General features: G+C 37.0%; 1 long non-coding RNA gene across 1 annotated transcript; it reads left to right on the top strand.

Moving 5' to 3' along the window:
• The first annotated feature begins 7,044 nt into the window (after nucleotides 1-7,044).
• Nucleotides 7,045-56,975, top strand: LOC149144562 (uncharacterized). The gene is made up of 4 exons (XR_016264679.1): nucleotides 7,045-7,388; nucleotides 7,789-7,849; nucleotides 8,169-8,253; nucleotides 56,697-56,975. It is a non-coding gene; the product is annotated as an uncharacterized LOC149144562 (long non-coding RNA).
• The last annotated feature ends 15,114 nt before the right edge of the window (nucleotides 56,976-72,089 follow it).

The following is a 72,089-nucleotide window of genomic DNA, read 5'->3' on the forward strand; positions in this document are numbered from 1 at the left end:
TGTCACTGAGCGGAATCTTTGGAATACTAAAATCTCATCTTTGAGTCCTGGACGCAGGGAGGAGAAGATGTGTGAGCGTCTATAGCAGTACTAGACGCTCTCTGCAGAACTGGAAGATTGCATCTAGAACGGATCTGGACGCTCCCAGGTGAACTGGATGAGGGTGTTTGAGGGTCAAACATACCCAAATCTGCCTCAAACTCTGGACGCTCTCATAAGGTTTATGTGCGAGCATCTATGGCATCCCAGATGCTCTCATGACCATAAAGTGTGTGGGCGTCTGAGGATCAAGACAACCCAAATTGTCTTTGAAACCCTAGACGCTCCCATAGGCTTTTGTGCCAGTGCTTAGGGCTTTCTAGACACTGTCTTGACCACTATGAGCCAGAGTCCAGGGAATAAAATGCCCAGTTTTGTGCTAGCGTCTAATAATAAGAAAAACCCTAGATCAATGCGAGCTTCACCCCTAGGCCCTTGCGCACACTTTCTTCTGATAGACTTGTGCGAACCAAGACAATAAAAGAAGAGAAGATGGCTTGACCAATGTGTCCAAATGAGCTTGAAGTCTCTTTTATTTAGAGCCTTTCATGAGGGTCCACTTGGGGTTGAGGCCAACCTATCCAATTTAACATGTGCTTAGGGCTGACCTAACCCAATACACATGAGTGAATAAATAAATTCAAAAATCAACTCTCGCTTGTCCAAATATGGTGATCTTTAGGTCGATTTTGGTCCTCTCGAAAAGAGGAATCTATTGAAATCATTATCTTCATCATATGAGCTGTCCAAAGTGGAATTTGATCGCAGTTGAAAAAATTAACATGATTAAGTTAATAAAACATCCATTGAAGTTGCACTTATAGGATTTCAAACAATGAACCAAGGGGAAGGAATGGTAGCAATAGTCCATATTTCATATTATTGTTGGTTAAGGACCTACTTATGCAAAATTGTATGCTAACTTATTGAAAGTAATGAAGAAAACGAGCCTTACAATGACTAGACCATATAACAACACGTGTCGCGGATTCTAGAGAGATTAAAGTAGTTGGTCTTGTTGAGAAATTGGGTGGCTTGCAAATTCGATTAGATTCATGTGTCTTTAATAATTGATTGTGAAATTTGTTGGATTATTATTTATTTAATTATGTTCTTCTTCATCAAACAATTATCAAATGTACAAAGCATGAAGATCACAAAAATATAAAGAACACAAGATATAGGCTCCAAGCCAAGGAAAAACCCCTCCAAGGGTAAAACCCAAAAAAATCACTTCTTAATCAAATCAAAGTGAGATATCCAAGACCCATGACCATAGAAAGACTTCAACCCTCTAGATTCCACGTCAAACTCTCCTTTTGCACAACAAATCCATCGGCAAGAGACCAACAAAAAATATTCAACAGGATGTGTGATAAGGCAAAACTTCCACAAATTGGACTTCAAGAGAAAACCCTTCTTCAATTTCAGATTTCGCCCCTCCTCTTCTTTGGTATTCCTCTCTGTGATATTTCAGATCAACTCATGTGAAATTGTGTGTCCAAATGAGCTCCAACTTCCCTCTATTTATACTGTCTAGAGGGGTTCGAATAAACATGTCTTCTCAAGCAGGGTTGACTTAATAGGCATGGATGACTTGAATTCTAGAGGAAATATTAACCTAAATTTCATATTTTAAAATTCTTTTTCTAGGCTATAAATAAGCCTTTGACTTTGACCAATACAAATAATAATGAGCATGAAGAACATACTTTAATAAAATAATATTTTTGATTTGAGCATGAAACCCATGCTTGAAAAATACATTTATTTTTCTTCTTTTTGCTTTTTACATAATATACATAATCACATAAGTACAAAGATCATTATGTAGACTGAAACTAGTTACATTTTCCAACAGGTCTCAATAAATATTTGCATATTAATTTACATATATATCCCAATGTTTTTGTTTTGATGGTTGTGGTCATCATCGATGCTCTAGATTCCAAGGGAACCTTGTTGTCTAGGAAGTGGTATTCTGGTTTGAGTGGTAATTTGCGAATGGATTTATATTATGCAACCATCTTAACTTGTGAAGGTACTTTTATGGAGGGCCCACATGAGATAATGAATAAATTCATCTATATAGTGGAAGATGATATGGGGAGTTATGATGTCATCTCACATTCATTTTCTCTAGAAATCAAGGAGGAGGAAGTAAGGGAGACAAATAATTAAAACTGGAAGGTGAACTTTGATGGATCATAGTCCTCAGTAGGTTCAAACATTGGTTTTGTTTTAGCTTTCCAATAAGGTAACATAATGCATTTTTCTTATAGATTGGAGTTTGAGAACATAAGCAATGTTTTGGAATATGAAGCTTTAATTATCAAAATTGATGTAGCCATAAATATGCTAATAAAGGTGCTACAAGTTGTTAGAGATTCTAATCTTGCAATATTACAAGTGAAGAATGAGTATGTAGCAAAGAATGACCAACTATGGAGATATAAACATGTAGTATGTAAGATCATGGAGTTGTTTGATGTTTTTTATTCAAGGGTGTTTGAAGGGATCATAATGATAGGATTGATGCTTTGGCATTTATCCAACCTTTGGCCATGTGAGAGCCTCACTTTAAGGGAATCTAAGATGGAGATAATAGTTTGACATTTCAACCAGGATAATTTTGAGTACTATAAAGTGTTTCTAGATGACTTTCAAGTAATAACATTCATGAAAAACTTGTAGGATATTACCGAATGTAAGTAGGATATGCATTTAACATGCTACCCCTTAGAAGAGGGATGTGAAATAATTTAGGAACAAGTTGATAAGAATCAATCCAAAATCACTTCCTTTATTAAAAAGAAGCAAGAGAAGATGCTAGCTACAAAGATCATTGCTCCTACCTAGCATTTATCCTAGGTTGCTAACCTGGTAGGGGTAAGGAAGAATATTGTTGAGATCAAATTGTGTGTTTCTTGAAATCTCAACCAATTGTCCCTTGAATACAATTACCCTTTTCCAAACTTGAGAATATATTGCAGATGATTACAAAATCAAGCATGATATCCATTCTTGATGGGTTGTTGGGATATGATCAAGTGTTGATGAAGGAATAGGACCAACATAAGAATACCTTTACAAACCCATGGGGAACTTAGGAATATATTAGGAGGTCATTCACGATGATGAATGCATGATAAAATTTCAAAGGGCTATGGATTTCATGTTTAGGGACCAATTAGAAGGATCTAAGAAATATACCAAGATGACATGATTGTGATTTCCAATGAAGAAAGGGATCACATATGACATTTAAAGCAATTATTCAAGAGGTGTATGAAGTATGGTATATACTTGAATCTAAAGAAGTTATTTTTCAAAATAGATGGATACAAGCTTTTGGGGCGCATTATTTCTAAAGAAAAGGTCAACATAGATTTTTCAAGGATAAGAGTGATTCAACAAGTTCCTTTACATGTAAGTAAGAACACAATGCAATATTTCTATGGAAAAATACGTTTTATACAAAAGTTCACCTGCAAACTTTGCAAAAATTACCAATCCCATCTCTAATCTATTGAAGACGAATTAATATTTTAAATGGAATGATGTGTGGATGTGAGCATTTGAGATGATTAAGAACACTATAGCTTCGACAATGGTCTCGGTAAATCCATATCATTCAAGAAAATTAAATGTGTTTCCATTCACTTTTATAGATACAATGGCTAGTGTTTTGTTGCAAAAGAATGAACAAAATATGGAATAGCCTATAACATTCATGAGCAAGGTCCTCAAGGATTCATAGTTGAGGTGCACTATAATGGAGAAGCAAGATTATGCCCCTGTGCAATCCCTAAATTACTTCCATCCTTATTTTGGACATTCAAGGATTTTTGTATGTTACTCATACCATAGTGAAGGATATATTGAATCAACAAATATTTTTTAAGCATCCATGGGAAATGGGTGTCCAAAATTTAGGAGTACAACATGGAAATCAAACCAACAAAGTTAGTGAAGAAACAAGGATTAAGTGAGATGCTCATTAAGGGAAATGAGAGACCATTGGATATGAATAAAGAAGAAACCCCTGAAATGTTATTTACAATTTTGGATGAATTAGAATAACATGAATGATATGAAAATATCATTTATTTCTTGAAGAATTTGACATGTTGAGATCACCTTATTGATTATAAAAGAAGGGCCATGAGACGAAAAGCATCAAAATACATTGTATGGTTCAAGGAGGCATTGACTAGAAAACCAAATTGTTTGATTCTAATATGTGTTGATGGCATGGAAGCTCAAACGTTGATGGAAGAATCACATACAATTTTTTGTGGTAGACCTCATACAACTTGAACCACAATACACAAAATTCTAAGAGTAGGATATGATTGTCCAACCATATTTGAAGATGTTCATAGATTCGTACAATGTCAATTATTTATAGGGAAAACAACACCTAGCAACTTTAAAAATTAACTTTAAAATTGGTAGTAGTAGAGGCATCCTTATAGTAATGGGGCTTCGATTTTCTTCGGTAATTCAAAGAAGATGATGTGGCAGTGGATTCAAATGGATCCTCATTTCCATTGATTACTTCATCGGGTGGGCTGGGTATATATGTACAAAGAGGGTAATGGATAGCATAGCTGAGGAGTTCATGAAAGAAAGGATTATAACAATGTTTGGCATCTTAGCTAAGATTCCAATCAAATATTGGCATTATTGGTTGTATGGATTATTGGCATGGGGCCATTGGAGTTATTAGGGTCATTAGCACAGATCATAGGAAATTTATTAACATGGAGGTCGTAAGGTTTGTAAGAGTTTAATAGCATAAGGACCATTAATACATAGACCATAAGAGTGGTCACAATGATAGGGGTTATTAATATAAGGATTATACAGTTTCTTCATGTAGTAACACATGTGAGTTCTAGGGTTATGAGTGTGAAGATTGTGTGTGATGAGAGTTATCCTAGTTAAATTGTGTTAATTTGTACAATATTAGTTTCTTTCTATTTTCATACACTTTGTACTTTACCATTATCTCTTTCAGGGGACTTTGTTTATATTGATCACTCACCCACTTTAATATATATATATATATGTGTGTGTGTGTGTGTATGTGTGTGTCCTCATGATGAACTACATTGGTTGGTTCGAAACATCACCCAGAAATTTCTCATTGTGATTAATCTAGAAAAATTCCATCAAAAGTTAATTGTTGTTGGAAGCAATATTGAGACATCCATATAAACACGGATACCAACATAGGCCATGTATTTGTCTTGTTTTGTGGCCTCTGCTACTTTAACAAAGAAGCCCAACTTGTTGTCAACGCCTTCAAAAATTTCAAGGTCCTAGTACTCCTATGGTATAGTGTAAAGTCTAATACATACAAGGGTATGAGTAAAATTTTCCTTACTTGGATTGAATTTTTCAATTTAGCATCTTAGGTGTAGCCCCGTGAAATGGAAGAAATATGGGCCATTGTCAAAGATTGAATCTCTATTAGCTTGGCTATGGGATGTGGCGGTGAAGAAGATTTTGGAACCTAGATTAAGGTCAACGTGCCCTTTGGGTGTCCACTGGGTGTTGATCGAAGCCACCAAATCTTTTGCTGTAAGCCAAAGACCCAAGGAACAACATGCGATGACATGATCTTTCATGAATTGAACATAGTTGCTTATCGCTCTGTTTTGATTTCATATGTCAGGATATTGTCAATTTTAGGGATGCATTGTCGTTGTTTCCAAGCATTTGCATTTGTTTGGGATTACAATTGATTATACACGAATGGTTTTGCTTCCTTTCCCTCTGGATTAATTGGTTTAGAATCATTTTACAATAAGTAGAGTTTGAGACTCCATTTTAATTGGAATGTTGGCCATAGTCACATGAAGCACAATTTACCAATAATTTTTTTATAAGAGGGGGGGTTAACCCTTGTGGATCTATCATGGTGATGAACAAAAACAGACACTTGAAAACACTAATTCCTTTCACTTAACAAAATCAAATTACTTAACTTACACAATACCCCAATAATGATCTAATCCTGATGTATACAATGATTGAGTCTTTTAAGGCATATTGCATTTTCCAATTATCCCTCTACCACTTTGGCATTCTTCCTCATCATCTTATTGCACTCATCAATCAAAATATTCAAGAAAAGTTTTATGGTTGAGACAATCTTGAGTCTAGTTAGTGATTGAGTCTGATTTTAGTTAAACTATAATGTACTTAGTTTCCTATAGAAGTAAGTCACACTCATCAATTAAAATATTAAAAAAAAGTTCCACTGTATCATGTACCTTTATGTGAGTGTAGGTTTATAACACATCACATTAAAGAAAAGATAACCTCTTATAAAAGCAAATCAAATAGATCATAACAATGTTCCATTTTTGGTCGATTATTCCAATGATTAACAAATTCACTATGATTAAAAAAAAATCCATGTGTAAGACGGTAGCAAACCCTTAATTTGGTAATTGTATGCATGGATTTAAACTTTATAATAGAAATAATTTCATTTTTCCAACATCACCCAAGTAAAGGGTGGGGCACAGTGCAACTAGGTGTGGAGATGGAGATGATGAAATAAATAACACTAACTGGTGAAATGACATTGACTTTAACATTACAGTAAAAATTGGCTTTGTCATTTGCTAGGTGTAGAGATGGAGATGATAAAATAATGACACTAACTGGTGAAATGGCACTTATCACTGAGTTCAACATTAGTAAAAACTAGCTTTGTCATTTGTTGTTGTTGTTTTTTTTTTTTTAAGTAGTGTTTGAATCAATTTTTTTTATGATGGAAATGGATTCAGCGCCATCCAAAACCACTCCTAAAATCCAGAAACTTGACAATTATATCATCCAAAATCCAATTTTCAAATAATTCAGCTAAATTGTATGAAAAGAACTCCATTATTTTCCAAACAAACTATGCGGTAAAAAAAGGGGTCTAGCGTGAAGCAGTGTACATGAAATGATAAAAACTGAAAACGCAAAAAGGTATTTGCGGAGTGGGTGTAAAAAGAAAAAAAGCGAAAAACGCAAAAAAGGTTGTTGGAGGTGCGAGAGATACAAAGTGCAGCGAATTGGGGTTTTCTCACTGTTTTAAGAATTGGGGTTTTTTTAATTCAATATTAGGGATGTGATGGTGAGCGAGTAGCAGAGAGTAGAGGCGGTGTAGTTGGTGCAGAGTCCTGTCGAAGTTGAGACCATGTTGCGTCTTCTTGAAATTCAGAATTTGCTCAGTTCTTACCGGAGAGGGTGATCGAGGTTGAAAAGTGGATGTTGGGGAAAATGAAATGCTTTTCCTAAATGGGTATTTCTGCAAATGCCCTCTCCTCCCGCGCATTGAATAGGTAATTTTCTGTAACGCTTTAATTCATAAAAGTATTTTTGTGCTGTTCTTCTTTTACTTTGTATTCCGGTAATTCTTTTGACACTCAAACTGAGCAGAGAAGATAATTTATGCAGAGCATAGCACAGAGGATAATGGGTTGTTTCTTCAGTGTTTTTGGTTTTTCATCTCTTAATTTAGTTTTTGTTGCTTCTACTTATTTTGCTTTTCAATATTTTAATAGTTTTTACCCATATGAGTTGAGAGTCATGGCATGACTATCCTATTTTTCTTCTATGCTTATACTGTATTTTTTCGTTTTTGGGTTTTCCGTTTGGTGACCTCGTTGAAACCCTATGCATATACTGTATTTTTTCGTTTTTGGGTTTTCCGTTTGGTGACCTCGTTGAAACCCTATGCAGAGTCTGCCATCGGTGGAAATCAAGGGTGATGGAAGAGGTGTGCAAGGTTTTTTTCGCTGAGGTATTTTTTGTTTGTTTGTTGTTAATTTAGGATAATCTGTAACTAGTGAAGGTTATCCTGAACAGACTTAGGATCAAATTTAACTGGCTGCCACTATAAACCTAGGCTATCTGCAACCGCCTGTAAGCCACACAATAGCAGGAAACTTATGTCTCAACAAGAGCCGAGATGTTCGTTATGAGGTCGCCTACTCTTCTAGCCAAAACACAACAGGTCATATATATATATATATACTTAATGAGGTATTTTTAATCTCTGATGTTGTGTTGCTATTACGTGCTTTATGTTTTTCAATAGTTTTAATATTATCTATGTGCAGGGTTAGGAATATTTTGGAGGAGTGCTGGTGAAGACGTGGGGCTTTGCACAGACAAAGGACCAGACATTCAAAATTCTCATTAGTGGTATTTATTATTTCCTTCCTGTTATGTACTGTCAAAATACTTATATCCTATTCTTTGTGCTGGAAACGTAAAACATCTTTGTTGTTTTTTAAACGTAAAACATCTTTGTTGTTTTTTAAACGTAAAACATCTTTGTTGTTTTTTAAAGTAGAATTTGTTATAGAAAGGTAAAATAAGAAGATAGGTCGTTTTTATTTCATTAATGGCTTTTCTAATCCATCACTCTCATTAGTGTTTGGTTTTGTGAAATTGTAATTAATCCCATGCTCACCATTATTCTAACAACATTCCATCATTATTTTGTAACAAAGATATGATGTCAATTTCCTCTCAAACAAAGAATCATTATTCACTAACAAAGATATGATGTCAATTTCCTCTCAAACAAAGAATCATAATTCACAGAGTATAAATTTATAGTATTAGCTTTTAAGAGGAAGGAAGCGACTAAAGATCAAGGGTGAGCTTTTAGATACCTCTACAATATTTATAAATCAATTGTGTAATTCATCCTCTTAAAAATCATGCTTTATTTGCTCTACTTATAAATTAATTGTATAATTCATCCTCTCTTTAAAATTATGATTTATTTGCTCTTAAGTTGATGTAGTTTAACTTTTCCCATCAATTATTGATATTACAGGGTAAATATTCATTTCAAGTGAATATCACTTGTTCTCGATGTCCTCATCACTTAATGGATAGTAAATAGCAAATGAGTAGCTCAACTCTTCCGATAAATTATTGATATTACATAATAGATATTCATTGATTCCAGATGTCCTCATTAGGGTAGTCGAGATATTGAATAAAAAACCATGCTCTTAGTAAGAAAAAAAACTTAGCCTTGTATCTTTGTTCATTTTACTCCTAATACTATTGGCTCTAGGTCCTTGCTCACCTTACTCCTAGTAACGTGGATTTGTTGTAAGGTGCATTTTATATATATTTATATAGTTTTATTATATGTTATTAGTTTAATATAATAATAATAATAATCTAAATTTAAGGTTGTGGTATGATATTTTTTTGTCTGCGGAACAAGTTTCTTGTTTATGGGATAAGGGATCCTCCTTCATGTAGAAGTTTATGTAGGTGTGCATATTCCACCCCCTCTAGATTTGAATCTATGACCTCTTACATAGAAACACATCTTCTTAAACTTCAAGCTTGCCCAAGTCCTACTCTAGACATAAACTTTAATCATTTTTCCCTCATTTAGTATGTTGGTTTTGTAGTTTTTTCATCTACAAATTGTTGATTTTTCTAGTGCAGTTAGGGTTAGCACAATATTTATGAAATTCTGATAATTACTTTTGATGTAGATTTTCTTTTTACTTTTTTCAATACATCATTCAATAATTATACTTTAGAAATTCAACAATGAAGAACAATAAAACATTAGAGATCACAATGCACAAAAGCGAGACAAGATTTACCTTGGGAAAACCCACTACAGGGAAAATCCCAACAACTTTTCAATAGAGATATTTCTCTTATTAAATAAGATACACACCTAAACTTATGGTCAAATCTGGTTTTCTCCTCCAAGTCAAGTCACTCAAACTTCGTTCTGCTTGTCTGATCTAGAAATTTTAGCCTCCTAACAACTATCTAGTAGCCCAGAATTTCCCCCCCCAATAATTGCCCAATGACCCATAAAATTCCGACACTCCAACAACAATTGCCCCAGAAAGATGTCAATCACAGAGAAAGAGACTAGACCACACATGCAAGATGCTAGCTAGAGAGAGAGAGAGAGAGAAGATTTTGTCCTCCTTTTTTTCGTCCGTCACTGCCTTTGCCTAGAAACTGTCTTGAGTGAGAGATGCGAATTGGCCAAATGAGGAGCTTGAGCTACCTTTATATAGTAGTCTGTTTACGATAAAAGGACGTGTCTCTTGGCCAGGGATGAATTGACTTGGAGGGAAGCCGACCTGTCACTTTTGGAGCCAAAAATTTCATTTTAAAAATTCGAATTTACATCTCTTAAAAGTCACAATGGGACTTTGACTCAAGCATTTATAAATATGCTTTACAATGATAAATATAATTTCATAAGTGATCACAAGTACATGATGAAGATCGACCATAGTTACAAATTCAACACTCCCTCTTAACTAGGGAGGTATTCAATAAGCATTGTCATAGATGTTCTCATATCGTCATCTATCATCAACATTCGCTAGTGGCCATATTCGGGGCAGTACCAAACCCATGGTAATGTCATCAACATATCAGGGCACACTCCTCCAGAGTGACTGGTCCTTGAATTCCATGGCCACCGCCTAGGCCAAAATACTGAGACCCTCAACTAGCAAGCACCCACTCGCCCTTCCTTGTGAGCACTCTGGGCCAAGATCTCACTCAACCCCTACCAAGTTGGTGATCAGGTCTAGATGTTGAACAAGACCTCACTCCACCCTATCTGGTGTGTGATCACAGTCTCGGACCTCACTCCACCCTTCCAGTGTGTGATCAGGGTCTAGATGCTGAAGGACCTTACTTCACCATGCCTAGTGTGTGTTCAGGGTCGAGGACCTCACTCCATCCTTTCGGTGTGTGAGTAGGGTCCAGATGCTGAAGGACCTCACTCCACCATGCCTGGTGTGTGATCAGGGTCTAGGACCTCACTCCACAGTTTCTAGTGTGTGATCAGGGTCCTCTAAGAGACACTCACTCAACACTACCTATTGAGCCCTCTAAGTCTCTTGGACCCATTCTCCCTTTCAGGAGAAAGTCCATTCGTGCTGTAATCAAATCAACACTCCTTATCAACGAGAGGGGTGATTTCCATAAGTCCCAACTTGTCTCTGAAGTACATGAACTTGTCCCTTACTAATGACTTCGTCAAAACATCAGTTGTCTACTCATCGGTGGAGATGTACTCTAGCCTTATTGCTCTCCTTTGCACCATGTTGCGGATGTAGTAATACTTAATCTCAATATGCTTCGACCTGCCATGGAACACGAGATTCTCTAAAAGTTTCACACAACTCTGATTATCGCAATGTATCATCATTGGTTCCAACTCTTGGCGAAACAATCTTACAAACAACTTTCAGAGCCATATGGCTTCGGTACAAGTCTCATTGGGTGCATTGTACTTCAATAGTGCTGAGTGCGATTGACCTCTGCCTCCTCATCCACGATATCATAGTGGATCCCAAACTAAAACATACTTCCGAGGTACTCTTCCTATCTTCAACACTTCCTGCCCAATATGCATACATATATCCCTAAAGCTGTACATCCTTGTTTGCAACATACCTCAAGCCATAGTTCACTATACCACACAAATATCTCAAGATGTGCGTTGTTGCAAGCCAATGCTTGTGCCTTGGTTCTACTTGGAACTAGTTTAAAGTGTTCACAACAAAGCAAAGGTCCAACCTATTGTTAACCAAATATATCAACATATCAATCCACTGTCGATACACAGATGGATCTACCAATTTGGAGTTAAAGCCTCTTAACTTTTTCAAGTTAGCCACCATAGGAGTCATCATGGATTTGCAATCCATAAGACTGAATCTCTGAAGGACCTCTATCACATACTTTCCTTAATTAAGGAAGACTTCACCGGGTTTTTGTGATACTTCTAGTCCCAAGTAATAGTGCATTAACCCAAGATCCTTCATATCAAACTCATAAGCCAATTGCTTCTTGGATTGAATGATAAGAGGCTTGGCCCCTGTCATAAACAAATTGTCAACATATAACAATAAGATCACAGGGGCATTCTTCATAACCTTAAAGTAAAGATTCAAAACAACTCTGCTTTTGGTAAATCCCAGTCTCGTAAGATAACCGTCGATAGGAGCATACCAAGCTCTTGGAGCTTGCTTAAGTCCATACAAGGCCTTTTTTGATTTGAAAACATGAGACTCCTTTCCATGTACCTCGAATCCTTGAGGTTGCTCTATGTACACCTCTTCCTCAATTACTCCATTGAGGAAAGCAACTTTTACATCCATTTGGTGTAGTTCGCATCCCATAGAAGCAACAAGTGAAATGATGAATCTAACGATGGTGTACCTGGCAATTGGAGCAAAAGTCTCATCATAGTCTTCTCCCTCTTTCTTAGAGAATCCTCCAACTATGAACCATGCCTTGTATTTGTCAATACTACCATTTGCAATGTGATTTATCTTGTAGACCCACTTGGAAGTCACCATTGACTTCCCTTCAGGCCTTGGCACAATCTCCCAGACATCATTTTTCATGATCAATTGGTACTCTTCATTCATTGTTGGAACTATAAACTGGTTCTGCTGGATTTTGAGGGCCTTCTGGCCTTTCGGTACATTATGTAGAACTTGAATGCTCCTCTCTTGAGGCCTCCTAATTTACTTCTTCCAAGTAATCTATGGAGACTACCTAATGTTGAGAAATCTAGGGCGTCAATAGATAGGTGATTTCTCTACTTGTGATAATTGCTTGTGATAGTCTTTTTACTTCTCGATTATGATCTTCTCTTCTTGAGTTATTATTGTGTTTTTTTCATCAAGACAATTACCAATTCATGCACAATAAAGAGACAAGAGATACAATATATAGGTTGAAAGCCAGGGCCAAAACATCTTACTCTTTGAGAGAAAAAAACCCAAACAAATTATTCTTATAGAACCTTCAATTGACGAATACCAAGACATTGGCAAATACCCTTGACACTAGAGCCCTTTGAAGACCAAGTCACAAGTCTCCTTTTCAACCTTAGATCAACATCGCTCTTCTTCTTTCTCTTCTCAACTTCCTTCAAAATTTCGGTCTCTTCTTGTAGGTCTACCTTTTCTTCACAACAAAAAACCCTAGTTATGTTTTGTGTCTTGAATAGTCTCCTCTTTGAGGGAGACTCTTGTCTCTCTTACTCGACTTCCTTCAACGAAGTTCTTCGCCCAAACAAGATCACCTTTATGTGACTGCAATCTTTGATCTTCCTTTGCCAACTTTGAACTTGCAATTCTCGCATGTGTGAGGGTAAACTAGCCCAAAAACAGTCCACAACGATGACACTCTCCTTTGCTATCCTTCCTTCTTTCTTCGCTAGCTTTAAGGCTCTTTCTAAGATGATTTGCACACTTGATATTAGATACTTGCTTCACCGAATTGATGTTCTCCAAATGAGTTTGAACACTTCTATATATAGTCGTTTTTCCATGACAATTAGGCCAACATGATCACAAGGGTAGGTCGACTTCATCTTTTTCAAATCATCCTTTCGTTGTAAGCCGACTTGAGTGAGGACCAGTGACAATGTCTTGGAGGGTGATTTTCAAAACAAATTTGACTTTTTACAATGTGTAACATGCCTTCAATACATGACAATGACTCTTTAGACTTTTATGACTAGATGACAAAATCCCTAAGAGCTCATAATAGGAGCCTTAACTAAAATAAAATCTCTTGCTTATGAAACCCATGATGCAAGCATTACAATAATTTTATTTTTCTTCTTTACATCCTTTACATAAAAATCACAATTACATGTCATTATGAAGACCGAACCTAGTCACACTTTTCAACACTCCCTCTTAACTAGAGAGGTATTCATAATGGTACTTGGTCATTCTCAATCCAAAGAATCTCTCATAAGAAGAATCGGATTGGAAACCCATATGTATAGCATTCTATCAACTAACATTGTCATGTAGCAAGGCCTTGACTAACAACTCTATCTCTCCACAAGATCTGAGCTCAATGCTAGCGAGACCAATGATTTATAGACACTCTCATCATTGTCTCTCCTGGAACATACCCCACTCGCTCAGGGTGTGTTCCATCAGGACTATTCTTATCTTGGATTTTCAGTCCTTAAAGAATATCGGTCCTCTACGACTACTATTATCTTGGATGCCCTATCTCATCCTCAAAGAGCATCAGATGCCAAATGATTACCTAATCATCTGTTCTGTCTTCCCAAGTGAAGACCAGAATGATGTGCCTATCTCTCCCTCTCAATTAGGGAGGACATATCAATTCCAATAAATGAATGTATTCATTCCTACAGAAGGAAAGTACCTAAGCTCCCTCTTGGCTTAAGAATTTTTCTTTCAAGTTTCTACCAAGTAAGAAACTTGTTTCCAGGCTCCCTCTTAATTAGGGAACTACAACAACTCCTCAGGTGGAGATGAAAAGACAACCAATTGCTTAAATAGCTCCTTCCTTCAATGTCATGAATTTCTTCTTTGTTATGGAGTCTTCATCTTTTGGGACTTCTTCATAGGGCACAAACCATCCATCACTTTCATCCCTGAGTTAGTCATGTCATTATTCCTTTCATCAGAAAGTGATCCATCAATCTACATCTAGCCTTTCTTCATGTCATGCTGCCTTCTTCATTGTTAATTTTAGGCAACAATGGTATGTTCTATGCTTTAGAGCAATTTTACTTTAATTTCTTTATTAGCCCAATTTCAATATCTAGATTAGCAATCACATCAACATGATAGTAAAATGCGGATATAACATAAACATAAACAGTATAAGACAAGCCGAGACAAGGGGACACAAGATGTGGCACGAGCCAGGGACAAACCCCAATGTGGGGAAACCCTTGATCAAATCTTCTTATATCCTTCAATAGTTCAACAAAGAGAGAGATAATACAAGCTACAAATATGATAATCTATGACAGCGACAAAAGAGCCCTAACCAAAAAAGTCAACATTGGTCAACAGGGTATAATTTTTCCTCAATTCAGCTCGGTCAAACCCTGTCAACTTCGGCCTCCAACAACAAGTCTAATCAACCCAAAACAAGTCTGAAAAGTCCAGTCAAAACTGGTCAACAAAAGTCAACCTTGTGGCAAGCCCTAGTACAGTCAATGTTGGTCAAAGGAGAGGTCAGATTGCCTCGATTTTTGTGCCCATATTTGCGGCTTGCTAGGACAGAGATACCTCACCCAAACCAAAGTTAAAACAGGTCAACGCAGTCAAACAACCTCCCTGCAGCTCGGTCAACGCTGGTCAACATAGTCAACAAAAATTTGTCCTCCTTTCCTTCACATGTGTGAGAGAGAAGATTGCCCAGAAATGCGTACCCAATCACAAGAGGAGAGAGAGAGAGATGTGAGATGAGATGATGGTAAAATGACTTGAGGTCTCCTTCTTTTTATATGCAACGTTGAGGATGAATTGGGGGTTTGAATGCTGTTTTGCTTGCTGGCCGACCTTGACAATTTGTCCATAATATAAATAAATTCATATCTTCATTTGTACATGTCGGAATCGGATGATCTTTAGATCAATCCTACACCTCTCGGAGAGAGGAATCCAAGAAAAATATCAGCGATCATAAATAAGATGTCCCATGTGGAGTTTGGCCCTAGTTGCCAATTTTAACACTCCCTCTCAACTAGGGAGAACTCCATCTGCTAATCCATCTGCCAATCTTTACTATCTCTGCCATCAATGCACTGCTCTGCTCTACTCTGCTGAACTATGAAGAAGAAGTGATTGAGAATGTATCATACCATTCTCTACTGACCCAAAGTCAGTCCATAAAAGAGAGTGTCTCATACCACTCTCACTGACCTGAAGTCAGTTTCAATCAAAAGAGAGTGTCTCATATCACTCTTACTGACTCGAAGTCAGTTCCAATTGATACTAGATCAATATTAGTGATCCTAGCATAGGGAGTATGGTAGTACACAATGTGTCCATCAGTAGTACTATGGTCCATATCCTCATTTCCCTAGTCATTGGCCAAAAGAGAGGTACTTCCCATGAGTCCCAGACTACATGGGTAGGATGTCTTAACAGGAAAAGGATGAACCACTCATATGTCGCCACGGGATATCACAGGGGAAGGCTGAACCACTCACCCTGTATACAACAAATCACTAGGGGAAGGCTGAACCACAAACATTGTGGTTTCTCATCGCTCCAAGAAGTACCCCAAGCCCCCCGGAGCTCCTAGAGCTCAATGTCCATATCATACAGGACCCTCATAAGAGGGTCTCTCCACGACTCCAAGTCGTTCTCGGAAGGCTAAGAACTTGACCTTCCCCAGGGTCTTTGTTAGAATATCGACGACCTGCTCATCAGTCCCAATGTGATGGAGCCTTATTACTCCTCGTTGTACCATATCCCAGATAAAGTGGTACCTAATGTCTATATGCTTGGAGCAATCACGAAACACAAGATTCTCTGGTAATTGGATCCCACTCTAGTTGTTGCAAAAGATCATGGTGGTATCTAGCACATGTCCAAACAGCTTACTGAAGAGCTTTCTCAACTAGACAACTTCACAGGAGGCCATACTAGCAGCTATGTATTTGGCCTCAGCGATGCTCAAGGTAACCGATTTCTGCTTCTTGCTCATCTAGGATATCGAAGCAAAACTCAAAGAAAAACAACATCCAGAAGTGCTCTTGCGATCCACCATACTGCTAGCCCAATCAACATCAGAATAACCATGCAACCTCACATCTCTGGCAGTATATCTTAGTCCACGAGTGATTGTGCCCCAAAGATATCTCTGAAGATTCTTGGCACCAATCCAATGTATATGATGAGGCATAACCATATATTGGCTCAATGTGTTAACTGCAAAACATATGTCCGGACGAAACTTCACCAAGAACATCAGTGCTCTTATGTGTTGTCGATACTAAGAAGCATTTCCCAATTCAGGTTCGATAGCATTACCACATAACTTCTTAAAGTTAAGTTCCATTGGTGTAGTCACAGGCTTGCAGTCTACTATCCCAAATCTTTCCAATATCTTCACAACATATTTTCCCTGAGATAGGAAAATTTCACCTGGATTTTGCCAGACCTCCAACCCTAGGAAGTAGTGCATCGATCCTAGGTCCTTCATCTCAAATTCAGAAGCCAACTTCCTCTTACATTTTTGAATGAGAGGGTCTGCACTTGTCAGAAAGAGGTCATCCACATAAAGTGCCAGTATGAGAGGTTTATCATTTTCAACCTTAAAATAAATGTTCGGATTGGCTCCACTTTTAGTGAATCTCAGCTTCATCAGATAGCTATCGATCCTCTCATACCAAGCTCAGGGTGCTTGCTTCAACCCATAGAGAGCTTTCTTCAACTTGCATACATGAGATTCTTGATCATGAACCTCAAACCCCTCGGGTTGTTCCACAAAGACTTCCTCTTTGATCGAACCATGCAAGAAGGCGACTTTGACATCCATCTGATGTAGGTTCCATCCTTGTGAGACAACAAGGGCTATGATCGAGCAGATGGTGGTGTATTGGGCAACAGGTGCAAATATATCATCGTAATCTACACCTTCCTTTTGAGAGAAGCCTTGAGCAACAAAGCGAGCCTTGAAATTTTCTGCACTTCCATCAACTCCATGCTTGATTTTGTAGAGCCACTTAGAGGTGACAACCGATTTGTCCTGGGGTCTAGGGACCACATCCCAGACATCATTCTTCATAATTGACTCGTATTCTTCATTCATAGCATCCTTCCATACTTTTTGCTTCATGGCTTCTTCAAATGATGAAGGCTCATTTTGAATGATAGTGCTCATGACAGTGAAGTATCCTTGATACATGTTCGACTTCTTGCTTTCACGAAAAGTCCCCCTTGGTGCAATATGTCTCTTGGCATCTTTGAGAGTCTCGCTAAATTATGAGGGTCTCCTTTTGGAGGAGGAGGGTTCATGAGGAGGAGGATCAATAGGATCCATAGGTTCATCAACATCAAATATCGTTTCGTCGTATTTTGCACCCTGAGTTCTGGTGTCAGCTTCTTTGTCCTTCCTTAGGATAGTAAGGTTGTCGATCTTCCTGAGGGACATATCTTCTTCGAAGGTGACATCATGACTTATCTCAACTTCCTTTTCACTAGCCACATAAATTCTATATCCCTTAGAATTTTTACTATAACTCACAAAGATTCCTTTCTTCCCAGATACACCCAATTTGTTTCTTTTCTCTTTCGGCACATGAAAATATACGGGACTTCCAAATATTCTAAAATGAGAGACATCGGGTTTCTTACAAGTGAACATTTCTTCGGGAGTCTTGGAGTCCAATGCTTGATGAGGGTATCGATTTTGAACATACACGACAATATTTGCAGCTTCAACCCATAGGAACTTTGAAAGCCCTTGATCATGAAGCATGGCACGAACAACTTCTACAATAGTGCGATTCTCCCTTTCAGCAACACCATTTTGCTCGGGAGTGTATGGCGTTGTTGTCTCCCTCTTAATGCTAGTTTCTTTGCAATAATTTTGGAATTCATTGGATTCGTACACGGTCCCATTATCAGTCCTCAATATCTTGATTTTATTCTCGGATTGGTTTTCGATCAAGGCTTTGAAGTGTCGGAATCAAATGAACACTTCATCCTTCTGCTTCAAGAAGTAGATCTAGGTCTTGCGAGAATAATCATCTGTAAAGGTGAGATAATATAAGTATCCTCCCAAAGGGTTTACGAGCATCATACCAGATATGTCGGAGTGGATCAATTGCAATATGTCTGTGGTCTTGCTATTACTTGAGGGGATGGTCCCTTTGTAAGTTTTCCTTTGGCACATCTCGAACATACACCTTCATGCTCTATTTTGAACTTGCGCATACCTGTCACCATCTGTCTCACATCGGGTAGGGCCTTATAATGAAGATGCGCAAACCTCCGGTGCTATGGTTTAGATTGTAGAGATATGTCGCAAGACATGCCTCCTAAATTCCTAATGGACTTCCTCCAACTTGATACAAAGTGTCAACCCTGAACCCAAGAGTAAAAGCATCTTTAAAATTTCTTTTCCAAACACATACCTTTCCATCGATGAATGCCACCTTGAATCCTTTGTACTCCATGACTAAGACGGACACCAGGTTCTTCTTGAGATCAGGTACATATAGTATTTCTTGCAAATGAATAGTGTTACCTTGATTCAATTGAGGGTAACATTCCCTACTCCCTTCACGGGATAGGTGGCATCATCTCGAAGGATGATCTCCAAGTTTGTCTCCTTTTTATATCAGATTAGAGAGGGCTTCCTTGTATCCGGTGAAGTGCCCTGAGGCACCACTATCAATCAACCAATTTCCCAAAGTGTCCAAAGGAGAGGTAGTGGAGAGGGCCGATATAAGATAGTACTCTTTTTTCTTATTGTTAAAAACATTGGATTCTTCATACTTGGAGTTCCTTGATTTCTTGGAGGGTCGACCATTTCCTTGATGCCCCACATTCCTTTTTCCTTTGCCATTGGACCTGCCATTCCTTTGATCGTTGTTGTTGAAGTTGCCCCTGGAATGATTGTGATCATCATCATGCGATGTGTCCCTTCTATTTGGACACTCCCTTGCACAGTGGTCAAACTTATTGCAAACAAAGCACCTGCCTTTCCTCCCTCCCTTGGATCCAGGCTGTACATTGAAATGGCCTTTAGTCCCTGCATTATTTCTCCTTTAAGGTCTTCAATTCGAAGATGTAGGTCACTAGACGCTTGTCAATGGAATCTCTGATAATCTTCTTTGCTTTGACTTCAACCCTATTGTACTTGGTCTTCGCAGCAGCTGGTGCATTTGAAGGAAGCTCAGAGATTTTACCCTTCACATAATCCAACACTTCTTGTTCTTCCAAGGTCAACAAGAGACATCTTCCATCCATTATAGTCAGATTTTTCACGGAGCTTGTCTTTAGCTTGGAAGTGGGATGAGGAACCCATTGAGCCTTTTTTCCTTGTCCAACTGTCTTTGGTGATTGCTCTTTCACTCTTGCTTGGGCTTTGTCTTCACTTCAGCTCTGATACCATGTTAATTTTAGGCAAAAATGGTATGTTCTACACTTTAGAGCAATTTTACTTCAATTTATTTATTAGCCCAATATCATTATCCAGATTAGCAATCACATCAACATGATAGTAAAATGCAGATAGAACATAAACGTAAACAGTAGAAGACAAGCCAAGACAAGAGGACACAAGATGTGGCACCAGCAAGGGACAAACCCCAATATGGGGAAACCCTTGATCAATTCTTCTTATATTTTTCAATAGTTCAACAGAGAGAGAGATAATACAATTTACAAATATGATAATTTATGACAGCAGCAAAAGAGCCCTAACCAAAAAAGTCAACGCTGGTCAACATGGCAGAATTCTTCCTCAATTCAGCTTGGTCAAACCTTGTCAACTTCGACCTCCAATAGCAAGTCTAATCAACCCAAAACAGTCCGAAAAAGTCCAGTCAAAATTGGTCAACAAAAGTCAACCCTGCGGCCAACCCTAGTATAGTCAATGCTGTTCAAAGGAGAGGTCAGATTGCCTCGATTTTTGTGCCCATATCTGCGGCCTGCTAGGATACAGATACCTCACCCAAACCGAAGTCAAAATAGGTCAACGCCATCAAACAACCTCCCTATAGCTCGGTCAACGCAGTCAACAGAAATCAGTGCTCTTTTCCTTCGCACATGTGCGAAGAAGATTGCCCAAAAATGCGTACCCAATCACACGAGGAGAGAGAGAGAGAGATGTGAGATGGGATGATGGTAAAATGACTTGAGGTCTGCTTTTTATATGCAACATTGATGATGAATTGGGCATTTGAATGCCTGTTTTGCTTGCTCGCTAACCTTGACAATTTGTCCATAATATAAATAAATTCATATCTTCATTTGTACATGTCAGAATCAAATGATCTTTAGATCAATCCTACACCTATCGGAGAGAGGAATCCAAGAAAAATATCAGCTATCATAAATAAGATGACCCATGTGAAGTTTGGCCCTAGTTTCCAATTTTAACATTCAGTCTTCTTCGGAAAGATCTTACATCCTTCTACATCCACAATTCTTCCCTTGGCAATCCTACATAAGCCCATCTAGATATTGTTCAAGAATAATAAATGAACACTTAAATCAAAATTACCTTTGTGATGGTCTTTCATCCTGACATCTTCCTGTAGGCATCAACATCCTGCATATGTGTTGACACATCTCCCAAAGACATGTATTGTCAAGGGTCTCCATCTTTTCCAGACTACCATTAGAGTCTTCATATCTTTCTGGGAGATATCATAGTCAAATCTTCTTGGTCTTTCGGATGTTGATTGCCTTTACCATTGTTGCATATTCCACGATCTCTTCCTTCCTTTCTTCACACATTTCATTCCCAGGAGCTTCCAATCAGAGTTCCTCAATTGTAGTCAACCACCTCATACTTCATATGAGGACATATTATGTTGATTTCATCTAGTGAATATGTGACCCATGCATTCCTGCATCCTTTTGAGGGAGGAGATCCTTTCTTTTGATCATGCTCTTAAGATAGAGCATTAGTTCATGATATCTGCAACCATATGACATGACTTCCATAATATCAAATGTAAGCATACATACCTCATCTTTCCTTTGGGTCATCCAAACTTCCTGCAACAACTTCCTTTGAATGAAGGAGTTTCATTCCCTTGATCTGCTTCTTTGTTATGTCATCATACCATCATCCCATGAATTCCACAAGTTTGGAATTCTTGATGAAACACTTGCTTCCCCTCATGATCGATGAACCTTACAATGAAGATTCCATTAGAGAATCTTGAGGATCTTGCATATCCTATCCTGCAGATGTTACATTTTTCACTGATGTATGATGAGCCTCGTCTTAGATGACTTCTCCCATTTTCCTTAAGTATCACTTGAGCTTTCAATGAGGTTTCCATGAGCTATATCCTACATAGTTGACTACCATAGATTTTGTTCCAGACATCCTTCTTGTTCCCTGAGCTCTTACTTCTAATGCTTCTACCATGATGCCATTTTCTAATATGATGCATTCTATCTTGTTTACAATGCTTCCTATCTAGATAAATATAATGTACACAATTGAAGAGTACCTTTAGTGAAGGAGATTATCTTAGTCATAGTAGAGATCTCTCATTTCCTCCTTCTTAGGCTTCTTCGTCTCAGGTTCTTCCACTTCTTCGGTATTATGGGATTCTTCCTTATTTCTCTTGTTATTGTCCCTTTTAAGTTTAGGACAATCTCTTATATGGTGCCCATATTCTTGACATCCATAGCATTAAACCTTAGCCATGTTCTTCTTTTTCTTTTGAGAACCAAATTTTCCGAACTTTCTTTTTCTTTTTGTCATAGTAGGATATGCTTGATTTTGCTCATTTGATCTTATATTAGTTTTTGCCTTCAGCGTGGTTTCTTTGATCGTTGACAATGACCACAAATCCTGGAAAGGAGTGGATTCTTTCATCCCATAAATACTTGAAGTGAAGTTGCCCCATTCCTCTGGTGGTGCATTTAATACTACAATGATCATTTCTCCGTCAGACATTATTTTACCCAGAATTCTCTGGGTCCTCACTTTCCCTTTCATGTATTTAGCAAGTGTTTGAGCATCTTCTTTAGGAGGTTGAGTTATTGACCCTTTGATGTCTTAGATGACTTCATTCTCAATAAGGTTTAGATCTGTTCTTTTCTTCCATGCAAGGAAATTTGAAGCCCCCACTAATTTGTTGCTTTCCTTGCAAAAAGAAATTTTGATAGATTCAAATGAAGTCATCAAAATACTTACTTGAGTAGATGTTGCTCTCTCCACATGCTTCCTCCTTTAACTTGATAGTGATATAGATATGAGAAGACTACTCCTTGATAGATTCTTTCTTCAAGAGTAGTCCTTGATCCCTTTGGTGAAGAGATCACTTTGATGAAGTTCTTCAAATTAATGAGAGAGAGCTTGCTGTACAAACCCTTTTGAAGATGATGACAATGTTCTTCAATCTAGCCTTCTTTAGTCTTTTGGAAAAACTTCCACTCCTTAGATGATGGTTGAGTGATAATCTCGGTAATGATTCTAGGGTTTTGGTCTTTCTTTCTGCTTCCTCCCTGATAATGATTCCAAGACTTTTGTTGAAGTAGAATTCTTTGATCTAGGGTTTTGATATGATGTAGATCTTGAACTTTTGCTTTGGTATTTTTTGACTCACTTTGATCCCTTTCTTGTAACTCTATCCTTGTGTGTCTCCTTAATTAGATGCCCCTACTCGGCGTTGTCACCTTAGCTTCGATGCCATGTTGAGAAATCTAGGGCATCAATAGATAACTGATTTCTCAACTTATGGTAATTGCTTATGATAGTCTTTTTACTTCTTGATTATGATATTCTCTTCTTGAGTTATTATTGTGTTCTTTTCATCAAGACAATTACCAAATCATGCACAATAAAGAGACAAGAGACACAATATATAGGCTGTCAGCCAGGGCCAAAACCTCTCACTCTTTGAGAGGAGAAGCCCAAAAAATTCTTCTTATAGAACCTTCAATTGATGAATACGAAGACCATGACAAAGACCCTTGACACTAGAGCCCTTCCAAGACCAAGTCACAAGTCTCCTCTTCACCCTTAGATCAACACTACTCTTCCTCTTTCTCTTCTCGGCTTCCTTCAGAATTTCAGCCTCTTCTTGTAGGTCTGTGATACCTTTTCTTCACAACAGAAACCCTAGTTTAGTTTTGCCTCTTGAATAGTCTCCTCCTTGAGGGAGACTCTTTTCTCTCTTACTCGACATCCTTCAACAAAGTTCTTCACCCAAACAAGATCACCTTTATATGACTGAAATCTATGATCTTCCTTTGCCAACTTCAGACTTGTAATTCTCGCATGTGTGAGGGTAAACTAGCCCAAAAACAATCCACAATGATGACACTCTCCTTTGCTATCCTTCCTTCTTTCTTCGCTGGCTTTAAGGCTCTTTCTAAGATGATTTGCGCACTTGATATTAGAGACTTGCTTCACCGAATTGATGTTCTCCAAATGAGGCCGAGCACTGCTATATATAGTCGTTTGTCCATGACAGTTAGGCCGACATGATCACAAGGATAGGTCGACTTCATCTTTCTCGAATCATCCTTTCATTGTAGGCCGACTTGAGTGAGGGCTAGTGACAAGGTCTTGGAGGGTGACTTACAAAAACAAATTTGACCTTTTACAATGTGTAACATGCCTTCAATACATGACAATAACTCTTTAGACTGTTATGACTAGATGGCAAAATCCTTACGAGCTCATAATGAGAGCCTTAACTAAAATAAAATCTCTTGCTCATGAAACCCATGATGCAAGCATTACAATAATTTTATTTTTCTTCTTTACATCTTTTACATAAAAATCACAATTACATGTTATTATGAAGACCAAACCTAGTTACACTTTCAATACCTTAGACCTCCAATATGCCACTTTCTCATCGAAGGTGACATCTCGACTGCCTCAATTTGTCGTTGTTTTGGAATGTAAATTCTGTAGGCTTTTGAAGATTCATTGTATCCAACAAAAATGCCTTTATTTCATGAGGCTCAAGCTTGTTCCTCTTATCCTTAGGAACATGAATATATATAGGACAACCAAAGATTCTCATGTGCCCAACCTTTGGCTTCCTTTTGGAGAAGGCTTCTTCAAGAGTCATACTTTCGATAATTCTATGGGGACTTTAGTTTCGATTATACATAGTTGTTTGCGATGCTTCCCCCTATAAGAACAACGACAAGTCCAAAGCATGCATCATGGCCTTGGCATATTCTTTCTGTTCTTTCGTTCTGCTACACCTTTTTGTTATGGATTATAGGGAACAATTAGCCCTCTCTTAATCCTAGCTTGCTTGCAGAAAGCGACAAGTTCCTTTGAGGTGTATTATTTTACTTGTCAAGTTTTCCACTTCAACTTTGAATTCTTGGAACTTGTCAAATACCTCGTATTTTGTCTTCAAGAGATATGTCCATGTCTTATGAGAGAAGTCATCAATGAATGTCACGTAGTACAATGAACCACCAAGCGATTTTATGGGCATCATAGCACATACATCAAAATGAATTTTGTCAAATACCTCGGTTTTTGCCTTCAAGAGATATATCCATGTCTTATGAGAGAAGTCATCAATGAATGTCACGTAGTACAACGAACCACAAAGTGATTTTATGGGCATCAAACCACATACATCAGAGTGAATCAAGTCCAAAGCTTCCTTAGATCTATTGTCAGTGCCTGGAAATGGTTTCTTAATGTTCTCCTAAGAGCACAACCTTGTGTTAAAATTGGCAACTAGGGCCAAACTCCATGTGGGTCATCTTATTTATGGTAGCTAATATTTTTCTTGGATCCCTCTCATTGAGAGGTGTCAGATTGATCTAAAGATCGTCCGATTTCGATAACTATTCATGGAGATATGAATTTATTTGTGTTAATGGGATAATTTGTCAAGGTCGACCAGCAACCAAATAACCCCCATGTGTGCTCAACGTCTTAGTATAAAAGGAGGTGACTTGAGAGTCATTTACACACACTTCACTCTTGATTTCTCTCCACTTGTTTTGGGTTTTAGTGGAAGAGAATTCTAAGAGGAGGAAGCCCTAAATGCAGGAGGAAAGGAGGCTAAACAAACTGCCTTAGTCGCAGTCCTTAAGATGATGGTCTACCCGCAGTCTAAGAGAGAAGATCCCTGCCTCTATACGCTGCCTAAAGGATGCCTAGCCGCAGTCCAAGCATATGGAGATATAACACGATGGAGGAGGCCTATATGCGTTGCCCTTATATGCAGGTCTATTCTGCCCTAGCCGCAGGTCTGTCCAGCCCTAGTCGCAGGTTTGTGATACCCTAGCCAAAGGCCATTTCAGGCGACTGGATTGTTGGAAGGAGGGCTGAGAGGGCAGGTTGATAGGTCGAGTAGAGGAGGAGCAAAACACTGATAATTGGGTGTCTGTTTGGGCACGTTTTGGAGGAGGCCAAAAGCTACAACAAGTTAGGCTGCAGGCCATAACAAGTAGTTAGAGGTATTCTAGGGCTGCGTTGAGGTGGACAGACCCTTAAGAGGACAACGTGGCATGGGAGGAGCCTCTACAAGGTAGGCCACAACACTTGAGGGCTAGTCTCATTCACTGTGTGTTGGGGTAAGGGCAGTGGTACATGCCCTAACCAGAAGTGCAGGCACAACAGTGCTAACAGTGGTGACAACAATATTTTTGTGGAGGATTGTTGGGTTAAAGTGTTGACCGCAATTGAATCATGGTACATAGGCAATGGTACATGGGACAATAATGATACTTGAAGCAACAAGTACATGGTGCAACAAATGGTACATGGGACAACAATGATACTTGAAGCAACAAATACATGGTGCAACAAATGGTACATGGGACAACAATGATACTTGAAGCAACAAATACATGGTGCAACAAATGGTACATGGGACAACAATGGTACTTGAAGCAACAAGTACATGGTGCAACAAATGGTACATGGGACAACAATGATACTTGGAGCAACAAGTACATGGTGCAACAATGGTACATGGTGCAGCGTTGGTACAACAATGAGAGCTGCAAGTACAGTGCAGCATAGTCCACTTAGCACTGTGAGTTGTAGCAGGATGATGCATTTGGGTGCAACATAGTGCAATGAAGAGCTCAACAGTACAATGATGGGTACAATCATGATTAGTGAAGCATGATGAGACGCAGCATAGTGATGATGGGTGCAACATGGTGCAACACAGTGAGATGCAACATGATGATGAGGAGCAGCACAATGATAGGTGCAACATGGTGATGGAGTCACCTTGGAGAATCAGTTGAAGCAACATGTCTTCAACTGAGTTCAGCTACCTCATGTATCATCTTCTTAGAGATGATCTATGCTCTTATTAGATAAGTCAAAGTGTTTACTTCTATTGTAAATGTACTATCTTTCTCTCTCTGCTGAACTATTGAAAAACATAAGAAGAATTGAACAAGGGTTTCCCCACATTGGGGTTTGTTCCTAGCTAGCGCCACGTCTTGTGTTCTCTTGTCTTGGCTTGTCTTCTGCGATTTATGTTTATGTTCTATCTGCAATTTACTATTATGCTGATGTGATGTAGAAATTCCCACTGTAGATCAACTGATTATGCAATATACTAAAGCAAAATACAAGATCTACTTCTACAACAAACTTTGCGAAAGCTTAATTGAATTGAGCAAAATCAATGAGAACACATATAATTGAGAATGAGAAATTAATCACACATAACACATAAGAAATAACCCGGGAAAGCCTCAGCCTAAAACCCCAATCTTTGTGTTATCATACAAGTGGAAATATGTACGAGTTACAAAAAGAATCAGTTCACAAGCTATCCTGCTCTCTTTGCAATCAAACAATACTGCTCATAGACAGTCAAAGGCTCTCACAACCTTCTCCTCTGCTCTCCAAGCCTCCTATTCCCTTGCGCAATTTTTCTTGGGGTCCAGTGTTTCCACTTGTGTGAATTTCCACCTCACACTGCTCACTTGGCTCAGAAATAACTACACAAACCTGAAGGAGATAATTCCTTATGCATGGATGAGTTTCCTATATAGGAAAAATTCTCCAACTAATCGTACACTGCCCCTTCCTCTGATCTCAACTGGGTCTCTTACTGAACTGACATGCATGAGTTATTTATGAGAGAATATTGAGTTATCTGAAGTGCATCAGTTACATGCATGCATGCATTAACAAACTAAACTCACAATCAGTTCCACAAACTGTTGGAACTAATCTAACTGGACTTAACTCAGATAACTGAGCTAACTAATTACAACTCAAAGTACAACTCATCATGATTTCCTTAATCAAGGGATAACTTCCTCAAACAATGGAGAAACTGTTGCATGTCTTCACGTAGACTTCATGTTTGATTCCCTACAACTAATTAACTCAAGATGAATTAATTAATTATTTTTGAACAGCTGCTAAGATCAAATTCGAATTTTAATTGTCAATTTTAGTTCAGGGACTAACTAAAATTGGAATCCGTCCCAAAATGCTATTTATAACAATGCTATTTTTAGCACTTCCATTTTTCATTCCTTGTGGCTATGTCCAACACTAGTACTCGAACTGCTATTTATAACAATGCTATTTTTAACATTTCTTGTTGCCATTTTCAACACTCCCTCTTAACAAGAAAGACATTCAACTCGAACCCAATCCTGAACCTTTGGAATGTTCTGCATGCAACACTTCTCCCAAGTGTTATTGCTCCAGCAACTCTAGAAACAAAAATCTCCTAATTGACCTCCTTGTTGGGCTAGAAACACCCTCTGATGCTAAAGCTCCCTCTGCCGCTGACAAGTGCTCCCTCTCTCACCTCTGAGCTGCTACAACACTCCATGCATCTCGCGCCGTTGCACAGTTCTCTGTGCCATCTTGCATTGGTGCAACACTCCTATGCCTCTCGCATTGTTGCAGCCTGCTAGCTCTACATTGTCTTGGGATTTTTGCACTGTAGCTCTCTCTGCCGCTCCATCCGCATCTGTCTCTACCCACTTAGCCTGTCCTGCTACTCCTCATCGGGGCTCCCGTAGCAAGGTCTAATCCAAGAGGCTGGGTACCTCAAGGATCCTGCCCCTATTTCAGCCTTCTTGGGGCTATCACGTCACATCGCCCCACCTCCCACCTGGAGGTATGGATACATGTGATCCCTTTGCCCACTTGGCTTGAAATTTCCCCCTATTGGAGATATCTGCATGAGTGGATGCCTCCACTCGCTCTCCTTTCGGATTCTCCAGTTGTGGCTTCTCCACAACCTCTTGAAGCTGCTTCACCATTTGTGGCTCCTCCACAATTGTTTGAGACTTCTTCTGGCGCTGCATGTTGATAGGTAATTTACTCTCCCTCTCAACCACGAAGTATCTAACCTTTGCCTTGCTCCTCAAGGCTTTGCATGCATCTTGTACCTCAAGTGTATACAGGTTCTTGGCTAGCACACCAATCTGTTTCATCTTTCCCACTGTCACGAAATTTTCTGGAAAAAGCGCTGATTTTAAATCAGCGATATCTCCCTTATCCAAACTCTGATTCATCCGATTTTTTTTTTTGAATTTGGGTCTTTTTTCCGCAAGGAATCCAGATCTGCTATTTGTTTCTAAAAATTTTGCACAAAAATTTTCAGATTTGCTCTGAAAACTCGCTGCCTTTTTTTTATACTTTGAATTTTCTTCTTCATATACTGTTCATTGCTTCGATCACCTTTGCTCCGATACCATGTAGAAATTCCCCCTGTAGATCAACAAATTATGCAATATACTAAAGCAAAATACAAGATCTACTTCTACAACAAACTTTGCGGAAGCTTAATCGAATTGAACAAGATCAATGAGAACACATATAACTGAGAATGAGAAATCAATCACATATAACACAAAAGAAATAACCCGGGGAAAGCCTCAGCCTAAAACCCAATCTCTGTATTATCATACAAGTGGAAATATGTTCAAGTTACAAAAAGAATTAGCTCACAAACTATCTTGCTCTCTCTGCAATCAAATAATACTGCTCATAGACAGTCAAAGGCTCTCACAACCTTCTCCTCTGCCCTCCAAGCCTCCTATTTCCTTGCGCAGTTTTTCTTGGGGTCCAGTGTTTCCACTTGTGTGAATTCCCACCTCACATTGCTCACTTGGCTAAGAAATAACTGCACAAACATGAAGGAGATAATTCCTTATGCATGGATGAGTTTCCTATATAGGAAAAATTCTCCAACTAATCGTACACTGCCCCTTCCTCTGATCTCAACTGGGTCTCTTCCTGAACTGAGAGAATATTGAGTTATCTGAAGTGCAGCAGTTACATGCATGCATGCATTAACAAACTAAACTCACATTCAGTTCCACAAACTGTTGGAACTAATCTAACTCGACTTAACTCAGATAACTGAGCTAACTAATTACAACTCAAAGTACAACTCATCATGATTTCCTTAATCAAGGGATAACTTCCTCAATTAATGAAGAAATTGTTGCATGTCTTCACATAGACTTCATGTTTGATTTCCTACAACTAATTAACTCAAGATGAATTAATTAATTATTTTTCAAATAGTTGCTAAGATCAAATTCAAATTTTAATGGAGCTTCAATGCCTGAAAAAAAGTGAAACAGGTCGGGAGGGGTGACATGAAAACGACTCTCAATTTTAGTTTAGGGATTAACTAAAATTGGAATCCATCCCGAAATGCTATTTATAGCAATGCTATTTTTAGCATTTCCATTTTTCATTCTTTGTTGCTATGTCCAACACTTGTACCTGAACTGCTATTTATAACAATGCTATTTTTAGCATTTCTTGTTGCCATTTTCAACATGTAATTGCTAATCTGAAAAAGATTTTGAGCTAACTATGAAAATTGAAATAAATTGATCTAAGCATATAACATATCTAAAATTAACATGGTATTAGAGTTGAGATGAAGAGTGAAAGAGCAATCACTGAAGATAGTTGGGAAATGACAAAAGGATCAATGGATTCCTCATTCCTCTTCAAATTCACCAAGGGTGAAGTCGAAGCAGAGAATATAATCAGAATGGCACAACGGAAGCTTTTGATGGCCTACCTAAAGATCACTGCAATGGGAAGTCCGGATCTAAGGGTCGAAGGAAAGGCAGATGCCTTGTTTGTAATCAGTTCAACCATTATGCGAAGGAGTGTCCGAATGGCAGGGACACATCACTTGTTGAAGATAACAATCATTCCAAGGACATCTTCAATGATCGAAGGGATAATAGGTAATGCAGGTCATCAAGGAAATAGTCGACTCTTTGAAGAAAGCAAGGAACCCTAGGTATGAAGAATCAAATGCTGATTCTAGTAAGATAAATAAGCATTATCTTATATTGGCCCTCTCCTCCAGACTCTTTGGGAATCTAGCCTATTGATTATAGTGCTTCAAGGCACTTCATTGGATAGGAGGGTGCTCTCTCTAAATTGGTAGAGATGGAAACAATCGTGGGATTATACTTGCAGTCATTGCCACTTATCCTGGAAAGGGTGTAGGGAATGTTACCCCTCAATTGAATGAGGGTAACTCGATTCATTTACAAGAATCTCTTTTATGTACCTGATCATAAGAAGAACCTGGTGTCCATTTTGGCAATGGAAATCAAAGGTTTCAAGATGGCATTCATCGATGGAAAGGTACGTGTTTGAAAATGAAATTTTCAAAGATGATTTTGCTCATGGGTTCAGAGCTGGCAATTTGTATCAAGTTGCAGGAAGTCCATTGGGGACCATGTCGATTAACACATCTCTTCTATAACACCGGAGGTTTGTTCATTATGGGTCCCTACCCGATGTGAGTCAGATGGTGACAGGGATGCCTGAATTCAAGAAGAGCATGAAGGTACATGTCCGAGATGCATCGAAGGAAAATATTACAAGGGGACCATTCCCCTCATGTAACAGGTCCACAGGTTTGGAACAACTCGAGGGGTTTGAGATTCATGATCAGGAATCTCTTGTATGCAGATGGAAGAAAGCCCTCTATGGCTTGAAGCAAAACACCCCGGGCTTGATATGAGAAGATTAATAGTTGTTTGATGAAGTTGAAATTCACTAGGAGTGAAGCCGATCCAAACCTTTGCTTGAAGGTTGTGGATGATAGACCTCTCATACTGGCACCTTCTGAGGACGACCTCTTTCTGACAGGTGTAGATCCTCCCATTTGCAAAAGTAAGAGGGAGTTGGATACCAGATTTGGAATGGTGAACTGCAAGCCTGTGACTACCTCGATGGATCTTAACTTTCAGAAGTTATGTGGTAGGGATGTCGAACCTGATTTGGGAAATGCCTCTGAGATTCATAAACTCATTCTAGCATTGATGTTCTTGGTGAACTCTCGTTCGGATATATGTTTTGTAGTTAGCATGTTGAGCTCATATATGGTTGAGCCCCACTGGATTGGTGCCAAGAATATTCTGAAATATTTTAGGGGCACAATCTCTCATGGATTGAGATACACTGCCGGAAATATGATTTGAATGCTGACTGGGCAGGCAGTGTGGAGGATCGCAAGAGCACTTCTGAGTGCTGGTTCTCCTTGGGTTCTGCTTCGATAACCTGGATGAGTAGGAAGCAGAAGACGGTTGCTTTGAGCATCGTTAAGACTGAATGCATAGCTACGAGTATGACCTTGTGTGAAGCTTCCTGGTTGCGGAAGCTCTTCAGTGAGCTGTTTGACACATGATGGATACCACCGTGATCTTCTATGACAACTATAGGGGGATTCGATTGTTGAGGAATTCCATGTGTTATGATCGCTCCAAGCATATAGACATCAGGTACCACTTCATCTGGGATATGATACATCGATGAGCAAGAAGGCTCCATCGCATTGGGACTGATGTGCAGGTCGCAGACATTCTGTCGAAGCCCCGAGGAAAGGTCAAATTTGTGACTTTCCAGAAATGACTTGGAATCGTTGAGAGACCCTTTTATGAGGGTCCTATATGATGCATGCATTGAGCTCTGAGAGCTCCGGGGGGCTTGGGGTACTTCTTGGAGCAACAAGTGACCATAGGGCGACTCACCCTCCCCTAATGGTGCGTTGTGTACAGGGTGAATGGTTCAACCTTCCCTTGTGATACCTCGTGGTGACTTATGGACAGGATGAGTGGTTCTCCTATCAAGGCATCCTACCCATGCAGTCTGGGACTCATGTGAAGTACCTCTCATTTGGTCAATGAGTAGGGAAATGGGGTTAGGGACCATAGTAGTACTAATGAACGCATCATGTATCTACTGTACTCCTTATGTTAGGATGACCGACATTGATATGGGATCAATGAAACTGACTTCAAGTCAGTATGAGTGGTTTGAGACACTCTCTTGATATTGATCTCGGACCAATGCAACTGACTTCGGGTCAGCATGAGTGGTTTGAGACACTCTCTTTTGATATTGATCTGGGATCAATTGGAATTGACTCCGAGTCGGTAGAGTGACATAACTCACTCTCTTTTGGAACTAATCTGGGATCAGTAAGTGTGGTATGACAGACTCTCTTCCTATGGGACTGACTTCGGGTCAGTAGAGAATGCTATGAGACATTCTCGATCAATTCTTCTTCTCCATGGTTCAGCAGCGCAGAGTAGTGCAGGGCACTAATGGTAGAGATAGTACAGTTTGGCAGATGGATCAGTGGATGGAGTTCTCCCTAGTTGAGAGGGAGTGTTAAAATTGGGAACTAGGGCCAAACTCCATGTGGGTCATCTTATTTATGGCAACTGATATTTTTCTTGGATCCCTCCCATCGAGAGGTGTAGGATTGATCTAAAGATCATCCAATTTCGATAAGTATTCATGGAGATATGAATTTATTTGTGTTAATGGGAGAATTCGTCAAGGTTGGCCAACAACCAAATAACCCTCATGTGTGCTCAATGTCTGACTTGAGAGTCATTTACACACACTTCACTCTTGATTTCTCTCCACTTGTTTTGGGTTTTAGTGGAAGAGAAGTCTAAGAGGAGGAAGCCCTAAACGCAGGAGGATAGGAGGCTAAACAAACTGCCCTAGCCATAGTCCTTAAGAGGATGGTCTACCCGCAGTGCAAGAGAGAAGATCCCTGCCTCTATACGCCGCCTAAAGGATGCCTAGCTGCAGTCCAAGCATGGAGATATAACATGTGGAGGAAGCCTATACATGCTGCCCTTATACGCAGGTCTATTCTGCCCTAGCCGCAGGTTTGTCCAGCCCTAGCCATAGGTCTATGATACCCTAGCTGAAGGCCCTTTCAAGGGACCAGATTGTTATAAGGAGGGCCAAGAGGGCAAGCTGCTAGGCCGAGTAGAGGAAGAGAAAAACACTGATAATTGGGTCACTGTTTGGGCATGTTTTGGAGGAGGCCAAAAGCTACAGCAAGCTAGGCCGTAGGCCATAACAAGCTGTTAGAGGTATTCTAGGGTTGCGTTGAGGTGGACAAACCCTTAAGAGGACAACGTGGCATGGGAGGAGCCTCTCCAAGGTAGGTCGCAACACTTGAGGGCTAGTCTTGCTGACTGTGTGTTGGGTTAAGGGCAGTGGTACATGCCCTAACCAAAAGTGCAGGCACAACAGTGCTAACAGTGGTGACAACAATATTTTTGTGGAGGATTGTTGGGTCAAAGTGTTGACAATAATTGAATCATGGTACATAAGCAATGGTACATGGGACAACAATGATACTTGAAGCAGCAAGTACATGGTGCAACAAATGGTACATGGGACAACAATGATACTTGAAGCGGAAAGTACATGGTGCAGCAAATGGTACATGGGACAACAATGATACTTGAAGCGGAAAGTACATGGTGCAGCAAATGGTACATGGGACAACAATGATACTTGGATCAGCAAGTACATGGTGCAACATTGGTATAACAATGGGAGCTGCAAGCACAGTGCAACATAGTGCACACAACATTGTGAGTTGCAACAAGATGATGCATTTGGGTGCAACATAGTGCAATGAAGGGCTCAACAGTACAGTGATGGGTACAATCACGATTAGTGAAGCATGATGAGATGCAACATAATGATGATGGGTGCAACATGGTGCAGCACAGTGAGATGCATCATGATGATGAGGAGCAACACAATGATAGGTGCAGCATGGTGATGGAATCACCTTGGAGAATCAGTTGAAGCAGCATGTCTTCAGCTGAGTTTAGCTACCTCATGTATCATCTTCTTAGAGATGATCTATGCTCTTATTTAGATAAGTCAAAGTGTTGATTTCTGTTGTAAATGTACTATCTCTCTCTCTCTCTGCTGAACTATTGAAGAACATATAAGAATAATTGATCAAGGGTTTCCCCACATTGGGGTTTGTCCCTGGCTAGCGCCACATCTTGTGTCCTCTTGTCTTGGCTTGTCTTCTGCGATTTATGTTTATGTTCTATCTGCAATTTGCAATTTACTATTATGTTGATGTGATTGCTAATTTGGAAAAGATATTGAGCTAACTGTGAACGTTGAAATAAATTGCTTTAAGCATAGAACATACTTAAAATTAACACCTTGCATACACCTTTGTTCTTTATTTGTAGTTTAGGAACCCCTGACACTATTTCACTTAATTTAGGCAATTCTTTAAAATGAAGATGTCCATACCTTCGGTGCCATAACTCACTTGGATCTATTTCATCATGTACTAATGCTTGATCTAGTTGATCGACAAGTCTATACACTCTTCCATCACGAATCTCAATAACCCTAACATCATCTATACTAGAGCCCTTGGACCAAACACGTACTTTGTCATCCACAAAAGCAACCCTATCTCCTTTATCTTCTAAACAAGAAATAGAGACAAGATTCTTTTTCAAATCTGGTACATAAAGGACATTGCTGAGATGAACGTGGTTACCAGATTCCAGCGTTATGGATGTCTTTCCAACTCCTTTGACTACATAGTGGTTATTGTCTCCCAATTTAACCTTTTGAGAGAGATTCTTCTCAATTATGCTTGAAAGATTCCAACGCTCTCCGATCATGTGTCTTGATGCTCCACTATTTTCCAACCACATGTCATCATCATTTGCAAATGAACTTGTCAAAGTAGAGAAGTAGAAGAAATCTTTTTCACCTTTAGGCTTCTTTGGCTTTTCATCTTCTTCAACTTCTATTGCGGAAGCATGTTGTTTTCCTTCTCTTTTCTTGTTAACCATATTAGGACATTCTGTCTTTCAATGTCCATATTCTTGATAACCATAACATTGTATCTTAGATAAGTCTTTCTTCTTCTTAGAGGAAGAAGAGCCATTTCCTGACTTTATGTTGAGGTCCAAGCTTCTTCTTTCCCTTGAAGCGAGTTGTAAGGGCTTGAACTTCCTCATGTTGACGATCTTTAGTCATCAATCTTGCTTCTTCTTGAGCACATGATGTCCATAATTGCTCAAATGAAGGAGCTTCTTTCCAACTGCTTATGCCTGTGACAAATGCATACCATGATCTAGGAAGACCATTGAGTGTTGTAGTCACAAGTTCTTGATTGGGAATAGATTCTCCAATAGCTGAAATTTGATCTCTGATTTGTGAAATCGTTACGAAATATGAAGCCACAATGTCGTCATTAGCGATCTTTGTATTCCAGAGCTCATTCTTCAAACTCATGGATTGACCAACATTCTTGATAATGTATAGATTTATTAGGGCATCATACATCTTTTTGGAGGTGTCATGCTTTGCAATGTAGACATTAAGATGATCTCTAATGGAGTCCACTATTAGACCTATGGCAATAATATCATCCTCCTTGAACATCTCTTTTCCAGCTGCATCGGTTGGTTCAATAGTCTTTCTTGTCACAATATCCAACACTTCGTTCTTGGCAAGAATAAGATCTATCCTGACTTTCCAAGCTTTGAAGTTTGATGCTCCCTCTAGCTTGTTTTTAGATTTCATGGAGGAAGCCATAGATGCCAATGTATAAAAAGAACTCTAACAAAATGCTCTCTCTAGAGTTTCTGCAAAAGTGTTTTCAAAGTGCCCTCCTTCTGTCACCAAAGCTTTGATACCATGTTGATTTTTCTAGTGCAATTAGGGTATTTTTCTAAGGTTGTTTTCTATGTCATTTTTATGAGTGGATGACCATTAAGTTTAGTTTTAATCTTTTGTTTAGATGCACATACAATTCAACTTTGTTACATAGGCAAATACAACACAATGCTATGATTTAACTTTTATATTTTGTTTGTTGATTTAACTTATTGTTATTCACATTTCCTATGATTTAGCCTAAAATTATTTTGTTTTGTAAATGCAATTTGTTTATCATATTTACTATGCATGTTAAGCACAATAGATAGATGGTTTCTTTATTTTGTTGTATAAATGCAATTTGTTTATCATATTATTTACTATGTATGATATGCACAATAGATAGATAGTTTTCTTTAATTTAATCTATAAATTGTGTCAACTCAAATAATTTTTCACATTTACTATATAGACATTATGATTTAACTTATATTTATTTTGTTGTGTAAATGTAATTTGTTTACCATATTTGTTGGAGAGTCAAGTAGGGAAACTGTTAAAACAATTCTCTTGTCCTTAATAACTATGTGTGAACTTATGCTAGATTTTTTTTATTCTTTATTAGATTCTTTTCATCAAACAATTATCAAGATCATAATCCATGAAGAACATAAAAGATAATTGACACAAAATATAAACTCCAAGCTAAGGAAAAACCCCTCCAAATGGAAAACCCATAAAGAATCTCTTCTCTTCTTATAGAATCAATTTAAATGAGAAATCCAAGACCCAAATGCCAGACCAGGTCCACTCACAAGCCCCAATTTAGCCCTCTTTCCAAGCTTTTCCAACAAATCAAAGTCTCATCAAGTCAACAATGGTCAAACCCTTCAAAAACTGGTCAAACTTCAGATTTTGGCATGTGCAACAGGATTTCGGCTTCTTGCAACATACTTGCAAGTTTTAGCCCTCTTGTAACTCTGAAATTTCGCACGTGTGGGAGTTCTAGGGCAGATTTTATTCTTCCTTGATCCTTCTTTCTCTCTCCTTTGACTTGGAAGTCCTTGTCTTTTTCGCTGATTTTCCTCCTCCTTTCTGAAGAGATTGAACTTGATTAATGTGACGATCCAAATGAGGTTGAACTGCTCTTATATATACACATCTGTGAAGGTTGAATCACCCCAAACAAGTTGACTTGAAGAGGCAGGGCCTACTTGGTCTTGTAGGGACAAAAATGACATTTTGATTCAAAATAATTTTTTGTTTACAATTTATTTTCAAAGTCCAAATGGGACTTGACTTCAAGGCTTATTACAAATACTCTTTTGAGTTGAAAAGCCCTAGAAGCATGAAGAACATGCTTGACCTAGAGACAAATCATTTTAAGCATGAGACCCATGCTAGAAAAACAATGATTCCTTTTTTTCTTTTTCCAAAATAATACAATGTCATAAGTACAAAGGTAATTATGAAGGCCGAAACTAGCTACATTTTTCAACAATATTTACTATGCATGATATGCATAATAGATATATGGTTTTTTTAGATACATAATTATTGAGTTTGGAAGAATGAAATGGAACTCTCACAATAATAAAAAACTAAAAATCATAAAAAACATCTCTCCAGAAATAATTGAGTTTGTAGGGTTGTAGATAATTCATGACAAATGGTTAATCATAACAATAAAAACTATGGGATGAAAGCATTGCTTTATATAGAATCCATAAATAATATTTGTAGATGAGAAAATTATAAAAAACATATCAACCCAAATCATAAATATGGCATAATTTTCGTAAATGAATGGCAAATGACCATGATTGATGTCTAGGGTATAATCGAAGTCGGTATGGTGGTTAAGAATGTATTTCCTTATCAAAGGCATATGTTTACTCTGAAGGGGTAGGGTATCTAGACCTCTGTAGATTTTAATAGTCATTGTTGTGTCGGGGTTTCTTGTCCCACAAATGTGGTTAAGAATGTCTTTCCTTGTAAGAGTAATAGGATTAAATCTAAAAGGGTAGATTTTGTACACCTCTGTAGATTGTAATAGGTAAATTGTTGTGTTGAGGGAGTCCCTTGTCCCACAAATATAGGAGATTTATACACTAATTTGATTTATGACTTTCGTAATTTTAAAATTAAATAATAATAATTTATTAAATGAATAACTTATAATAAAACATTATATATAAAAATCCTTCACAATACTAAGGTATTAGGAGGAAAGTGAACAAGGATAAAAAGTTTACACATGTTTTTGTTTTTTTTTTTTTTATAAATTTAAGATCTTCAACCAAATAGTTTAAAATCTTAAAAAAAACAAGCCTTTGTACTTGTAGCTTAATCCATTTGATATCTACTATATTTATTTTTTGAGCATTTGCTAATGTGTAACTTTATGAATTACTTTCCATATTCCTTCAATGGCCATTAGATACACCATTAGCATTACATAGAGTAATCTTTAATAAAGGAAAACTAAGTTACACATCTATTAATTGCCACTGTTGTAGCATATTAACTTAAACATCTTGATGTAACCTTACATCAATTCCATGATTCTTTTAACTTGATTAATTAATCACATTTTTGATAATATAAACGTCACACAATGCAATGAATCAACATCATAAAAATGGCACAATAAGTAACCACATCATTAAACACCGATATACCTTGGAAACCCTGTAGGGTGAAAACCAACAAACATTTAATTTTGATTAAATGCTTGTGAGGGTGTCCACTCCTCACTCAATGGCTTGTAAGGGAGCCCATCCCTTAACAATTGTCGTAAAATATTACAAAAAAATATCATCTTAAATACAACATAACAAGTTAGAAGCTATTACAATAATCATGATATCATTTACCCACAACTCAAACATTATATCTTCGGGGTCTGATTCTTCCAATCAGTGGATTCTCCTGCAACTGACATTCCTCAATCTGCATGGATCTTTATTTGTCACTATGTTAAACATAATCTTTATTCTGCATATGTCATCATCCACCTCTGCCATTGTTGTCATCAACAAACTTTATTATCATAATTAGATAAAATATTAATCAACCAATAATTAATATTTATCAGTGATGCTTCACCATCTATTCGTATGCATACATAAAACATAAACAAAATATCATGACATGCCTTCTTTAACAACACTGCACACACATTAATAGAAGCATATAACTATCAAGCATGTCACATTAACTATTATTCCCCTCGCATAGGTCCACATTCTTTTCCAAAGAAAATTACTTCAACTTTCCTTATTCATTTAAAGAAAACTAACACATGAGTTATGACTTTTCATGCAATACATAAATGTTTCACGATAGCTGTTAATCTTTTCTCAAAATGAAACTAACATAATCTTGCATGCAAATGCATGATCTTAAAACAAAGAAGCTAAAATAATCTTGTATGTAAATACATAATCTTCCCAAAGGAAAGCTAACATATAGATATTATCCTTATGCATGCAAATGCATAACAATATTTCAAGAGAACTAGCCCATCAACCATCATCTTAGGGCATGTAAACAAATACCCTTTCAAAAAGGAAAAACTAGTGCCATAGTTAATGCATGCAATTATATAAGCTTTATCCAAAAGAAACTAACCCCTCAATTGTTTCTTTTTATATGCAATTATGTAATCTTTCCCAAAATAATTAATACAATAGGTGTTATTCTTATACATGCAATTGCATGATCTTTTCCCAAAAGAACTAACATAACATAATGTTTTTCCAAAAGAATTTAACATGATAGTCATTCTTTCCATGCATGCAAACTACATTTCTTCCCAAGAAATCTATCTCAATAGTTTTCCTTTCCATGCATGTAAAATGCATTTCTTTTCAAGAAATCTATCTCAATCAACTATTATTTTCGTGCATGCAACACATATTTCTTTCTCTAGAATTCTACCATCATTAGCTATTCTTTTCATGTAAATACATACATACATTTTTTTCAAAAAGAAGTTAACAACTTATGTCTCTATGCATAAATATTCTTATTCTTTTTCACAATAGCTATAGTCTTTTGTGCATAAGAGATTTACCACAATCAACTAATCTTTGTGTATGTAAATACACATTTCTTTTTCTAGAGATCTAGGAAAATAGTTATTCTTTGGTTGTGTAAGGTTCACATGTAACTCTTTTTAAGGAAAAGAGCTTAGATAGTTTAATTATTTTCCACAAAAATCCATAAATACTTTCCAAGAATTTCACAAAAAAATCTTTTTAAGAGAATAAATATATTTAACTTAGGCTCAAGCACACAAGAACTATATTAGTTTTGCAAGTATTTTTTAACACACTTAAAATATGCAAACACATGGTCTTTTTAAAAAATAATGTGACATCTTCACCTTTTATGTGCAATGTTCACATGCATTTTTCTCATGCATTGATTATTTACATTCAATATAGAAGCTTATATATGCATATCCCTCATGCATTAAATATTTGCTTTTAAGATAAATGCTTATCTATGCCTTAGATAATTGCATAAACCATTTTATTCCTACTTCAAAAGTATTAAGTATGTCAATTGAGTTTTAGGGTTAACTTTTACTATGAATGCAAAAACAATTACAACATTGTTGTTGCATTGTCCTATTGCCATTTATTCATTTTTCAATGCAAAGCACGCAACTATATAATAAAATTTCTATGGCATGATTTTTCAAATAAATGTACCATATCACATACTTTATCATCTTGAAAATTCGCTCGATTGTTTTATGAACCTCTTCACGGCCCCATTCATGGAAGTGTATTACAACAACTTTGTAGAAGACAACCGATGGATAATTGTTCTCAATCTTTTCACACAAACCCCTACAGGATTCACGTCCTCCTTGCCTTCACAACCACTATCATGTTTAACATTGAATAACAAAGATATGGCGAAGCCAACATTACTAGATAGAACACAATAATTTCCATGAAGATCCACTGGTAAGGAAATGAAGGGTATACTTATCATAACCTCTCAATGACAAACAAGTATCACACATAAATAAGATAAGGTATACATATATATGTGAACTAATTTAAAAAAAAACATGTTCCAATGTTGCATGGAAAAACGGATCAAATAGGATGCGTCAACTATCATTCAAAGGTCTAGATTGAAGCTTCGTATCCCAACAATGGTGAATAATAGTGTTATTCAAGCTCTCCCCAAATAAAAATATTCCCCACATATCTCATAGTTATTTCATTCGCACGAATAAGTGTTGCTAACTAATGCTTGATATCATCTTCTCTTTGGTTTTTTACTAACTACCCTTTCAATAACTTAGTTTCGAATAGATTCATAGGTAGTTCCAAACCTTATGAAAACCCTAACAAATTCTTGGCTAACAACCGATTAAGAGAATTATTGTTATTATTTGTAAATATACGATTTTCTAGGAATTTTTATAGTGGTTTATGGTAGGGATATTACATACTCCTTTAAGGAGAACACCCTTCTCAGTGTTCATCTCTTGCTGGAGCTTTAACATTTACTCTAAACAACCCAAAAGGGGATCCTTCCCCTTCAAAATGAAGGATTTCATTTCTAAGATATATTAATAAGCAAAAACAATTAATGTTTTATCAATAATCATAAGCATCTAGAGCTACAACAATATGCAATTTCTACTTTCCATTACTTAGCCATTATTCGATTTTCCAACAAAAAAAAACCTATACCAACTTACTGTTACTTTCCAATTACTCTTGGAAATCATGGTTGCATTACACAATAATTTCAATTGCAGATGGTTTCACAGCCTCCACAACAATCACCCATTAATGTATGATCAACAAATCCAACATAATCACATTAGTCACAACATTTTCAATCAAATGAAACACTTTAAACCATAAATTATTTATGCAATGTTAGACGATATTTTAATCACAATACTTCCACAAGTACTTAGAGAGCACCAACCCTCTAATCATTAAAGTAATAAATTACTGCACCAAGTGCACATTGTCTTAGCCCATGTTAAAGACGTACAAATACTTCTAAAAGTACTCAGAGAGCACCTAGCTCTCTAATCATCAAAATCATCAATCACTGCATCAAGTGCAAATTGTCTTAGCCCCTACTAAAAACATTCACAATATTGGTAATACAATAAAGGAACTACACTTCCAAAAATTCCTTACCGTGCAACAGGGTCATTTCCTGTCAAGATGTACATAAAATTTTTGCTCAATCATATGAAAATTTCTTTTTTTTTTATACAACATATAATTGATTAGTTGACTTTTTCTGTTATGAGAACCACATTGGCAAAAAATGCTCCTCCCAACCAATGGGAATTAGTTTCCACAACTAGATTAAACCATTTTCACATCCATATAGTTCTTCGATAGAGACCATTCTAGGTTTAATCTAGAATTCCATTGGCCAACTAGCTCAAGAATTCCAATGACCACATAGGGTCCAATACAAGATTCTTCTTAGCAACATCCTGTCTATTCCTTTGACAACATCTTGTCTATGAGGAATTTTGGGCCTCCAACAGGGTTCAAAATCAATAGTTGGCTTAGGTTTTTTCCCCTCTTCACCATCTTGGCTAACTTTTTTCCCTTACTGAGATCATCTATTTCTAAGGAGAGGCAATCTGGATAGACAACCGCCATTAACCCATTCGGGTAGGCAATCGTCATCAACCCAAGGCATCTTGGCCTTTCACAATTGTCCACAACTGTTTGACATGTGAAATTCTCTTTTAGCACTCTTTCCCATTGTAATTTACATAACATACCATATACACATTATCATCAAAGAATAAGGAGCATTTATGTACATCATGCATTCATACATAACCCTCAACATGGGTCCCACAATATGTAAAAGCAAATTGACAGGAAACTAACATCACATGTCATATAGGTAATATTAGTTTCAAAATAACCATCATGCAATTTAGAAAAACATTACCATATTTTGTATATCATAACATTATACTTTCTAATTTGTAGTTGCAAATCACATTGCAACGTTTTACCTTTCACAGGTCCTTATGTTGCCACTAAGCTACCCCTGCTTAATCACATCAACAACATTAGCTACAATTGTTTTTTTTTTAATAAAATCATATCTTCTAATAATATTGTTATGCACAAAACATTTTTCAAATACATTTAAGATGCATTTCATTTTCACATGATCAAAATAATAGAAGGTATTGGCCCTGTTGTTCTTCATAGACCACCTTTATGTATTAAAAGTAATATAACCAGTAGGGATACATCTTCCAGATGTTAAAACCAAGTTTCTATAAAGTTGTTTTTCCAAAACAACAATTAAAGAACCAATACTTTAATCATTAACATTCTCATAGTTTCTAACTTGTGCAACATGTTATTTCATTTATGCATATGCATCTAATCAATAATCATTAATGCATACCAACTAACATCAACATCGAATAAACAATTAGTAGAGTTGTGAAGTTTTGAACAAACAAGGTAATCAACATCATCGGATTACCACTAGTTCTACCATTAAGCTGGTAAAACCATCAAATCAGTCACTTTAACGACACTGTTGTATCATGATCCAAGTTCTTTGTAAGTTTCAAGAACTTACAGTCACATGTATGCATTTCTAAACAAGTATTAATTTATGCCATCATTGTGGTTTATCATTAATATGTAAGGATAGTTAACACATATGGTAACAATCCAAGCAACCCCAATTTCAACAGTGTATTGTTACCAACAAACCATCAACATGAAGTAAACTACCACAATCACTTGTTTACAACTTGCAATAAGATTTAATCAAAACTGATTCATGCATATAAGTTTTAATAGTTAGTCATGTAATACTAACTAATCAATGCTACTAACCATCTTAAATTCAATCATGACAAGACTCAATCATCAATTAGCCATTATAGTCAAGTTTTACCACTTGACTCATTGTTCATTTTTAACATCTAAAGGGGTCTTTCAATGTCCTTTAACATTCTATTGTTCTCTTCAAGGATAAACCCCACCTTTCTACATTCATTTGTTTCACACAATATCACTATATGCGAAAGTGAATACCTGTTTAAACAATGCATATATATGACTAAAATCTCTTAGGTGACAGGGACTTGGATCTTGATACAATAATATCATTAAAGTGATTAATTTGATGGTTCTATCAACTTAATGGTAGTAGTAATCAGATGATGTTGATTATCTTGTTGTTTAAGCCTCACAATTCTACAAATTGATGATTCGAGGGTGATATTAGCTGGTATGTATTAATGGTTGTTGATTAGATGCATATGCATAAATGAAATGGCATGTTGCATGACTTATAAACTATGAAAATGTTAATGATTAAAGTACTGTTAATTTTAGATAACAATGGTATGTTATATGCTTTAGCACAATTTACTTCAATGTTCCTTATTAGTCCAATGGCAATTTTCGATTATTTCTAGTAGCAATTACATTATCTTAAACACGTTGATAGTAAACGCAGATAGAGCATAAAAATATGTGCAAAAGACAAGCCAAGACAAGAGGACACAAGATTTGGCGAATGCTAAGGAAAAACCCCAATGTGGGGAAAACTCTTTGATTAAATATTCTTATTATTATTCAATCGTTCAACACAGAGAGAGAATACAAATATCAAATTAACTTGCCCAAAACAGTCTTGTCAAAGTCAATAGTCAACAGCAATCAACTGCAACCTTAACCAAAAAGTCAACACTGGTCAAAGTAGCACCAAAACGTCCTCCAAGTAGCTTGGTCAACGACATATTAATTAAGCCTTCCAAGAAAGTCAAAATCAGCCCAAAACAGTGCAGTCAACCCAGTTAAAGGAGAGAGAAAACACAGTTGTAATTTATGCGGTCAAATCTAAAGTCAATGCTGAAGTCAACCATGGTCAAACTGTCCCAATCACCTCGATTCATTTCCCAATAAATGTAGCCTCCAAAGATCAAATTTATGCCTTAAAAAACGAAGTCAATGTTGGTCAAAAGAGCCCTGGTAACGCTGGTATGTTTTCTTGAAATTCGGCCAACAAACAATCCTAGAAATTTGACCTCCTACCACATGTGTGAAGTAGAGAGAAGTTGCCTCCAAGCTATACAAACCAATCAAGAGAGGAAAGAGAGAGATATGTGATCAGATGAGCGATGTCCAAATGAGGAGAGAGGTCACCCCTATTTATACACTTCGTTGAGGGTGAGGAGACACATCTATTGGGCTTTTGAGCCTACATTTCACCGAGGCCGACCTTGACAATTTGTTCATAAGAGAGAATAAATTCAAAATTCCATTTTTGCTTGTTAGAATGAGATGATCTTCATATCAAAATTGGACCTCTCAAAAATAGGAATCCAATGCAATAATGATCTCCATCATATGAGATTTCCTAAGGTGGAATTTGGCCCTAGTTTCCAATTTTATTACTTCTCTTAACTTGGGAGAATTCCACCTACCAATCCATATGTCATCATCATGCCATCTTATCATCATGTACCATCTCTATCATCACTTCCCTGCTTTGCTTTGCTCTGCTCTGTTGAACCATGAAGTAATAATGAAGAAGCGGTGATTGAGAGTGACTCATAAGATCATACCACTCTCCACTGACTAAAGTCAGTCCTTGATCCTAGATCAAGTTATTGAACACCATGCATCCTAGTCATAAGGAGTAAGACAATACATGATGCGTCCATCGGTAGTGCTATGGTCCCTAACCATATTTTTTTCCCAACTCATTAGCCAAATGAGAGGTACTTCACATGAGTTTTAGACTCCATGGGTAGGATGTGTGCTGGGGCATCGACAAGAGAAGGTGAACCACTCATCCTGCTCAGTGCCATAGGAGAAGGTGAACCACTCATGTTATGCATATGTCAATCGTAGGGGAAGGTGAACCACTCACCCTACATACATGTGTTCGCAATTGTAGGGGAAGGTGAACCTCTCACCCTACACACATGTCAACCATCATGGGATATCATAGGGGAAGGTGAACTACTCACCCTATATCTAGTGCACCACTAGGGGAAGGTGAACCACTCACCCTATGGTCACTCATAGCTCCAAGAAGTACCCCAATCCCCTAGGAGCTCTGAGAGCTCATTGTCCAACTCATACGAGACCCTCATAGGAGGGTCGTTCCACGACTCCAAGTCTCTCTTGGAAGGTTAAGAATTTGACCTTCCCCAAAGGCTTCATGAGAATGTCTGCAACCTGTTCATATGTTCTAATGTGATGGAGCCATATTACTCCATGTTGTACCATATCCTGGATAAAGTGGTACATGATATCAATGTGCTTGGAGCGGTCGTGGAACACGAGATTCTCTGATAGGCGAATCCCACTCTGGTTCTCGCAGAAGATCATAGTGGTATCCAACACATGCTCAAATAGCTCACTTAAGAGCTTCCTTAACCAAACAATTTCACAACATGTCATACTTGCAACAATGTATTCGGCCTCGACGACGATTAGAGAAATCGATTTCTGCTTCATGCTCATCCCATGGTATTGAAGCAGACCACAAAGAGCAGCAACACACAAATGTGCTCTTACGATCCACCACACTGCTAGCCCAGTCAGCGTCAGAATATCCATGTAGCCTCAAGTTCCCGACAGTGTATCTCAGTCCATAGTGGATTGTGCCTCAGAGATATCTCAAGAGATTCTTAGCAGCAATCCAATGAATGTGATGAGGCTCGACCATAAATTGACTCAACATGTTCACAACGAAGCATATGTCAGGACAAGAGTTGACCAAGAACATCAGGCCCCCCACAAGTTGACGATACTCGGAAGGGTTCGCTAATCTAAGCCCAACAACACTTCCACATAGCTTCTTAAAGTTGAGTTCCATCGGAGTAGTCACGGACTTGCAATCCACCATCCCACATCTCTCAAGAAGCTTCACAATGTATTTTTCTTGAGAAAGGAAAATCTCACCTGGCTTTTGCTAGACCTCCAGCCCTAGGAAGTAATGCATTAGTCTTAGGTCCTTCATCTCGAATTTGGAAGCCAACTCCCTCTTGCATTGATGAATGAGAGGGTCATCACTTGTCAAAAAGAGATCATCCACATAAAGGACTAGAATGAGAGGCTTATCCTTTTCAACCTTGAAGTATAGGTTCGGGTTAACATCGCTTCTTGTAAATCTCAGCTTCATAAGATAACTAGTAATCCTCTCATACCAAGCCCTGTGGGCTTGCTTCAATCCGTAGAGGGCTTTCTTCAACCTGCATACATGTGTATTTCGATCTTGAACTTCGAACCCCTCGGGTTGTTCTACATAGACTTCCTCCTTCAGCGAGCCATGCAAGAATAAAATTTTGACATCCATTTGGTGAAGGCTCCATCCTTGCGAGGCAGCAAGGGCTATGATCAAACAGATGGTGGTATATCGGGCAACCAATGCAAATATCTCATCATAGTCTACTCCTTTCTTTTGAGAGAAGCCTCAAGCAACAAATCTGGTCTTGAACTTTTCAACACTCCCATTAGCTCCATGTTTGATCTTGTAGAGCCATTTTGAAGTGACCACTGACTTGTTCTTGGGTCTAGGAACCACGTCCCAGACATCATTCTTCATGAACGACTCATACTTCTTTTCATCGCATCCTTCCAAACTTGGTGTTTCACGACTTCTTTGAATGTGGAAGGCTCAGATTTTACAATGTTACTCATGGTAGCTAAGTACCCTTGGTACTTATTCGACTTCTTGCTTTCACAAAATGTCCCCCTCGGTGCAATATGTTTCTCAACATCTTCAAGAGGATCTTTGAGCCACAAAGGTCTTTTTCTTAAAGTAGCGGACTTACTACGAGGTGGATCAATGGGATCCATTAGATCTTCAATATCGGGCATCGGATCATCAGACAAATGCTCATCCTACTTTCATGCATCATCTTCATTATTATTGTCCTTCCTAGGGATAGGAAGATCTCAGACTTTCCTAAGGGCAGAATCTTCATCGAAAGTGACATAATGACTTATCTCCACTTTCCTTTGACTAGACACATAGATTCTATATGCCTTCGAAGTTTCACTGTAGCCCACAACGTTCTTTTCTTCCTAGATGCATCTAGCTTGTTTCTTTTCTCTTTCGACACATGAAAATATACGAGACAACCAATAAAATGAGAAACATCAGGTTTCTTACCGATGAATACTTCTTCATGTGTCTTGAAGTCCAATGCTTGATGTGGGCATCTATTTTGAACATACACAATGGTGTTGAAAGCTTCTCCCCATGAGAACTTTGGTAGACCTTGGCCATGAAGCATGACACAAGTGGCTTCTATGATAGTTCGATTTTTCATTTCGGCAACACCATTTTTTTAGGAGTATGTGCAGTAGTGGTCTCCCTCTTAATGCCAACTTCTCTACAATAGTCATTGAACTCATTTGACTCATATTCGGTCCCATTATCGGTCTTCAATATTTTGATCTTCTTCCGTGTTTGATTCTCGACCAAGGCTTTGAAAGAGCGGAACCATTTGAACACTTCGTCCTTCTTTAAGAATTAGATCCATGTTTTGCAAGAGAAGTCGTCCACAAAAATAACATAATACAAATATCCAACCAAAGATGTTACACGCAACATACCTAATAGATCAGAATGAACCAATTGAAGAATATCGATGGTTTGAGTTTCACTTGAGGGGAATGATCCCCTTGTATGTTTTCCAGCTTCACAACCTTGACAAACACCTTCATGATCTAAGTTGAATTGGGCATACCTGTGACCATCTTCTTTACATAAAGTAAGGCTTTGAAATGAAGGTGAGCAAATCTTCGGTGCCATAATTCAAATTGAAGGGAAGTATCACAAGTCATTGCTCCCAACAGACTTCCTCCAACCTGATAGAGACCTTCAACCCTGAATCCAGGAATGAATGCATCTCTTGGGTTCCTTTTCCAGGCACGAACTTTCCTATCAATGAATTTCACCTTAAAACCTTTATCTTCTATCGCAGAAATAGAGATTAGATTATTTTTTAGATTAGGTACATACTACATTTCTTGTAAATCAAGGGTTTGACCTTGATATAAGTGAAGAGTAACTATCCCAATTCCTTTCACGGGATAAGTGGCATTATCCCCAAGTATAATTTCCATATTCGTCTTCTTTTCAATCAAGTTTGAGAGAGCCTCTTTGTACCTAGTGAAGTGCCTTGAGGCACCACTATCAATCAACCAATGATCTAATGTATCCGAAGGAGAGATGATGGTGAGGGAAAAAATAAGATAAAATTCTTTTTGCTTTTCACCAACGTTAACTTCTTCATACCTAGAGTTTCTCGACTTCTTAGGAGGACGACCATTTCCATTTCGAGTAGCGGGAGCATTCCTCTTTTTTGTTGTTGTTGAATCTATTGTTCCTTTGATTGCCATTTCCCTTGAAGTTGTTGTTATGGTTGTCATCATCTCTTGGAGTATCCTTCTTGTGAGGACACTCTCTAGCGAAGTGGCCAAACTTGTTACAATTGAAGCATCTTCCTTTCCTTTCTTCTTTGAATCCCGACTCAAACCCTTGACCTTGTCTTCTTGGACCAACATTGTTCTTCCTCTTAGCATGAGCAAAGAAGGCGGTAGGATTGCTTCCATTGGATGGTTTGTCTCTTTCCATCATCCTTATTTCTTCTTGAGTACATCTAGCCAATAATTCATCAAATCCCGGAAACTTGTCATTGTTGAGGGTGGTGGTGTTGAACACATCCCATTCTCTTGTAAGGCCTCCAAGTGCAATAAGAATGAGCTCCTTGTCACTAATGACTTCTTCAATATATAGGAGATCATTCTTAATCTCGGTAATCATCATGAAGTAGGGTTGGATAGATTCTCCTCTATCTGTCTTAATGTCTTTCAACTTGTTCTTGAGAAAGAGAATTTGATTTGCATTATTTTCTTTGAACATCCCAACTAGCTTGTCATACATCTCCTTAGATGTTTCCAAATCATAAATATAGGCAACCAAAGGCTTGTGAATAGAATCAACAATAATTTTCTTAGCTTTAACCTCACCTTTGTACTTTGTTTGTGCAGTTGCAGATGCATTTGAAGGAGGCTCCACTACTCTTCCTTTGACATAGTCCATGGCATCATTTTCTTCCAAAGTCAAATCTAGAGACATCTTCCATGCATGATATTCGGATTTGTCCTTAAGCTTGTCCTCAGATTTGAAGTAAGATGTAGTCATCATTGGGACTAGTTCCAAGTTCTTGTCCAAAAACTTCCCTTAGTGATTGCTTTTCATCACTCTTGCTTGGGCTTTGTCTTCACTCGGGCTTTGATACCATGTTAATTTTAGATAACAATGGTATGTTCTATGCTTCAACATAATTTACATCAATGTCCCTTAACAACCTAATGACAATTTCCGATTATTTCCAGTAGCAATCACATTATCTTAAACACATTGATAGTAAACGCAGATAGAGCATAAAAACATGTGCAAAAGACAAGCCAAGACAAGTGGACATAAGATTTGGCGGATGCCAGGGAAAAACCCCAATGTGGGGAAAACCCTTTGATCAAATCTAATTATTATTATTCAATAGTTCAACAGTGAGAGAGAGTACAAATATCAAATTAACCTGCCCAAAACAGTCTTGTCAAAATCAACAGTCAACAGTGGTCAATTGCAACCCTAACCAGAAAGTCAATGTGATTAAAGCAACACCAAAATGTCCTCCAAGCAGCTCGGTTAACATCAGATTAATTCGGCCTTTCAAGAGAGTCAAATTCAGCCCAAAACAGTTCGTTCAACCCAGTGAAAGGAGAGAGAAAACACTGCTGTAATTTTTGCGGTCAAATCTAAAGTCAATATTTGTCAAACTGTCCCAATCACCTTGATTCCTATGCTACTAAATGTGGCCTCCAAAGATCAAATTTCGTCCCCAAAAAATGAAGTCAATGCTGGTCAAAAGAGCCCTGGTCAACATTGATTTATTTTTTAGAAATTTGCCCAGCAAACAATCCCAGACATTCGGCCTCCTGTCACATGTGCGAAGTAGAGAGAAGCTGCTTCCACGTTGTATGAACCAATCAGGAGAGGAGAGAGAGAGATTTGTGATGAGATGAGTGATGTCCAAATGAGGAGAGAGGTCACTCCTATTTATACGCTTCGTTGAGGGTGAGGAGACACATCTATTGGGCTTTTGAGCCTACATTTGACTGAGGCTGACCTTGAGAATTTGTGCATGAGAGAGAATAAATTCAAAATTCCTGCTTTTCATAATGATATGACCTTTATATCAAAATTGGACCTCTCGAAAAGTGGAATCCAATGCAATAATCATTTCTATCATATGAGCTGTCTTAAGGTGGAATTTTTCTTTAGTTGCCAATTTTAACAAGTATTGTCTCCTTAACTATTGTTTTGGAAAAATTCAATTTAAAGTTTCTTGGATGTAACATCTAGAAGATGTATCCTTACTTGTTATGCTTGCTATAATACATGAAAGTGGTTTATGAAAAGTGACAGGATCAATACATTCCTACATGTTGAATTTTTAAGAACGTTGATGCATGCAAAATGCATTCTGAATGTATTGACAAAATGTCTTATATATAACAATATTTTGTAGAAAGTATGGTTTTATTAAAAATAATTATGGGTAATGTTGTTGATGTAGCTTAATGACAACATGAGAACCTATGAATGTAAAACATTGTAATATGAATTGCAACCATAAATGAGAAAGTGTAAAGTTATGATATGCATGATTGTGTTATGTGGAAAATTGGAATGTATACCACCTGTATATCAGTTACGTTTTCTGTCAATCTACATATTGTGGACCCATGCTGAGGGTTAAGTATGAATACATGATGTACATAAATGTTGCTATTGCTTTAATGTTAATGTACATATGATCAGTTATACAAATTACAATGGGAAAATGTGCTAAAGAGAATTTCACTTTCCAGACAGTTGTGGACAGTTATGAAAGGCCAGGAGGCCTTAGGTTGATGGCGGTTGCTTGCCCGAATTTCCTCTCCCTAGAGATAGATTATCTTAGTAAAGGAAAATAGTTGGCCAAGATAGCGAAGAGGGGAAAAACCCTGAGATAACTTTGTTTATTTTGGAGCATGTTGGAGGAGGCCAAAAATTCCTCATAGATGGGACGCTGTCAGAGGATTAGGCGGGACACTGCTAGGATGAATGTTGTATTGGACCTTGTGTGGTCATTGGAATTTTTGAGTTGGTTGGCCAGTGGAATTCTAAACTGGGCTTCGTATGGTCTCTGTTAGAGAACTGTTTTGGTGTGAAAATGACTCAATCTCGTTATTGAAACCAATTCCCATAGGTTGGGAGGAGCATTATTTAGCCTACTGTGGTTCTCATAGCAGAAAAAATTAACTAATTAGTTATGTGATATGTTAAAAATGGACTTTCTATATGATTGTGTAAAAATTTTATGTATATCTTGACAAGAAAGGAGCCTAGTGCTCGGTAAGTAATCACTGGGAATGTTGAAATTCCTTTGTTGTATTACTAATCTTTTGAATGTCTTAGCAGGGGCTAAGACAAGTTTGCACTTAGTGTAGTTATTGATCATTTCGATGATTAGAGAGCTAGGTGCTCTCTGAGTACTTTTAGAAGTACTGTGTGGATGTCCTTAGCGGGGGCTAAAACAATGTGCGCGTGGTGCAGTGATTTAACATTTTGATGATTAGAGGGTTGGTGCTCTCTGAGTACTTATAGAATTACTGTGATTAAAATATCACCTAACATTACATAAATAATTGATAGTTAAAATATTTCATTTAATTGAAATGTCGTGACTAACGTGATTATGTTGGATTTGATTAGTCATACATTACAAGGTGCTCACCATGGAGTGTTGATGGGCTGTTAAACAATTCTTAGGGTGTATGCATAAAAGTGACCATGACACTCAAGAGTTAATTGGTAAGTGACAGTAAGTTGGTATAGATATTATGTTTATTTCTATGATTTTGAACAAAGGCTAAGTAATGAAAAATAGAACTTGCATATGCTTATGACTATTGATAAAAACATTATTGTTTCATTTAATGGTATTCTATGGAAATGAAAATCCTTCATTTTGAAGAAGAAGGATTCTCTTTTGGGTTGTTTAGATTGTTATATCATGAGTGAAAGTTAAAGTTCTAGCGAGAGATGAACACCGAAGACAATGTTCATTTTAAGGGGGAGTATGTATTATCCCTACCCGTAAAAAACTAATGTAGTTAACATGAGTAAAAACATTATTAATTTAATATATGAGTAACTGTTCCATCAAGAATCAATTATAAATAAGCTTGTAACTAATTAATTCCTTCCTTACCTTACCATTTATTTTCCTTTCTTGGTGGATATGAAGGTTTTTATTTTTATTTTTTTTATGAGTGTAACAACAACTGGGTCGAGCCCGACTTGCAGTGCGGTTGCACTATGAGCCTATTGGGAACAATGCTTCCCACAATTGCCGCTTTGAATAACTGTTGGATGAGATCAATCGTTGGGGAGAATAAAGTAAATATTGTCAGTGTGTCAAAAGAGCAAAAGGAGTGTTATTACTTTCCAGCAACGCTAGGTTTCGAAGAGAGATTTTGCATATTCTCGTTAAACAATGAAATAGATTGTGAAAACAAAGGAAGTGACAGTCAGAGCCACCTTCTGGCCACTTTCTCCAAGAAATATTGGCGTTAACAATGTAGGGGCAAGGAGTCAGCCTTTGGAAAGATAAGTTATCGCATTAATTGGCTTAAAATTTACGTAGCTGTGCATATAGTGGATAATCAATGACGCTATGTTCTTGAGGAAGTGTTAAGTAGTTTAATTCTTCAAAATATTTCATGGGTTCAAAGATGAGTTAATGAGTTTTTATTGGAAAATAATTCATGATTTTTTTGTTTTTTTGCAAAGATAAGAACTCTCTCGTTAAACAATGAAATAGACTGTGAAAACAAAGGAAGTGACAGTCAGAGCTACCTTTTGGCTACTTTCTCCAAGAAATATCGGCGTTAACAATGTAGGGGCAAGGAGTCAGCCTTTGGAAAGATAAGTTATCACATTAATGGGCTTAAAATTTACATAGTTATGCACATAGTGGATAATCAATGATGCTATGTTCTTGAGGAAGAGTTAAGTCTTCAAAATATTTCATGGGTTCAAATATGAGTTAATGAGTTTTTGTTGAAAAATAATTCATGATTTTTTTTGCAAAGATAAGAACGCTCTCGTTAAACAATGAAATAGATTGTGAAAACAAAGGAAGTGACAGTGAGAGCCACCTTTTGGCCACTTTCTCCAAGAAATATTGGCGTTAACAATGTAGGGGCAAGGAGTCAGCCATTGGAAAGATAAGTTATCGCATTAATTGGCTTAAAATTTACATAGTTATGCACATAGTGGATAATCAATGATGTTATGTTCTTGAGGAAGAGTTAAGTAGTTTAATTCTTCAAAATATTTCATGGGTTCAAAGATGAGTTAATGAGTTTTTATTGGAAAATAATTCGTGATTTTTTTTGCAAAGATAAGAACCCATGTAGTTTTCTTAGAAAAGAAAATATATATAAATGTGTTCACATTGCTTTAAAAGAATATGACTATTTTTATTAGTTATTGAAAATAATTTATTGGAATATATATATATATATATATATATATTTGCATGCAAGAAAACTAGTTTTTAGGCATTTGAATTCCGGAAAAAGAAGTGTATATTTGCATGCAAAGAAATAGTTGTGCATTTAATTTCTTGGAAAAGAAAAATATAAGTTTGCATGCAAGAAAATATCTATCATGTATTTGAGTTCTTGAAAAGAATACATGAAACCTTGCATACAAGAAGATAAAGAATCCATTAAAAAAGAAATGCATGCAAACTTTGTTTATGAAAGGACAAAGAAGCTAAGTTATTTCATTTAAAATATTACAAAAGATATTTGTAATGCATGCATAATAGTTGGTGAGTTAAGGTATCTTTTGGAAAAAGAATAATTAGTGTGTTAGATTCCTTGGAATATATATATATATATATAGAAGGAAATATTTGTTGTGTTAGAACTCTTAAAAAAGAAGAGGAGAAAACATGTCATTGCATGCATTATTATATCAGATTCTTGGAGACTTGTAATTGCATGCCTTATTGTGTTAAGCTACCTTTTGGAAGATTCCTTAGAGAAACATATGCACTTGCATGCATGGAAAATAATAGTTTTGGTCTTAGATTTCTAGATGAAAGAAAGGAGTAATCATATAATATTACGGTGTTAGTCTTCTTTTTGGAAAAATAATATGAATTTGCACGCATAAGGGGATTAGCTATGGTATTAATTTTTTTTTGGGAGAAGATTATGTATAGTGATTGGGTTAGATATTTTGGTAAGAGGGAAAATGCTGGTTTGCATGCATGAAAGAATGGATGTTATGCATTTGATCCCTTGGAAAAGAAATGTGTTTCTCCATGCAAGATTTAGTTAGCTTCTTTTGGAAGGAAATTTCACATGCAAAAAGAACAAGATATATGTTATTTTTTTGTTGGAGAGAACAAGTAGCTGCACACAAGAAATTATAACTTTTATGTTAGCTTCGTTTGAAATAGAGCTTGCATTTTCATGAATAATAGCCATTGTGAATAACTCCAAAGATGTTTTTAGAAAAGAACATGCATTTATATGCATTAGAATAAAATCTATTACATTAATTATTTTGGAAAAGAAAACATAATAGTATGCACAAAGAAAATTGCTTGTTGGGTTAGATCTCTTAAAAGATAGTTATGCATTTGCATGCAAGATTATGTTAGTTCCATTTGAGAAAAAATTATGTATTTGCATGCAGGAATAACAACTATTGTGAAAGTTTATGTATTTGTGTGAAAAACCGTAGTTAATGTGTTAGGTTTCCTAGGAATCTGGTCAGTTGTAGTGGATTTGCCTTTGGAAAAAAATGTGCTTATGTGAGGAGAAAAATAGTTAAATTATCTATAAACATGCTTGATAGCATTATGTTTGATATTAATGCATGTGCAATGATGTTAAAGAAGGAATTTCATGACATTTTGTTTATGTTTTATGTATGCACATGAATAGATGTGGAAGTGTCACTAATAAAGATGACAAGAAAGTTTGTTGACAACAACGATGACAAGAAATGATGGTGACTTATGCAAATTATGTTTAACATTGTGGCAGGTAAAGAACTAATTGTCCATGCAGATTGAGGAGTGCCAACTGCAAGATGGTTCACTAATGGGAACAACCAGGCCACAAAGACATAAATATTGATGATTTATGGGTAAATGATATCATGATGATTGTAATAGTTTCTAATTAGATATGTTGTATTTAAATGATATTTTTTTGTAAGTTTTTTTGACAATGGTTAAGGGATGGACTCCCTTACAAGCCATTGAGTGGGGTGAACACTCTCACAAACATTTAATAATAAAATTAAACATTTGTTGGTTTTCACCCTATGGGGTTTCTAGGGTATATGAATGTCTAATAATGGTTTTCCTATTGTGCCATTATGATGATGTTGATTCCTTGCATGATGTGATATTTATCTTATCAATTATGTGATTAACTAACCTAGTTAAAACAATCATGGAAATGATGCAAGGTTACATCAAGAAATTTATGATAATATGCTACAACAATGACAGTTAATGGTTGTGTAACTTACTATTCCTTTACTAAAGTGACTCTATGTAATGATGATGGTTTACCTAATGGTTAATGAAGGAATATGGAATAGTAATTTAGAATGTTACATGTTAATAATTCCATAAAAAATTCCAACTTTATGTGCTTTTCCACGAGGCGCCCTAGTGACCTCATGTAAAAACAGATAGGATTAGAATTTTTTTTACAAAATTTATCAACATGTAACTGTCCAATTGTTCCTTCATTGACCATTAAATAAGGTCTTCATTATTACTTTGAATAATGTCTAGTAAAATCGAAGTAAGATACATAGCATAACATCACTCTTACCGCATATTAACATAGATTGTCTATTTTACCCTTGCATCAATTCCATGATTCTTTTAACTAAGTTAAACACATACTCGATCATATAAATGACATGTCATGTAAGGAGTCAACATCATTAGAATAACACAATAGACAATCACATCATTAAACACCGATTTTCCCTGAAATTTACCCTGTAGGTTGAAAACCAACAAACGTTTAATTTTATTATTAAACGCTTGTGAGGGTGTTCACCCCACTAAGTGACCTATAAGGGAGTCCATACCTTGACCATTATCATAAAACCTTACAAAGAAATATAATCTAAATACAACATATTTAGTTAAAAGCTATTACAATCATTATGATATCGTTTACCCTGAGGTCCTCAATCTTTGTCTTTGTGGGCTGACTGTATCTATCAATGGATCATCCTATAACTGTCATTCCTCAATCTGCATGGATATTTGATCAATTATGATGTTAAACATAATTTATCTTTTGCATATGTCATCATCCTTCTCTGCCATTGCCATCGCTAGTAAACTTTAATATCATGATTAGTTAAAGCATTGATTGACCAATAATTAATATTTATCAATGATATTTCAACATCTCTTAGTGTGCATACATAAAACATAAACAAAATATCATGCCATATCTTGTTTAACATCATTGCACACACATTAATAAAAACATATAACTATCAAACATGTTTATGGAAAAATGCCACTTTAATTATTATTCCCCTCACATATGAGTCCACATTCTATTCCCAAAGAAAAACCATTACAACTATCCTTATTCTTTGAAAGGGAACTAACACACTAGATATGCTTTTTCATGTGAATACATAAACTTTTCACAATAGTTGTTATTCTTACATGTAAAAACATAATATTTTCTCAAAATGTAACTAACATAATCTTGCATGTAAATGCATAATTTTTCTAGAGAAAAGCTAACATAATCTTGCTTACAAATTCATAATCTTTCCAAAAAAAGGCTAACATAATCTTGCATGCAAATTCATAATCTTTCTAAGAAATATATCTCAATCAACTATTATTTTCATGCAGGCAAAACATATTTCTCACTCTAGAATCCTATCACAATTAACTGTTCTTTTATGTAAACAAATACGTACTTCCTTTTCCAAGGAAATTAACACAACAACTATTGTTTCATTGGATAAAGATTATTATTCCTCTTTCACAATAGCTATAGTTTCTTATGCATAAAGATATTGACCACAATTAACTAATCTTTTGTGCATATAAATACACATTTATTTTTCCAAAGATATGGAAAAATGGTTATTCTTTTGTTGTGCAAGGTTCACATGTAACCCTTTTCAAGGAATCGAATTAGATAATTTAATTCTCTTCCACGCAAAAGCCATGAAAAGTTTTCCAAGAAATGCACAACAAATTTTTTCAAGAAAATAAATAGATTTAACTTAGGCTCATGCACACAAGAACCGTGGCAGTTTTCCAGGAACAATAACTTTTCTTTCATCCATGCGATCATATATTTCTTATTTTATAAGAAATCTAATGCACAATAGCTATTTTTCTTTGCATGCAAACTTATACTTCTTTTCTAAGAATTTAAGTGCATAGTAGCTAGTTCTCTTTGAGTGTAAACTTATATTTTCCTTTTCAAGAAATCTAACCCAATGGCTATTTTATTTTCCATGCATGCAACAGATATATTATTTTTAGGAAACTATTACAGTCCATTTATTACTTTCGTACATATAAATACATATTACCCTTTGTTGATTTTCATTAGCTTGGCAGGTACTCCAAGCCCTAGGGTTCATGGTTTGGAGGTTGAGGCGCCACAAAAGTCTTTTTGGGGCTTGGAACCCAAGGTGTGGGGTTTACACCCAAGCTGGTGGGTGTGGAACCACGAGGCATTTCGATGATTTAACACATGGAAGTGTTAGAGGACCCTTAGAGGAGAAAGGGGTAGCGAAAATCATTGAAATATGAGCTCTAAAAGTGGAGAAATGAATTTTTGAAGTTAATAGATGTTGTTGTAGGTTAATTTGGGACAAAAGAGCAAGTCAACTTGTGTATTTTGAGTGCCCAAATTAGAGTTATTGACACCACATGTAGCCCTCATATTTGTGTATAAATATAAGGTGACTTGAGATCATTTCCTCACATACAAAGTGCACATTTCATAGCAAATACACATCTGAAGCTAACCGCAGGCTTGGAGGACAAGGCGTGGAGGAAAAAGCGCTTGTTTGGCATGTGTTTATGTCCCATTGCAAGTCCAAACCATTGCAGGGGAGTCTACAACTTCTTGGAGTATTTCTGGGCAATTTTTATGATGTGTTAGGGTTGTTCTTGCCTCTATTTTAGGGCCTCATGAGTTTTGTCCTATTACAGGGAGGCCAAGCTCATTAAGAGCAACTTAATGTGGGTCGTGTCACTTGTTTAAGAGGGTAGACCACGTAGATCTTATAAGGAGAACAAGCCACAATTGTTTGAGGACAGTTTGGAGTGATTGGAAGGGATAAAAAAGGACCGATTGTTGCCCTAACTAGTCAACCTAATCTACAACAAATTTGCACCAAACTTAAGGTATGTGATGTTGTATTGAATCTGAATTTGTGATAGGTGGTTGAGGTCCTAGGAGTGGACATCTTTTTTTAGTTTGTTTGGGCATTTATGTTATGTTGGAGGGAAGTGTGATAGTGCCCAAGTTGGAGTCAGATGTACAATACTTTGATGGACAAAAGTAGCTGCTAGAGTGGTAGTTGTTGAGCTCAAGGTTTGGCCAGCGAGAGGAGCATATTTGATAGCCTGTGTTCGTCATTGAAGAAACAAAATTTGATGGTGATAGGTGACAACCCTCTTGCCCTATGTTAGTCTTCACTGGAGCAGCATAAGAAGACACTAGTGGGAAGAGAAGTCCCAAAGGAGTTGAGGACCAACAATGGGAAAAAGTGGTAGAAGTCCCTATGTATTGATGATATATTGACTTACGATCAACTAGTGGGAAAATTGTGGAGATCGAGTTTAGTGGCGTAAAGGAATTGTGCATTGATAGAGGCAAGTGCTGCAGATTGGGAGAAAACAACATGCATGTGTAGAAGATATGAAAAATAAGTATGCATGTGTAGAAGATATGAAAAATAAGTTGTAATCGTCGACTTACGTCAGCTAGACCGTCATATTATCTTGTATTTTGTATTCTTGTACTTGTGGATATTTGAGGGCCATTATGCTTGGTACGAGAGCCCTATACTGTTGTATTATTTCGTTGGATTAATATAATGAAGATTGGGTTATTGTACAATATTGTGTATATTTTGTGCACTAGTAGATGTATTGTTGTTTATATTCAGCGGTGCAAAGTAGCTTCATTGTGATTCTTGGTTTGGTAGCGTCAATGATTTAAGATTCTATCCTAGACACCAGGATCATGGAAACAAACACCCTTAACTTAATAACCATTCTTTTCATGAAACTGTTAGAATAGTCACATATTCTTTTCCAAGAAAACATGGCTACTTCTCATACCTCTTTTTTTTCTAAGAACTCTGCATGGTTTCTCTATCTTTTATATACATGCAAGGTTCTCATGCATAACAAACATCATGGTTACTTAGCTTTTACAAGATTCGCGAGTAATCCTTTTAACAAAATGATAAGGTTATTTATCTTTTACTGGTGCAGGGTAAAACCCGCACATACCCACAATATGCAAGAATCTGCATAAACTCAATTGTCCTGGATATTTAACTCTGCAATGGAGTTAAATCTTCAACCTCTATGGTTTAGGCCCTCTTATACACAGTTCTTTTGTATCGGAACCAATTACCTCGCTTGAAAACTCCTATCGCAATTAAAACCCCGTAGAAACCTTTGCCTTGACTTTATTAAAGTCTTCCTTTAGAATCATTCTATCCAGAATTAGCAACCCTTCAGCTCCTTTACATAACCCATAATTTACCTATATGTAACCATTCCCCTTCAACCATTGGTTATGTATGGGTTAACACACTTTCAGCGCCCTTTCACTTGATAAACCATTGCAAAGGAAAATCCATTTAGAAAGGGAAATACTCCCAAAACACATTTTCTGCCCTTCATACGGTCTTGACACACTTTCCGATATTTCACCTTTATCGCAATCACTATCGGGTTCTTCACGGGCCCTCATCACCCCTTCCTTTCCGATATGCGACTATCGGAACATATTATATATGTTTTAGTCTTGGAAGACTCAGCCCACACTTTATGCCAATACATAGGAAAACCGCTCTGAATCACATATAGCGGATCTCAAATGTTATAGATGCGCCACTATAACCTTCGTCGGGTCCGTGTCTTTATTGCTTCACAACGCTGCTCCGACCTCTGCCTTCTCCGATCGTCGATACCTCCGACTCCGCTTATCGGCTATTGCTCTTCTCCTCACTCCGATGCGATCATATCTTCGGACCCGATAGGGATTTAAATATGTCGTTATGGAACTTCAGGTCCGATTATATCACCCTATCGGAGTTCGGCAGTTCCATAGGCCGGTTCCTCTTCCACTTGAACTTTTGCGATGTGATATTTTGGTGCCGATTCGATCTCAGCCGTTGATCTTCCCAGATCTAATGGTTCCTGAGCATCGATCTTTGTTCCTCTGCTCGTTTCTTTTTACTTAGAATTTTTTGCCATTTCCAATGTTTTCTATGGTTTCTGGGTTTTCTTCAGGTTTCAGCCTTACGCTCTATTGCTGCTCAGTTCATTTCCGCTTGAGCTTAACTTCACATGCTCCATTAACCAACGTCCTTCCAGAGCATTACTCGACCCTTTGAATGGATTTCAACAATCCATTACGATTTCTACGAATCGTTCTGCACCTCTGTGCAGTCTCACTTCGCTATTTCTTCAGAGCTTCACTCTGTCCATCAATTGGATTCAATGACCCATTGTGATTCCTCTTAATCACTCCATTCCTTTGCGTCCTTCAGAATTCTGCCTGCAACCCATTACAGAGCCTATGAATTCACAGTAAATCATTTATGAAATACTCTTCAATACTCTGACACAGTCAGGAACAAACTCTGCATATATTAATGTAAAAGCAAAGATTACATTCGAGCCTCCTCGGTCTCGCACAAGCCTATTTTTCCATGTCAGTGGCCTCCTCTTTCTGACTTTGCCTGTAGGCTTACATATATGCCAACATTGGTTTTGTTGAACTAAACCTGGGGTAAATCCTAAACTGACTCCTAAATCCTTTGTACTGACTCCTAAATCTTATGCCCGCTTCTACTTCCATTAATTCCTAAAGTCTCTCTCTCGTCCCTCGAATCATGAATTGCTTTAAGAGTTCTAATTGACTTTGGACTCTTGTCATTTATTCATCACTCAGTTTTCATTTATTTGAGAGCACTTACAATTTCTTCCCATTATCTAATTTAATCACTAAAAGGCCTAAATTACATTAACTTGAGACTTAGGAAAGTTATTTCCTAAAAATACATGACTCCTCTATGTCTATTTATTTACAATGATTTTCTCTTGGGTGAATGCTCCTGCATCAGACTCCCAAAGTAGAAAATATTCATGATCTCTTGATCATGTGTCTTCTGGTCTTGGTCTTCCTAGATCCCACACTTTGTTTTGTAACTGTCCACATGCTTTGTTCCCTTTTTGCCATTGCACTTCTACTATCTTTTGCTCCATTTTCTTTTTCTTTTCAATCAGTTTCAAGTTCTGATTGATCTTGCGTGCTGCTTCTACCATTTTCCTCCATTTGAACTGCTTCATCATCAGCGCCCACATTTCTTCAATCTTTGTCTCCAGTACATCTTTGGACTGGTCCATATTCTGCTTCATATTTTTGCCTCCTTCTCTTTGTTTTAGGTTGCTGCTGTCTACTAGTTCTTCAATCTGCTACTGGTTTTCTTTTTCTTCTTCATTTGCTCCTGTTTCAACGCTTGTTGTGACTCCTATGCTGACTTTAACTTTGCTTGCTTCAACCTTTGGTTTGCTTGCTTTGCCGACTTCTCTTTTACTTTCTCCAACTTTTGGTTTGCTTGCTGTCTCCCTATCATCCTTACCCTCTTTCATGACTAAATCATGAATGTTCAACACTTTCTCCAGCAAATTAACTTCTCTATTCCATGGATTGAGTTCTTCCATAGAATTCTCTTCCTTCACCTTTATTTGGCTGTTCACTTGTGCCAAATCTCCTCCAACACCTGCAACAAAACCGACATTCACAAAACACTTGTTAAAATTAAAAACACAAGGCTGTTGTGCCTTGTTTTCTTTTGGCAACAATTTAGTTTGCTGCACTGTTTCTTTCTCCTCTGTCAGCACATCAGTATGTTGATTTGAACTCTCAAAAGAATTCATGAGACTGTCCATTAGTCTCTCTTCCACACCATCTGTCCTAATGATGCCTTCCTACTCTTGTCCACTGTAGTGAACTCCTTTTTTTGCAATTATATTGTCATACTCTGAATTCTTCAACAAATAATCCAACAATGCAATTTCTTTGTGACACTTTGCCAGTGTTTCATCATCACTTCCAATCCTAAGTTTTTTCTGCTGCAATAATTCACTGCTTTTCTCATTTAAGAGACATTCTTCATCCTCCTTTATTTAAGAGTTTTTATCTTCTAAAAGATACTTCTCCATACTTCTGACAGCTTCTAAAGATTGCTCATCCTCTGCAAAACATTCTTCTATTAGTGTTCTTTTCCCCTTTGCTAAGTCTTTCCCATAGACTTCTTTCTTCTTAATATCTTTTAGTAGATGTCCTTCTTCTTCACTGACTGTCTCAACAACTTTCATGGCTATTTCCACTGTGCCTATCATCATGGTGAATTGATGATATTTTACTATGTTTTCAGCTAACATAATTTTTTCTTCTTCAGTACATTTTGCCTTGTTGTCCCTTTGTAACTCTTTTCCTAGAGTTATCCTTGTCCCATTATCTTCATTAACATTCTCCTGCATTTGTTTTTCATCAATAACATTAATCAAACTCATTTGATTACCTTTCTGAGACAATATTCCTTCATTCTTCATCAGAATAAGATCCTGATTCCTCATCTCTATGACAGCTTCTATAGACTCATCCATAGACCTTTTCTTCTGTATGTAGTCAAATTTCTCCTCTTCTGAAAAGTTTTCTTTGTCACCTTTTGCTTCTAGATCTTCATCTCCTCTGAAGATATCTTCAAAAGGCCGCTTTTCTCCTGCAATATCTGCCATTATATACAAACTATCAGTTTTAAAAATATAAGACCCTATGGTCCCACTTGATGGTTTAGCCATCATATCTCCTTGCTGTTCTAAATCCTTCATATGATTCATAATTTCTTTGATAGTCTCTTCTTCAATCTCTTCAAGCCCTTCACTTGGTTGGTTGATATCTTTCTCTAACTGCATATGAGACCTACTTATCTCATCTTTTTCCAGAACAGAATTTAGATTCTGTTGGTTTTCTTCCTCCTTTATGACAATATCATCCAATTGTCCTTCTTTACATGTTTCACCTACATACATACACCAATTGCCACCTTTAAACCCATGTGACCCTTTGGCCTCACTTGAAGTTTCAATCTTCAAGTTTTCATCTTCACTTCCTCCCAGAATTTCTCCTTGTTTTGGTTCATAAATGAACTCTTCCATTTCCATTTCCAACTCAGATTCTTTGAGTTTTCCCATCAGCCACTTCACTTGCTTTTGTTGTAGCCTTCTTTGCATCTCATGCCATTCCACTAGCTTCTTCCTTAATACCCAACCTTGTCTTTGGCTTTCCTCTAGTATCCTCCTTAATGCATCGAGTTGTTCTTTTAATTTAGCAATCTCTTTGTCAATTTATTCTTGACTCATCCTCTTGCCATTTTCTTTGGCATCCTCTTTCTTATATCCTCTATTGTGGCTTCTCTCTGAACCTCTGCTATGACTATCAGTGGTCATCTTCTTCTCTTCTTTCTTCATGAGCTCATTTGAAACAAGCCTCTGCAACAACTGTTCCTCCTTGCTATAATCTTACTTCACTAAGCTCTCCTCACTCAGTCTTTTGGTAAGCACGGTCCTCTATCTGGAACCTCCTCTTGAGCAACACCTTTGCTCCTTCTAGGCTTCTACAATCTCTCACTTCCTCTTGAGAACACTTCAGCTATCCTTTACGTCCAATTTCTTGTTGGATTCTTTAGGTTCATTGCCACTTCTTCTTCAGAGTATTCTCCTTACTCTACCTTCAATAAATCACTTGATTCTTCTCTCACAGCTTCTCTTGCTGTTACTTGTGCATTAGTATAAAAACACACATTCTTAATTTAAAACAGAACACATTACCTCGCCTTCAAGATCTCAGTATGATCTTGTTTCATCATTCCACCATGGATTGTTCTTTGTTTTCTCTCCAAGTCCTCTTTCCTTCAGAACTTGCATTAAGCAATCTTGCTTTCTCTTTCCTTCAAGGAATCCTCTGTTCCTGCCTACTCCAAGCCTCTGCTGGAACTGCTACAATCTCCCACTATAGTCTTTATCATTCAGCACATTACCTTTTCTAGTGTGCAAACTCCCTTTCGCTGAAATCTTTTCCCACTCTAATTTCAATTCTGCTCTGATTACAAATCTGCTCTGATTACAAACTTCTACTTTGATACCACTAATGGTGCAGGGTAAAACCCGCACATACCCACAATATGCAAGAATTTGCATAAGCTCAACTATCCCAGGTATTTAACTCTGCAATGGAGTTAAATCTTCAACCTCTATGGTTTAGGCTCTCTTATACACAATTTTTTTGTATCGAAACCAATTACCCCGCCTGAAACCTCCTATCAGAATTAAAACCCCGTAGAAACCTTTGCCTTGACTTTATTAAAGTCTTCCTTTAAAATCCTTCTCTCAGGAATTAACAACCCTTCAACTCCTTTACATAACCCATAATTTACCTATATGTAACCATTCCCCTTCAACCATTGGTTACATATGGGTTAACACACTATCTGTGCCCTTTCACTTGATAAACTATTGCAAAGGAAAATCCATTTACAAATGGAAATACTCCCAAAACACATTTTCCGCCCTTCATACGGTCTTGACACACTTCCCGATATTTCACCTTTATCGCAATTGCTGTCGGTTTTTCACGGGCCCTCATCACCCCTTCCTTTTCGATATGCGACTATTGGAACATGTTATATATGTTTTAGTCTTGGAAGACTCAGCGCACACTTTACGCCAATACATAGGAAAACCGCTCTGAATCACATATAGCGGATCTCAAATGTTATAGATGCGCCACTATAACCTTCGTCGGGTCCGTGTCTTTATCACTTCACAGTGTTGCTCCGACCTCCGCCTTCTCCGATCGCTGATACCTCCGACTCCGCTTATCGGCTATCGCTCTTCTCCTCACTCCGATGCGATCATATCTTCGGACATGATAGGGATTTAAAACCGTCATTATGGAACTTTAGGTCCGATTATATCGCCCTATCGGAGTTTCGCAGTTCCATAGGCTGGTTCCTCTTCAACTTGAACTTTTGCGATGCGATATTTTGGTGCTGATTCAATCTCAACCGTTGATCTTCCCAAATCTAACGATTCTTGAGCATCGATCTTCGTTCCTCTGCTCGTTTCTTTTTACTTAGAATTTTTTGCCATTTCCAATGTTTTCTATGGTTTTTGGATTTTCTTCATGTTTCAGCCTTATGCTTTATTGTTGTTCAGTTCATTTCCGCTTGAGCTTAACTTCACATGCTCCATTAACCAACGTCCTTCTAGAGCATTACTCGACCCTTTGAATGGATTTCAACAATCCATTACGATTTCTACAAATCGTTCTGCACCTCTGCGCAGTCTCACTTCGCTATTTTTTCAGAGTTTCACTTTGTCCATCAATTGGATTCAATGACCCATTGTGATTCCTCTTAATCACTCCATTCCTCTGCGTCCTTCAGAATTCTGCCTGCAACCCATTACAGAGCCTACGAATTCACAATAAATCATTTATGAAATACTCTTCAATACTCTGACATAGTCAGGAACAAACTCTGCATATATTAATGTAAAGTGAAGGTTTCATTCGAGCCTCCTCGGTCTCGCACAGGCCTATTTTTCCATGTCAGTGGTCTCCTTCTTTTGACTCTGCCCGTAGGCTTACATATATGCCAGCATTGGTTCTGTTGAACTAAATCTGGGGTAAATCCTAAACTAACTCCTAAATCCTCTGTACTGACTCCTAAATCTTCTGCCCACTTCTACTTCCATTAATTCCTAAAGGCTCTCTCGTCCCTCGAATCATGGACTGCTTTAAGAGTTCTGATTGACTTTGGATTCTTGTCATTTATTCATCACTCAGTTCTCATTTATTTGAGAGTACTTACAATTTCCTCCCATTATCTAATTTAATCACTGAAAGGCCTAAATTACATTAACTTGAGACTTAGGAAAGCTATTTCCTAAAAATACATGACCCCTCTATGCCTATTTATTTACAATGATTTTCTCTTGGGTGAATGTTCATGCATCATTTACGAACCACATTCAAGTGTAATCTTTTAAGAAAATGGCATAGTTCCTTAATCTTTTTACACACCAACCCCTACAAACCTTTCAAGAAATTTGATGCATAATATCTATTTTTGTTGCATGCAAATAACTTATTTATTTTCAAGAAATATCAAACACATTCGTTCTATTTCCTTTTGTATATGTGAACACAACCTCTTTTCCAAAAAAAAAACTAATGCAACTAGCTATTGTTTTCTCTGCATCTAAATATGTTTTCTTTTCCAAATAAAATAACTATTTTTGGTGTGCAAAATTAAACACCTAATCATTTCGAAATAAACACTTTTCTTTTTTTCCAAAAATTGCTTGGTTACTTATCTTTCAAAAGGCCAATTGTCATTCACACGCCGAGAAGATAGAAGCTCCTGGATCAATTAGTAGTAATATGCGCAACTCCTTCTACATCGTGCTTGCAATATCCAATAGATTTTCCAAGCATATGTCGTGGGGAAAGCCTTTAATTCCTAGCTTTTCCAGTGCTCTCGCCAAATATCTCCATTGCAAACTCAAGTGTGATTTAACCACGCCCTTTTCAACTCCAGAAATCCCATACCAAAACTGGTGCTCTCGTCAAATATCTCCATTGCAAACTCAAGTGTGATTTAACCACACCCTCTTCAACTCCAGAAATTCCATTCCAAATCTGTAATTAGATGCTTCCTTACCTCTTGACCAACGAGAGACGGTCATTCTTCAAAATTTTAACACATACCAGATCATACCAATTTGAAGCTTACGTTTCAAATGATCAGAACCTCCATAATCTCTCTATTTCTGGATCCCATAATGTTCACCCGTATTTCAAGAAGATACGTGGTAAGAAAAAGGTTATTCCAATAAGAAAATCAAGTGAATATCGACCATTAATTTCCTCTTCCCAAGATTTTCCAAGGTACATATTGCTTGGTAGTTCACCATTTTTGTTGGCATTCTTCCCCTTTATAGTTTAGAGCCGCATACCACCTATTCCCCTTTTTTTGTATGTTAATTCAAACTACAAGATAAACCACTTAAAATCCCCAACAAATTCTTGGCCCATGACCAATTAAGATAAATATTATTATTATGTAAAGTTATGATTTTTACCGGAATTTCTACGATATTTTACAATTGAGATATTACATACTCCCCCCCTTAAAGAGAACAATGTCCTCTATGTTCATCTCTCGCTAGAATTTAGCTTTTACTCAAGATATACAATCTAAACAACCCAAAAGGATGTCCTTCCCCTTCAAAATAAATAATTTCATTTCCAAGAAATACTCATAGGAAAAAACAATAATATTTTATTAATAGTCATAAGCATTTATAACTGCAAAAATATGCAAGTTATACTTTTCATCACTTAGCCATTATTCAAATTCATAGAAACAAAACAAAATCTCTATACCAAATTATCATCACTTACCAATAACTCTCAACAATCATGGTCACTTTTATGCAAACACTCTAAGAATGGTTTGAAAACCATCGACACTCCAAGGCAAGCACCTTGTAATGTATGACTAACAAACCCAACATAATCACGTTAATCACAAAATTTTCAATCAAATGAAATACTTTTAACTAATAATTACTTATGCAATGTCAGAAGATATTTTAATCATAGTACTTCCACAAGTACTCAGAGAGCACCTAGCTCTTCAATCATCAAAATGATCAATAACTGCATCAAATACATATTGTCTTAGCCACTATTAAAGACATTGATATAATACTTCTATGAGTACTCATAGAGAACCTAGTTCTCTAATCATTGAAATGATCAATAACTACGCCAAACACATACTTGTCTTAGTCCCTGCTAAAGACATTCACAGGATTGGTAATAAATGAACTTACACTTCCAGTGATTCATTTTCCAGCACTAGGGTCCTTTCCTGTCAAGACATACATAATTTTTTTACACAAACATATAAAAAAATCGTTTTTAACACACCACATAACTGACTAGTTAATTTGTACTACTATGAGAACCATAGTGGCAAAAGAATGCTCCTCCCAACCAATGGGAATTGGTTTCCACAACCATATTGAGCCATTTTCACATCCAGACAGTTCTTTGACAGATACCATACCAGGTCTAGTTTGGAATTCCACTGACCAACCAACTCAAGAATTCCAATAACCACACAGGGTCCAATACATGGTTCCTCTTGAAAATGTCTTACCTATTCCTCCGACAACAGCCTGTCTATGAGGAATTTTGGGCCTCCTCCAACATGACCCAAAATCAACAGAGCTGCCTTGGGAATTTTCCCCTCTCACCATCTTGGTCAACTCTTTCCCTTTACTGAAATCATCTATCTCTAAGGAGAGGAAATTCGAGTAGGCAACTGCCATCAACCCATGTGGGAAAACAACCACCATCAACCCAAGGCCTGCTGGCATTTCACAATTGTCCATAATTGTTTGCCATATGAAATTCTCTTTAACACGGTTTTCCATTGTAATTTACATAATTGACCATATGTATATTATCATCAAAGCAAAAGCAACATTTATCTACATCATGCATTCATACTTGACTCTCAACATGGGTCCCTTAATATGTAAAAGTAAGTCGACAAGAGATCATCACTGACATCACATGTCATAAAAGTAATACTCATTTTAAAATAACCATCATGCAATTTAAAAAAACATTACCATATTTTGTATATCATAGCATTATAATTTCTAATTTGTTGTTGCAAATCACATTGCAACATTTTACCTTTCATATGTTCGTATGTTGCCCCTAAGCTACCCTTGCTTAATCACATCAACAACATTAATCACAATTATTTTTAATAAAACCATACCTTCTACAAAATATTGTTATGTAGAGAACATTTGTCAAATACATTGAGAATGCATTTCACTTCCACATGTATCTATGTTATCAATATTTCAACATGTAGAAAGACATTGGTCTTTTTACTTTCCATAAATGTTATCTATAAAAGCATTTTGTAACATCATTATGTGCATTGAAAGTAATATAACAAGTAAGGATACATCCTGTAGATGCTACATCCAAGGAACTTTCAAACAAAGTTTCCATAGAGTTGTTTTTCCAAAACAACAACCAATGGAACAATACTTTAATCATCAACATTCTCATAATTTTTAACTTATGCAACATGCCATTTGATTTATGCATATGCATTTAATCTACAATCATTAATGCATACCAGCTAACATAACCATTGAATAATCAATTGTAAAGTTGTATCCAATGCCAATTAAAGTAAAATAATATGTTGTTGAATGAGGTAAAGAATATGTTAGGATATGATATACCAAAAAAGAATATGTAGAGAAATCCTGCAATTATGTACAATTACACCAACAACATGTATTATAGTATAACAAAAGGCCAATTGAAGGAATAATGTGAAATAAACTCTTGGTATATGATAAAGAAAGTAGCAAGCAACCCAAGATGTGCATAACTAAGGATACTTGGACTAAATAAACAATTTGAACATAGCAAAAAAAGGAAGATATCCTAAAATTTATTTATACATGAGTAATGTACCTTTGAATTATGATAAAAGAATAATAGTGCTACTCAAGACGATAAAGAACTAACTGCAATATTTCAGGAAAGTCAAGAATAGTGAATGATTCTGAAATATTATTATTATTTTGCAAGTAGTGAAAATGGAATTGTATTTCCACGGTCTTAAATTTTAGTGGGACCTCGGGGCATGTTTCTTATCGAATGATGTAATGATAGGATAAGTAAAAAGGATGTATCATTATTATTGATGAACACTTAATAGGTGCAGGGTGCTAACCCTTGTTGGTTGGGATACATATTTGATGAACCATGCTGAGTATAGAAAAACCAATTGATGGTGTACGTAATCAAGTTTGAAACATATATATGTTCTTAAATGACGATTGATGGAAACTAATAATAATCATAATGACTATGCGTGTAGGTCGGATCAGACATAACATTCCTGGTCGAACCTCTGCACATCTTATTTGAAGAGAGATTAAAGTGCAACAGAAACACTTCAAGTGGAAAAAAGGTACTTGACAGCATGAGGATTTT

The sequence above is a fragment of the Pinus tabuliformis genome, chromosome X (genome assembly GCF_031772625.1).
Source record: "Pinus tabuliformis cultivar Carrire ecotype Pingquan chromosome X, CPIR1, whole genome shotgun sequence".
Lineage (NCBI taxonomy): Eukaryota > Viridiplantae > Streptophyta > Pinopsida > Pinales > Pinaceae > Pinus > Pinus tabuliformis.